The sequence below is a fragment of the Phoenix dactylifera genome, chromosome 2 (genome assembly GCF_051530095.1).
Source record: "Phoenix dactylifera cultivar Ajwa chromosome 2, Ajwa_hap1_PhDact_Kaust_v1.1, whole genome shotgun sequence".
NCBI lineage: Eukaryota > Viridiplantae > Streptophyta > Magnoliopsida > Arecales > Arecaceae > Phoenix > Phoenix dactylifera.
The window spans coordinates 24,490,705-24,542,133 of record NC_143191.1 but is presented as its reverse complement, the minus strand read 5'-3'; the positions used below and the strand labels follow the sequence as shown (position 1 = coordinate 24,542,133).

At 38.8% G+C, this 51,429-nt stretch overlaps 2 protein-coding genes and 1 pseudogene across 3 annotated transcripts; 1 reads left to right on the top strand and 2 right to left on the bottom strand.

The window, feature by feature from the left end:
* Positions 1-19,975: 19,975 nt before the first annotated feature.
* LOC103718469 (ubiquitin-conjugating enzyme E2-17 kDa-like) lies at positions 19,976-28,550 on the bottom strand. 2 transcript variants are annotated; one of them, XM_008807312.5, is made up of 5 exons: positions 28,414-28,550; positions 27,960-28,047; positions 24,316-24,443; positions 21,062-21,166; positions 19,976-20,363 (listed from the first exon to the last, which is right to left on the bottom strand). In XM_008807312.5, exons 2-5 carry the CDS (start codon positions 28,027-28,029, stop codon positions 20,220-20,222), a joined length of 447 nt encoding a protein of 148 aa, XP_008805534.1. In that variant the 5' UTR covers positions 28,030-28,047; positions 28,414-28,550; the 3' UTR covers positions 19,976-20,219. The 2 variants fall into 2 exon arrangements, with proteins under 2 accessions (XP_008805534.1, XP_008805535.1); XM_008807313.5 differs by having other exon boundaries at positions 28,393-28,495.
* Positions 28,551-31,162: 2,612 nt separating this feature from the next.
* LOC148714620 (uncharacterized) lies at positions 31,163-31,938 on the bottom strand (annotated as a pseudogene).
* A 1,658-nt stretch (positions 31,939-33,596) lies between these two features.
* LOC103718472 (putative calcium-binding protein CML21) lies at positions 33,597-50,439 on the top strand. Its single transcript, XM_039130749.3, has 6 exons — positions 33,597-33,835; positions 33,929-33,952; positions 37,507-37,753; positions 38,932-39,131; positions 49,082-49,256; positions 49,902-50,439. The coding sequence occupies exons 3-6, from the start codon at positions 37,558-37,560 to the stop codon at positions 50,012-50,014; spliced, it is 684 nt and encodes a 227-aa protein (XP_038986677.1). The 5' UTR covers positions 33,597-33,835; positions 33,929-33,952; positions 37,507-37,557; the 3' UTR covers positions 50,015-50,439.
* The last annotated feature ends 990 nt before the right edge of the window (positions 50,440-51,429 follow it).

Below are 51,429 nucleotides of genomic sequence, written 5' to 3'. Positions count from 1 at the left end.
TTGCTCCTCTTTTCCGAATTTCTTTCTCCTCCTCTAAAATACGAAGTCCTTTTCTGTATCCATGGACTATGTTCTTCAATACAATACATGACTAAGTGGTATAGACCTAACAAATTAGTTATCCAACAACCTGTACATATATTTAGGCAATTGATACATAATTTTCATAATGTCGTCTTCATCAGTACTATTCAAATGGTAAACACTCAACAAGTTTCTTGATACATACTTTAAATTTCTTTGATACATACTCGGTATCTACCTAAAACACGATACATATTTAAACAAATTGATACATAGTATCCAGAGCATCATGTTTACTAGTACATAGTATAAATTCAAATGATACACACTTAATAGATTATTGATATATTCTTTAAGCTTCTTTGATGCATACCCAACAACGATTTAATACATACCTCTAAATGAATCGATAAACATCTAGACAAATTAATATATAGCTTTTAAAACATCATCTTCACGAGTACATGGCATATATTAAGATGATACACGCTCGATAGAATTCTGATGCACACTTTTAATTTCTTTCATAAGTACCCAACAGAGATTCAATGCATATCTCCAGGCAGATCGATGCACATTCAAGTAAATCGATATACAATTTTTAAAATATCGTATTCACTTATATATAGTACATATTTAGGGGATACACTCTACTAGTTTTGATGCATACTTAAAGCTTCCTTGATACGTACCTAGTAAAGACCCAGTATACATATTTCGACAAATCGATGCACATCCAAATAAATTAATATATAATTTTTATAATATTATATTCATCAGTATACCGTATATGTCTAGATGATACACACTTAACAGATTTTTGATACATACCCAGTAGCTATCTAATACACACTTCAATGTAAATCAATATACATTTAGACAAATTGATATAAAGTATTCAGAACATCATGTTTACTAGTTTATAGTACGTATTTAAATGATACACACTTGATAGATTATTAATACATATTTTAAATTTTTTAAACACATATCTAGCAGCAATATAATACATACCTCTGAATAAATCAATATATAGTGTCTAAAATATGGTGATCATCATATATAACCCATGATAGATAGACTTTAGTAGCATGGATGCTCTATTTTTCGCTTTTGATGTATGCGATATGATTTTAGGTAAAAAGAAATAAATTCGCACCATACAGGCTGAAAAAGGGCAGCATATTTGTTGTTTGATTGCATCTCACGTATTAATTGAACGGTCCAGATGTCAGGAGGAAAGCACGGGAGAGAAAAGGGGCACAGCATATGGACGGTTTACGAGGGTGTCTACGAATCCTAGGGCCTGGGGGCTAGCCATGGGGCGTGGTCTTGTCACATGAGACCACGGTTAGGGTTCACGGGGCGACGGTGGGCTAAGAGTAAGTGCGTAGGTTAGTTAAGCTTTGCACACGTCAGCTCGGGAACCAAACATTCGAATACGTGTCGCTCTCCCATTAGCTTCAAGCACGCCCCTCCTATGAAATGTCAGCGGTGCGGCCATTTACTGCGAGGACTCTTTAGTCTGTACCGCTAAGTGGGACCCAGGAGTCTGCTGATTTTGTCATGTTGCAATTTATATTTCTGTCTCTTTGGGATTGGTGGTCTGTACCGGGCTCCGATGGAATTTATTAGGGTCAAGGGAAGCCACGTGGGCGCTTGCGTCAGGCGCGGTGGACTATGGTGGATGACGTGGCAGTTTCGTAGCCACAGAAAGTCCGAAGATGACTGTACCTTCTTCTACTCATGCTCAAATTATTGGTGGAATTTTAAAAAGCGGAAGGAGAAGTTGTATACAGAGGCTTCTGATTTTATTGGCGGCAGGACTGTTTCAGACCTGGTTTTGTATTGATTTCTTAGGGTATTTATGGTTGTTTTAACGAAATTCCCTTGCATTTACATCGCTATAAATACAAGGAATTTTATCCTAGGAGATACATGGTGACAAACTCGAAGTAGTATGTGACTTTAGCTGCATTACTTTTATGTTAGATCTTTTACTTTTTTTTTTTATTTATTTTACTAAAGCAGAAGTTTTATATATTACGACTTAATAAAATAAAAAAATAATAAATTTTAGAGTGCTCTAGGTAACTCGGCCTCTCGAGCTTACAGGATACTTTCGGAGTGGCAGACAATATAAAAAATACCTAGTCTATAACCTTTTTGGTTTTTCTGAATATATGCTTAGTCTGAAAGATTATCCGGTCTAAGGAGTCTCCCTCCACCGCCACTCGGGCCACCCTGCATTATTCCATTGTTTATTCTAAGGTTAGTGATGTGTGCTTTATGCCCACATGCACTTTACTTATGCAAATGATTTATTTAATTTAATAGTCTAAAAAATAAAAATAACTCCAAAGAATCATAATAAAAGGACCCTTGTCGCTCTGCACATCAAAAGGTGAGCTGGTTCAAGTTTAGGTGCTTTTCTTATATGTACAGAATATTCATATGGTCAGTTAGCTAAAGCAGATATATTGAATCGTTGAAATATCGAATCCGTGCATACTTGTTAAAAGCGAAGAGCAGGTTAAGATGGACTAATTTCCATCACTTACTGTTGGTAGGTAATTTAAGTTGCTAGAGGGTTACTGTCTTAACTTTAGCAACGGAACAACTTGAGCATCACAATAATCGAATAGCTGGTAATCGGTTTCTTACACATTACTGCTCAATCAAAGTCATGATTCTATTGTGTTTTACAGCCATGCAATTGATGGTAGCTTTCTTTTTTTTCCTAGGCACAATAATAACTCGCTATTCATGATGAGGTAGTGCTCTACGCAATGGTCTTAGCCCCTTTTAAGTGGTTTTCTACGCCAATTACGGGTTTGGATACCACGCATGGTTTGATTGTAGCAATTCTTAATTTTAAATCAGCACAACAAAAAAGACAAACAAACATTTTGATCATTTTAACTCCTTTAAACAGCTACCACCTCGCATTTTCACCCAATCACTTCATCTCCCCTGCCACCTTTTTTAAACATTTTAACCTTCTCTATTGATTATTTCAAGCATCAACATTTAATAAAAATTTATCCTGTATTTTGTTATTTATTGTTCCCAATCACTTCATCTCCCCTGCCACCTCCTTTAAACATTTTAACCTTCTCTATTGATTATTTCAAGCATCAACATTTAATAAAAATTTATCCTGTATTTTGTTATTTATTGTTGAAATATGTTTTATTGGTGATGAATATTTTTGTCGTAGAAGCCAAGATTAAATCTTGTTGATGTTTGTGCGGTTGTAGTTGAACTGGAGAGGATCTATTGTAATCATATTATTCCAAATAGTGTAAGTTTTTGGCTGGACTAGGTCTCGTAATTTTTTTTCTTTATATTGAAAGATTTTCCACATTTAAAAAATTGTGTTGCATCTTGTTCGTGGATTGTTTGATTATTTTGCTTGCTAATTGCTTGAGTAGATAGTAAATATTATTGTTGCTTGATAAGTGATATCCTATTTAATTACACAAAGAGAAAAAAAAAATGCACATCATTATTTCTTGATTGCATTTTTTCAATACCATCAACTCAACAATGAGAGTCTAAGACTTCCATGTCATTCCATTGAGGAGTAATTAGCTTTAAACCGGTGCAGAGTGCATCAAATCTTGATAAAAAAAATGAAGCCTAGTTGTTTGCTTGTATGAAGACCAAATAAATAAGTTGGTGAGATCAACAAGTAAATCATAAATGCAGTGTGGATAAGAGCAGGGACAAATGACATTTGAGCACTTAGCTGTTCCTATAAATAGAGATTTGAAGCCTGATTAAGAAAAGCAATTGATGAATACGTTTTGTTATACACGCACTTTCCTCAGCATATCCTTTTCTTGAAGGTAACATGAAAAGAGATACAAGTATGTACATCAAAATAGACTAATAGAGCCATGTACGCACGGAACTTACTTATCATTTAGAGGACACGTCCTTAGCATTTCTCAGCTACAACTCAAGGAGTTAGGAGTATCTAATAGATTCAAGCTAAAACTTAATGATAAAAATATATCTTCTTTTAACTTGCATGGATACTTATGCCTTTAACTAATGATACCGAGTTCCGGCTGATTAATCTTGCTGTTCACGTAACGGCGTACTCTTACATCAATGTAATTGTAAACATCTCGAATGGTAGTTAATTTAGGACCTAAATTTTAGGTCAAATGTCTTGATTTCCAACAACGAAACAGTCTCCATAGCTAGGCAAGATCACTTTATATCCCCGTGACATTGGGAGCTTCCCAATGCTAATCTATTTTGATTGCTTCAAAAGGAGGAACTTGTGAGATCCATCTACAGACTACAGTATCCATTCTTTGGACCACTGACCAATACTGGCATGACACAGTAGTCACAGCACTGTGTTTTTATATCTTTGGTCGTTTTGAGGGTACCTTTTCGTCTTTTATTCTTTTATCCTTTGGAGGATCCAAACAGGGAATACGGCAAAAAGGGGGGATATCGCGGCAGGACTCAAGGGAGGCGTCGTTATCCGGTATTGGCAAGCCGTGGGGTCGCAATCGTGCCTGCTATTCCCGTTTTGTTGTTTTGGCACGACGGGGACCGGCCGGAGACTATCCGACGGTGACGGGAAGGGAGGGACAGGATATCGCTAGGCGCGAGGGAGAGAGACAAATCGAAGAAGGGGGGCTCCCATTTCTCAATGCCCACCCGTGATATCTGACAGGTCTTGTCTTGTCCTCGGATTTCCCGCTGACAGGGACAGGAACTTAGGGATGGCGCGTCAAGGATATCGCCGCCGTTTTCACGCCTTGTTCCCGGGTCTGAGGGGCGTCCAGGGCTTCATCATTTCCGCGTCGGGGATTTCGTTTGGCTCCCGGCAAGCGAACGTCGGATCCGGTACTGGCCTTAGATGATTATTTTTATTGTAATAATAGCTCCTGAGCCCCTCCAGACTCAAAGGTAACAGCCGTCATAACACTATAACGGCCTTCATAGCTAAAATTTTGTTATGTAAGTTATTTTTTGATATATGTGGTTGAGGTGCCGAATTTGTAATTAGGAATGCTGACTCGACGCTGACTGCAGCAGGGATAGCCCTCTCCATGGTATTTCTATTCTTAGCTGATTTTAGAGCTGCTTAAAAAAGAGATCATCTATATGCGCAGCTCAAATTAGGGACGGAACATATCAATCTGAAAGGTGATTTGGCTACTGTAATCAGGTAGATTCAAGACTACATAGAAGAGCATCCATTGCTAGGTTATTGAGAAACTGTGTGATTTTCTAGGTTATTCATGCTTATTGTGAAGCGAACAGCGCAGCTAATTAGATCGCCTCGTTTGTTGTGCAAGGCTCCGACGGCTGGCCACCCTCTATTTGTCCCCTTCTTTTTTTTTGTTTTTTTTAATGTACTTCCAGCATGATGTATCCGACTGACCAAAAAAAAACTTTATTATATGATAATTGTAAGAATGGGTAAATTGAGAAATAAAATTTTATTTGAAAGAAGGATGGTAGACTGCTCCTCCACTATCTATCCCTAAATAATCTTATTTGTTTCCAAATTATCTTTCTATAGGCTTGTTTGAATTATTAATTCAATAAATTTTAATTTTTTTTTCTAAATCTTCATCCACACATGCCCACTTACGAATTCACATAAAATTATTTATTAATTTAGAATATTATATATATCAGTAGGAGTGGTGTATAATAAAGACGATTAAAGTCTAGTAATGGAAGGTAGTTATAGCTCGGCCCCATAAAAACACATCTAATGTAGTTATTGTGCCATGTATGTAATATGCCGGCATTTACTACACCCCAAGTAGTTAAGGTGCTTATCCGTTCTTTCCAAAAATTGACACCAACTTCTGCTTTATATAACTAGGCCAGAGATGGATCTTCGTTGTTCCATAGAGCTCGATCTAATTTAGGCATCGAAGGATCCCATATTGGATAAAATACAGTAACCTTTGTTGCTTGTCTTCTCTTTTTGGCATGTCCATACTCTGAGTACCATCCAACCAAGTAAGTACAAGTGAAAACCGAGCCAACCAAGCCAAATCTCAAAGCACTCGATCAAGTCAGATTCGATTTTGGCAGCAACAATTAATTATTAAAAATTATTTTATTATATGAATAAAGGTCTCCATAGATGGCAACACTTGTTCAACTCTTGGGCATTATTTTCATTATTCATCAAGATAAGCATTATGTTTATTACCATGTTTAACAATATTAGTTTTGGATTTGATTTTAGTTAGCTTATTTCTCTTCCCTATGTGTGAAATAGCAGCAAATATAACATTGTAATGGTTGTCACACCAAATTTAATTGCAAATGTCAATAAGTCAGCCAAGGTTGCCTACTTGGATCCCACGTAATCCTCACCACTATCTATGGGTTGGATGAAGAAAATTTAACTCCGTATTAAAGGCAAATTAAAATTTACGATTCTTACCTTTTTTTTTTTTTGGTTCATTTATTATATCATCTTCATCATCACGATCATTATTTTTTCAGAGAGTTAGATGGTCCAAGAAGACATCTTCATAGCATCAAAACACCTATTGTTCATTTTTTGACCTACATCATTATGCCCTTTAGACCTCTTTTAGGTGACCCTAATCTCGATCGTAATATCATTTTTTTTTTGATGACCCTCTGATTTGTGAATGAGCTTTAACTTGGACAAGCTTAGCCCTTTATAGTACACGAGCCGGACTAACGGTAATCTATACAAAAATTAGAATAAAGCTAGATTTAAAACATCGTAGGATGACACGCCCGTTACCCTATACTTACCCCACTCCACATAGGCTAGAGCACAGGCTGTCGTGCAGATTGAGTCAAAGCTTACAGAAAAGCCTTGGTAATGTATAGTTGATGATGTTTTGCACTCTTAATGTACTATTAGCAGCCCATAAGGAATTAAAAAGAAAAAAAAAAGTTAATTATGAGAGTCGACTACATTGTTAAGATTCAAACCTGTCCTAATCTAACATTAGATATCGATGATTTCATTTGCAAACATAACTTGGCATAACCTACATTCATGAGGTGCCTAGACTCAACCAAAGGTGTTCAAACATTGGAACTTATTGTACTATCCTATATATCTCTTTTATGCTTCTCTTGGCTTTATGCATTGTGTGCTCTTCTTAACAAACAATTCTTTACCATAACGTGTATTTGTGGCCAAAACTCTATTGCCACCCTTTGTCCATGCGATGTTTGGCTCTTGCACCGGGAGCTAACCATGCACATAATAATATTCTAACTTCTAACATAAAAAAAATATTGATTTGACTTACATAAAATAAGATTTTTTTTATGAATATCCATCTAAAAATTCAAATTTGTGTGAATATCCTTTTAAACTTTATATTTATTTTTATACTCTCATAAAATACTATTTTTGTACAAATGCCCTTACTATAATAGTTCTTTTAACAACATTAATAAAATCATATTTATTTTAATTAAAAATAAATAAAATTTTGAAATTACTTTTTTGTACCTCTATCACAACCATCTTATAAATTTTTTTTCCATGCCTAACCATTAAAGATATTTTAGTCTAATTTGAAATTGTTAATTTTTTAAAGAGTACATATGCAAAAATAGAGATTAAAGAAAAAAATAGAACAGTAAAACAAGTGTTTTAAGAGGGTATACATGTAAATATTAATTTTAGGTGGATATTTATACAAATTTGATATTTAGAAAAATATTTACAAATTTTTTTATAAATAATAAACTACGATAATCAAATGAGATCAAGACCGTTCATCTTTATCTCGATCCTTTTGGCCAGCTGGTGGCGGCGATTAGTTCGGTGAGGCCGCTCAATGCCGTACCACTTGGCCCTTTGCTGTCCCAACTGCCCCCTAACATTACTTGAATTTTTTTATTATTTCATCTCGGGCCGGAGGGAGGTGTAGGTCCCGGGATGCTTCGTTCCGGCTTCGTCTTCGCGACAAAGGAGTAGGGCCCACCAATGGCCATGCTGTCACCAGAGGGGTAATTATTGCAGAATGTTGAGGGTATTTTAGGAATGTAGGAAGTGGAAGTGGGCCCCGCCAGGCCCACCATCCAGCTTTTGTGGCACGCGAAGCCGCTGCTGCCGCAGCAGCAAACCGCGCTTTAACGGATTCCAAGCACTGTTGGAGAGAAAAGCACGGCCTCGCCTTTATTCCTCGGCGAGGAATTCGCGATTAACTTTATCTCCTTATAAAGAAGAAAAAGATGCTAACGCATGTGAGATGCACGTGACGGACTGTGGGAAAGTTGATGGAAAGAGCAGGCAGGTGTTGCTTTAAGCATCTGCTTGATATTTTTTTTCCCTTGTGGTAAGAAAGCATCTGATATTCTGATTGCTTGATGTTGATCTTGACCTGTGGAACCTTTATTTTTGCTAAAAAAAAGGGATATTTTTTTGTGCTTTTTTATCACATCTTCAATTTATAATTTATCTGAAAGATTATTTTGTCATTGCTGATCACTTGCATGGAATCCTGCTTCTGTGATGGTTTAAAAAACACCCAATTCCCAATGTCCCATTTTTCTTGATCTTTAATATATTTATAATATATTACAGATGCTAATATTTTAGCAACTCATTTGGACATAGGCTGGTTATGGTTAAACAATTCGATGTCGGTCGAATAAGATGACTAGAGTAAGAATTTTATTAGAGATAATCTGATGTGAGCTACATGTAGCGTAAGCAAATGAAGACAATTTTAAGATTGGATAGCTAGAGATTAAAAGACTTGCCAAGTCACTCCAACTGAGATACGCAAATTATATTCATGATTGAATGCCTTGTAAATCCAAGTTATCGAGATATGTGTGCCAGAAACAAATCCATGATTAATTAACTCTATTACGTTTTGCTGATTCTAAAAAAGAATGCGAGGATAGGGTGTGAGATATATTGGAGGGATTGTGCGTGCCCTAGAACTTTCAAGCCAACCTTTATTCATCTTGTAAAATTATTGTAGCATCCTATTCTAGGATGAGATCCGAAGCTCCAAAGCTACTAAAATTATTGCAGTGCAAATCTTCTGCATCATCATCTATTTTTCCTTGCACACCCCCTTTGTAGCTATCCCTTGCTTGAAGGACATTACCCCCTTCAGAAAATGACATTAATTCCAGAATTACAAATATAAACTTACACTTCCATCCATAAGTGCACAAGAATATGATGTTAGGTTTGGGGCTCCACCGAAAGACTATTTATGCCACTGTCCAAAGGTCAGCAGACCTCCTGTTATCCTTTTAAGAGACGAGGAAAAAGTTGGAGATGAGAACCGGGTCACTTAATAGGAGCATAAGGTACACCATAAGGTACATGGGGTGTTATAAAAGCTAAGAGACGTGTGCTCCTATACGGTCTCAGACACACCATAAGGTACGTGGGGTGTTTTATAAAAGCTAAGAGCCAGAGGTGACGGACACGTATCCTCCAATAAATCCACCAGCAACATTTTAAGAAAACTATAAGTTTGCCAACTTGATATGAACACTTGTTTTTCTAATAGTTGTGTTGTCTCATTCCCTAAAAGGCTCAAACACAAGTCTAGTGAAAGATGGACGCAAGGCAGGAGAGTGCATTTATGTATCCATGCCACTAAGCATGTGAGTTACTTCCATGCCCTTAGCATGACCTCTCCAAGAGGGGTCACATGTATGTCTTCCCAACTCTTTAGGCCATTTATGATGGTCAGATGGTTGACATGCCCATAGCCCCCTTGTCACACTATATTTATGGTAAAGTTGGTCACTAGTGCAGGCAAGCCATGCCCTACTCACTAGTGAACCAATCTAACCATAGATACATGCATGAGTTGAAAACTAGTAGTAGATCTGATCCAACTAAATATTTTATTCTAAAGAGACGTGGATTAGCACCATTCATGTGCTTCATCCTCCTCTGCATTAAAGTGGTCAGATTAAATATGGATGTAAGATGGAACATCCCCTCCTTGGCCTTGTCAAAGGGAATCTAATATTTTAACAACATTGGTAGGAGCATGGCTTTATTCATGGGGAAGAGTGGTTAGGTCAGGCCTTGGGTACATGTCCTGGTACCTGTTTGATGCGACAATGTGCAGAGGGAGAACAAGAGCCAAAAGATGGTGTTTGTTATATAGGTGAATGTTGATTAGGAGGGTGGTGTTTTGCATGGTTATAAAATATTTGTAGCTTTTCTTTTGACCGATGGCAATATGAGGCCGAGGGGAAGGTAGGCACAGGTCTCAACATGGCCTGGGGTTCTGTGTATCTCTAGAAAACTACCCCATCTTTGCCCGAGGATGGAACCACCAATGGTCCACGGGTAACATTGGAGCTCATTGTTTTGCCTTTCTGAAGTTTGGACAACCTAATCATATACCAAAAGGAATGATAAAAGAGTCACCTATTTGCGTTTCATATCAAGAAATCTTCAACATAAAGTAGCCATAAATCAAAAACATAATTTTATTATATAATTTGGTTTTCTGGTTATTTAAATATAAACTTTGTGCTGTTGAAATTGTCTTCATAGTTTTATCCATTTATTCATTTATTACATGTTTATAATTTATACGTGGCATGCAAGGTAAAAATTATAAAATCCAAAATGTAACTTAAATTTGTATGACGGAGTGATTGAAGCACCGAGGGTGATGGAAAACAAAATAGAAGCTAAAATCTATTTGAGAAGTGAAAAGGGGATAACATTTGTATCTCTACGAAGAAGTGATGCAATTACGGAGAAAAGTGATTTTTTTTTAGTCATGTAGTAAATTTTTTTACTTTGAAATAGGAAAAGAAAGGAGGAAGAGACAAGCCCACCCCCCCATAGCGCAGCCCCCACTCCGCTGGGAGAATGTTCGATGCAGACAAAAATGACCGTGTGTTAGGCACGCCAGCCGGTTTTAATGTAGTAAATTTTCACCCCAAACCTTTTAAATCCTAGTTAGAGGGAAATTTGATTTTGGATCATTTGGTACACCTGCTAAAAAACTTATCAAACATATTATTGAAAAAAAAAACCAGGGCACTTACTTTAAATTTCTCATTTCTTATTTGTGTGCATCCTTCGTGACTTGGTCCAATGAGAGAAGTAATCAGGTTCCGTTCCCAGGATGACACAGAAGAATGCGGGAGTAATTTGTGGGGAGAAAAGGAAATGAGAGGGGAAGATATTTCTAAACTGTAAATTGAATGAGAAATAATATTTATATTATTGGTTTGAGATATGATATATATATATATATATATATATATATATATATATATATATATTAATAAGAGCTTAGTGGGATACTATTACCTTTTGCCATGAGCAATAGGGCCGGGTTCGATACCTGTAAATCTCAGGCCTTCAAGACTTGGTTTTACATATAGAATAGAAAAGATGGAGATTAGCTCCTCTATTATACCTTTTTTAGTTTTATTTTTGGCTAGCTCTTGTATTATATTTCGCCTGCTGGTTGCGATGGATCGAGGACACTTAACCCGATGTTAAGTATAGGTTAAAGGTTTTATATATTATTGTCCCTTTTCGACCCGGCCATAACCTAACATGTCCTAATGTTACTGGGGACTTGGGTTGTATCCTTCACATAAATGAATGATTCGCTTTTTTTTTTGGGCAAGAATCCACCATTAGATCATCCAATCTTGCTTTGAGAGTTGCGCAAGTAGATGAATAATAGAGTTTGGAGTGCTTTAAGATATGTGCGGTAGGTGACCGACTAATGGGGGATTCGCACAAAGATAGGCTAATCATCCTTTTGCATGAAGGATACAACATGTTCTCTGTTACTAGTGGCTTGAGATAACAGTTCTCATGCCACATAAAAGCACAGCTCAAGATTTTGCACGCTATTATCCTTACTTGACCAAAACTCAATCGAACTCATTGCCACCCCTAACATGATGGTGCTTATGTCGCATAAAAATCTATTTTAAGCTCAAGCTTGGGCTAAAATAAGTGATGAGAGGCAAAATAGATCGTCCTATTTTCGGCATGAAGTCATCCAATTATGACCAAGCCGACCTCAGAAGGTAGAGCTCAGAAGGCCGACCTCATCGTCCACATGCTGCGGCCATGCCTTGCAGCAGCCTCACCGCACCATGCTTTGTTTGCTGGCCATGCCACGACATATCAACCAGGGGCCATACCCTGCTTCCTCGGCCATGCCCTGCCATATCTACCAATGCCTTACCGTTCATAAGAACGGCCTATGCCGTGTGCCTTAAGCAAGCTCTAGTTGCGCGCCATCTGGCTAAAAGCTATCTCCTCTCATGATGAGGACAGGCCATACCTCCGCCACCTGGGTACCTCTATGGGGACTATAAATAGCCCCATCAGGTAACGCCTAAGGAACTTTTTGGACCAAATGAGATCTACTCTAACTTGAGCGTCGGAGGGCTCTCTAACTTGAGCATCCGAGGAACCTCATCGGAACCACCGGTGAGGCTTTGTGCAGGTACGCCATCGTGCGGGAGGTGGCTCACCCTCTTCCTCAACATTCCGGCAGCTTCCTCGACTTCTACGGCGTGGACACCCTCGGGCCAAATTTGAACCACAACAGTAAGAAAATAACTTTTCTCCACCTAGTCATTTTTATACGACCAGCTTCTGATGTCATTTTTTATCATATCGTTTCAAATTGATAGGCCTTTAACTTAGGACCAATTAGAATCCAAGTTTGGACTACCATGACTAAATAAAAACATCTGATATGTGGACTCACTTTAAGAAAGCTATTTCACTTTGGACATGAACTCATCTAGTGGGAGCTTGTCATTGAATCTTGTATTCTAAATGATATATTTGGTGTTCCAACTACTTGCATATGAACCAGATTTAACATCAATATGCACTATCCTTTAAATTAAACCAAAGTCATTTCCTCTTGCTACTGGATTAGCATGCAGTACTTCGACTACAAAACTGTATGCCATCAAGTTTCTCTCAACTTTGTGAATAGACCATACTCTTAGCCAAATCAGATACCAAAGGAAACAGAACAGAAAAAACTTTTTATCATTTTCTATAAGTCATATAATAGATATTTCCTTATGGGATTCTTTTAATTAACAAAAGAGAAAAGAGCTGTCATCATTTTTTTTTTAAAATTTTAGAAAATAAGTAAGAGACACAAGTAGGGTCCTTTCCTATTAAAATCTATGTTAACTTATTGTAATTTGTTTCTAAGATTGTTGCACTCTAAACAATAAACTTATTTTTAGATTTGTTTGATCTAGTAAGATCCCCAGTTCGATGTGAACTATTTTGGTCGCTACGAATATGGCTGGACAGGATTCAGGAGCAAGATCCTCCATATTTGAAAGCTGATCACAGGTTAAACTTTCAAAGGCCATAACTTGGTCATATGATATCTGATTGAGATAATCTTTTTTTTTTTTTAAATCGGACAGTTTTTGGAAATCTATAACGTGACGCCACACACTTTAGGGGCTGGCGCCTCTAATGATTGAGCTCAAATTCCATCGTTTGGGATTTGAAACAGGCCGATCAAATCAAAATTTTTTTTTTTTGGATAAGACTTTGACTGAATGTAGTTCTTTATTCGAGAAGAATCAGGCAGAGTGACAGCAGGCGGGGTTGATGTAGAAGTTGAAGTCTTCCTCCTCAAAAATTTTAGCTTTTTCTAAAAGATTTCTACTAGTAATGCCTATTTTAGAATCTTATTAGGATTAGAAAGAAAAATCCGAACTAAATTGTATAAGGACGGACCTCGCCAGTATAAATAGAGGCCATGTACCTTATTTTTTTAATCATCGATAAAAGAAAAACGGACTTATGCCTTATTTTCGAAATTTCTTCCTTCTTCTTCTAATTTTTTTGAGAGACCCGAGTTAAGTGGGTTGAGAAAAATCTTTCAGATCGGGTCATTGTTGATTAGAATTGGTGCCAAACGGGTCCTGCAATGCGTATCAACATTTGGGTGAGGCCTCTCGAAACTGTATCTCTTTGAAGTAACAAGTGCCAGATGCCATAAAATGAAAAGCCATACTTCAACAAAATGGACCCTGTCTGCTAGATGAAAATATACAATTATCTTGCTTGACCTCAACTCCACTGTAAAAGTGTCTGTGAACAACCCAATTGATTTGTATATAGCTGCAGAGGATTTATTTTTAGTGGTTATTTATTTTTACAGGTTGTGAGACCACACTCTCGGCACAAAACATATTTGCCTATGCTCAAGAAGATTGTCCCAATCAACATGTTGTACACAACAAACATCCATGTTTTGAAGCCTACATCCTTCTCTCTCTCACTTCCTTTCCTCTATTCTGCAAGTTCCCAATAGATTTTGTTGGAGAGCATGTACGGGCAAATTTTTTAGTTTCACATCGGCTATAGACTTATTTGGTTCACGTAAGAGGAGGAGGGAAAGTAGAATCAATAAAAAAAATAGAGAAATATCTTATATTTGATTGGAGTTTTGGGAGAAAAGAGATAAAAAAGTAGCTTTTACATAAAAATAATATTTGGAAAAGAAAAATCTAAGTAGGACATGAAAAAGTCCAATTTCTACTAGCTGAAAATTAGGACAATTGTTTTTTTCTAAAAGTACCTTTAAACTTTTAGATAGAATGGTGGAAGATCTTTTTTTTTATTAAGAGCATAACAAATATTTTACATAACTTTTTTGAAAAAGTAGATGTCCAATCAAATATAAACTACTCTCCGAAATGTCACTTTTTCGTAACTAATCAAATATGAAAAAAATATTTTTTTAGAAATCAGCTTTTCAAAAAAAATATTTTAAAAATTATTTTTGTGAGCGAAACAGGTTCTATATATTCCGAAGATCTCAGATAGTTAGAAATTAAGAAGTTTAAATAAGACCTTCCAACAATTTTTTTGGAATAAGATATTGGGTTGAAATAGGCCTCTTGTTATTAATATGCACATCGGTGGCGTCGTATTAATATCTTGAAGGTGATAATCTGAAGCATACTTTTTTTAGTGGAGCCGGTATTAATTGTTCTGAAAGCTTCGAAGATTTTTGAACATATGAGTTTGGGAAAGGAAAGCCAGACCATGCACACCTTTGGCAGTGGGGAGAGTACCAACCGTTGCAAAATTTATTTTGCCGCCGGCTCTCGACCAAATTGCCTTACCCACTGCTACCCCTTCCAGCCCGGCCCAGTCCTCGCTTTTTTCAGCTTTTTTACTCCATCTGGCAAATTGCACCTGGTAGAGACGAGAAAAGCTCTGGTGCTTCGTGCAGAAGAAAGGGTGATATCAGTACTAGATGCTCTTGTGGTGTTGGTAGGCTGCTCGAGAGGCTTTAAATTTGAACAACCAGCCGAGTGAAGAAGACTAATCCGAGTCCTGCATGTAGTAGAAAGAGGGAGAGAGAGAGAGAGATGGCTGAGTCCGCCGTCAGCCTGCTGCTTGGGAAGCTGGACGAGCTCGCAACCCGGAAAGCCGCCTTGCTCCTGGGAGTGGAGGACCAGATAAGCTTATTGCATGACAAGTTTCAATTCATACAGGCATTCCTCAAGAGTGCTGACCAAAAACGGAGGGAGGAGAAGAATGTACTGCTTCGTATATGGGTGAGCCGGATCCGAGACGTGGCCTATTGGCTGTATGTATTGTGAATTTGTAAAATAAATTAAATAATAAATAGATGAATAAATAAATCTAACCTTTAATGAATATTCAACTATGTAAGATCAAGGCTAGTGTTTGACATTATACCCTTAAGACATATTTCGCCCTCCACACAGGTGTTTTGGATCTCTTGAGCATCTGCCTCCCAGGATACAATGATCTGCACAAACAAAAGGAGCACACCAATTTGTTTGTACCACGAATCAAAAACTGAGTTTTTGTACTCTCTTTGAATGAACTCACTAATGCTCTCTGAGAACTCTAGAATGAGAGAACTGGATGAATTGGAAAAATTCGGTGTTTAGAATGGTTGGAGGAAGGCTCTATTTATAGAGTTCATGGTGACCTTTCAGAACGGACACTAAGTGAAGAGACATGTCTTTTCTATTCAAATGAATAGACACATCTCTATGAATAGTCATGTCTTTCATACTAATAGTCATATCTTTTAAATGAAAAGATGCATCCATACAAAGATGCAATGAAAAGATGCATCCATTCAAATGAATCGATGCATCTCTTTTGATGTAACTCTTTTGAAGAGACATACCTCTTCTAAGAAGCACCATTTCAAATGGGTCATTTTGCAGTCTATTTTCTCATTCACCTATTATAGTCTAACATATATGATGCTGAAGACGTCCTTGATGCCTTCCTCCTCAAAGTAGAGCTGCAATGGTCGCTGCGTGTGGGCTGTATCGGTCCTTGCCAGATCCTTACCCTGCACAAGGTAGGAACTCAGATCCAGAAGATAAACGGAAGGCTTGAAGGCATTTCGGCCAACAGATCCCAGTTTAATATCGAAGACGTCGCATCGTCCATGAGTTCTCCTAGCGAGACCCTCACTGGAAGGTGGCATTTTGGTTGCTTGCTTGCTCAATTTTACTCGACTTCTTTGTTGATTTTTTGCAGATTTTGAATGAAAAAAATGTTCGTATAATAAGATTGGTGGTGCATGCAAAGTAAAAGAAAAAGGGAGAGTAAAAAGGATTAAAATTAGTGCAAGTAAAAAAAACAATAAAAAGTTATGCTCTGGCTCTGCTTTGTTGATGAGTGAATGAAAGAAAAGGAATCGGAAATGACTAGAACATAAGAAGTGAAACGAAGAGAAGATTCTTGTGTTTTGATGAAGTCAACAAAGTTGCACAGAGAATTAACCAAAGTGATTGAATAAACACTAGTTTTTCAGGGAAAAAATCTTAAGCCTTTTTTGGACTTATGATTCAAGTATTCGACCTAAATAATTCTTAAGCACCTTTTTTTTTTTTTTTCATGCATTGCTTGCACCATTACGTCAAATTAAGTGGCTAGTGCTTCTAGAATCACTGGGGAAAAAAAAAGAAAAAATCATTGCAGTGCAGCAAACCCATACTTTTCTTGACCCCACAATCCCAGCTTTCACCAACATTAACCTTAATATAAAGAAGCTTTAGTGCAATATCAGCATATCAGGAGACAATTGCTAGAATAACTCATCATTGTGGCGACAGGTACGAGCTGGAGGTAGACGTGGTAGGCTTTGAGGAAGATGTTGAGGCCTTGAAGAGGCAGCTCACGGACCCAGATGTACCACGACGTGCAGTAATCTCCATTGCGGGCATGGGCGCGGCGTAGGTAAAACTACACTTGCTAACGAAGACTACAATAGCCACACGATTCGGAGCCACTTCAGATGTCAGAAGTTCGATATTTGTATCGCAAACTTATAGTGCCAGGGACCTCCTAAAGTCCCATGGAAGGATGGATATTATGGGCCTTGTGGAGAGTTGACATGGTGGAAACGAATGAACAAGTGATGGAAGAACAAACGCTGAGAATTGGAGAGATCGATGACATATATTTTAGTGGCTCATGATGACATATGGGCATTCTTGGAACTCATCCGCACTTCTTGGAACTCGGTTTGTTGATTTATTAATTAGAACGGGTGGAGGATGGAGCCATGCCTTGCCTCGAGCATCTAATAATCAACAATTGTGCTTCATGAGGGAAATTCGAATTCTGGTGCAGAGGATTCAGAAGGATGCTGGGGAGGACGCTCGTTGCCATTGGTGGCTCCCCTGGCTCTTCATTGCCTTCTTTCCGACTCTAGATTTTCATGTCGCTTCCAGAGATGGCGTCTATAAATTCTTCTTTTTTAAATTTTTGTTTTTGTCCTTGAGATCGTTTTCTGGCATAAATATATATACACACGCACGGTTGGTTGATTCAGCAAATGTCATGAGATGTACTTGATACGGCCCGCTGGGCCACTAGAGTTGGTAGTTCTTTCCGTTGTGTCCCGATGAAAGTTGTAACTATCGTTGGCCTCTATAGTAAAATTAGTGAGACGAGGTAGTGGTTTACCTTATAGCGGATGTCAGTAGTTCGAATCTACTTATTTTCAACTCGTGAACTTAGCTAATACTATGATAACACCTAATTTTTCTAAGAGGAAGAAACTTATAATATCATAACTGTTCATTGTTATTTTGGCCAGTTGATCTTTCAATATGCTAGTTTCAACAATTTGTATTTCTTATATTTTTTCTTGGCTGCTTGGCCTATAATAGGTATCTGATTCACTGCTTTAGGTATTAGTACTATGACTTTCAACCTAAATGGTTTCAATTTCAACCAATTTGTAGCTGACTATCAAGATCATGTTATCAATACTTGGGCTGATATCATCACTCATAGTAACCTTGGTATGGAAGTAATACATGAACGTAATGCTATTTCTAGTTTGATTTGTTTGTCTAGTATTCTTCTCGTTTATGCTTTATTTTATATATATATATATCCTTCATACAGGCGTTCCCTTGAGGGCACCCGCTTGCTCCTTAATTGGCCATCCGTCTTCAGGGTTCAATTGGTTACGGGAGAAACTTGCCATCAGACATGGATACCTATTAAGATCAAGATGAGTACCGGCAATCTCAAATTTCGGACTCCAAAAGCACCATTTCTTTTCTTTCGCCAGCGGAAAAAAGGGCCCAAAGCACCAACTCTTACTGACATCAAACATGAATCACACTGTATCCTGGGTGCCCCCACCCTCTAGCTTCCTAAAGGTGAATTTCGATGGCAGTATGGCTGCTGATGGGAGAGGCGGAGGTATTGGCTTCGTCATTCGAGATCATGATTCCAGACTAGTGGCGACGGGAGGCCAGCGGATCTTCGACTCGTCGGTGGTGTGTGTTGAGCTCTGAGCCACCTGGGAGAGCATATCCTATGCGAGACAGACACTTGGTGCAAACCAGATCATTCTTGAGGGCGACTCGGCCACTGTGATTGACTGGATCAGGGGTCGGGGTCGTACAAGTGAGGGCAAGCCGCTGCTTTTGGACATTCGCAGACTCCTGCAGGCGTGTGGCACCCATCAGGCTACACATGTCTACAGGGAAGCGAACTGTGCAGCTGATTGGGTCGCTTTCTATGCGGTTCACCATTCTGGAGGCTTTGACGCTTTGTTTGGAGGAGGGACGACATAGTGCCGGAGTCTCCTTTTGTTTTGTTGCTTTCGGAAATTTTGTTGGCCATATTCACACCGTGTGAGCCGCCGTTGTACCAAAAAAAAAAAATAAAAAAAAAAAATGAGTCACACTTCAAACTACAGGCAAAGACAATTTCGTCTGATAACAGTAGCTCAGAAGACGGCTATCCGCAAAAGCGAGAAGTCTCCCAAAACAAGCTATATCCCAAACAAAATTGTCATGATTTCCCTCATCGTCACAGGTTGCTAAATGACCTGAACCTGAGGAGAAGGCATTGGAAACGGGCCTTCTGATTGCGTTTTTGTGTGGGGTGGAAGAGGAAGTAGTCGGTCATCTTTTTTTATTCCATGCAGAGAGGACCTCGTACTAACATCTTTGGCTAACGCAGAAAGAAAATGTGAGGAGGACTTGGAGGAAAGGCTGGGGGCGTGATTGCTGCAGCTGCCTTAGAAAATCTGGTTAGAATGAAATCAAAGAAATTAAAGCCTTTCGGGAAGGTTAAAAAAGGATGATGCTGAAATCCTGGCAGGCTCTGGTGCAGGAGAAGGATTTAAGAGGAGTCAGGCTTGTATTCAGAAGGTTAGGAGTGAGAGGCGTTCAGTAACGTGAAACCCTTGTAACTGGAATGAGCCTTTCAACTCAATGCATATTGTTGCCTCAAAGAATAGAAAACAAAAATATTACAAAAACAGCGCTACTGCATCCCCAAAAGCTTAAGCTATTAGGTGGACGATTAGCCCAGGTTTATGCAGCACAGCTTGTCAGCCGATGTGGGACCACGACAAGCAGCTTAGAAAAAATTAACACATCCAAATTAACAAGAGAATTGCACATTGTGCCCTTCAACAAGTAGCAGACAATGTATCACAATATTAGATATCAATATTCAAATCCACTACAAAAACATAGAGCTGTCAGGTATATTAGATATCTGTATTCAAATCCACTACAAAGACATAGAGCTGTCACCCAAGCAATTCACCGATAACTGAAAAACCTGAAGAAAGTCATCGACCCCATTAAAAAACTACTTATGCTATTTATTTGCTGATAAAAGGTAACATGGAAGCACCGGACCCAGGCTTCTAACTCATGGCATATTTTTGTGTCCAAGAGCGGGCAGTTGCCTCATACTTGGCTCTGTCAGTCTTGTACATGTGAGCAATCTCTGGTACCAGTGGATCATCGGGGTTAGGGTCCGTCAGAAGTGAGCAAATAGATAACAGCACCTGCAGTTTTATTGCATTTATGTATAAATCCAAAATAGAAGACAGGAATTTTACCACAAAAAAGAAAAAGATGGAACATGGGAAGAATCAGAAAATACTGCATAAACATAAAACTAGTAAATCGATAAAATTCCACTATTTTACAAAACTACCATCCACTATTTCTTGTCCAAAGCCCAGCCAACCGAAGTCTCACGGGTCATCTACATCCAATCAAGTCTTCATGGATTTCCATCAACAACTTTAACTTGGAATAACATTAAAGGTGGCTCTAGATAGGAATACTTGGCGAATAAGGATCCGTAAAGCCAACCTCAAATAGTTGAAAAAATGCTAAATGATTATAAGATGATAAATTTATCTTACTTGTACACATCTTATATTATCAAAACTACTACTGCTACTCCAAGGAGAATCACCTATGGCTCCGACATTTATCTTGGTCCAGAAATTAAAAGAGGAGCAATAAAAAAGAAATGAAAGGTCTAGAAATCCAGCAAAATAATTCTACTCCAGAATGGCTGCTGACGAATGCATAACCACTGGATAGAAAAATAAGAAAGATCCTTTTCAAACAAATATTGACCAACTTTCAAAAGTAAAACTCTCTCCCATGGAATAGACTTTCTAGATTACATTGAACTTAGAAAAAAGTCCATTCAAAAAAAAAGAAAGAGTGATAAAAGAAATCAATTCACCTTGGATATTGTCAGTGCAGGGCTCCACTGTTCCTTGAGAATATCAAGGCAGATGCTACCATTGCTGTTGATATTGGGATGAAAAACCTTGGTGCGGAATGACACCTGATGATAAATTGATACTTTGCAGATTAACAGATGAGGCAGTGTTGCAATAATATAAGAGTTAACTGTACACAATCAGCATAAAACAGGTGTATGCAACTCTTCCTCATAGAACTATAATTTACTGGCAAATATTGACAGTGAATTGGTGGCCCCATTTCTGTTCTCCAAACACTACATTCTAAAAGAGCCCTCTGCCAGATTCATTTACCAGACAGTGGGACAAAGATAACTTACAACATATTTTTAATTGTTGGAGAATTTAATAATTCACCCAGGAAGAGAAGAAATGGTAAGGCTCAGCATCAGCAGACATGCTCTTTAATGACATTTTTTAATTGTTTGACATTTATTAAGGAACCATTATCAATTTTCTTTATATCCGTCTGAAGGTAGAGAGGGATTCCAAACTTGAAAAACATAGGGCACTAACAAACCAAACATGCAGGAATATTTATCTCTCAGACCGCATATCACGGATGTTTAACATAGTAAATGACACAACCAGAAAAAGGCTAGGTAGATATTTTCCTTGTAGGCAAAAAAAATAAAATAGAATTTCCTCTTGAATGCAAGCTTTTTTTGCTCCAACGATGTCATTAAAGATAAAGAATAAACACATAGATATTTGTTGACTTTGTAATTACAAGCTATATATGTTCAATGCAGAAATATATAACAGAAAGAAATTAAGAACAACAGATTTATAGATTAATTAATGAATCAATTTTATGTTTACTGAAAAATATGTTGGTGATATGCTGATAACCTTGACTGGTAACTTCCTGCCCATGTTTTATTCTTCAAAATTTTTAAACATATATAGTTTAAGCATTGAAATGCATCTCATGGCATGAGCTCCAGAAGAAATCCACGATTTTTATCTACCTTGGATCATTACTTATATCATAGCAAGCTCCCTGAAATCACTTGCTACTTCTCAAGATTTTAAATATCATGGGACAGGGCTGTCCTAGTTTTTCGTGGAACAGAAAGTCTTGTGTACCAACAATCAGGACGCCCTGGTCCCACTAGTTGCTAGTTCTAGTCAGGGCTGCCCATGCAAGTATATTTTAACTTCAGATCCTTAAACCAAGGTCCAGAGCTAATCAATGAATTAATTTTATGTTTACCATAAAATATGTTGGTGAGAAGTAATATTCAGATAACATTGACCGACAATTTCCTGCCCATGATTTATTCTTCAAAATTTTAAACATATATAGTTTAAGCATTGAGATGCATCTCATGACACGAATTCCAAAAAAAAAATCCACAATTCATCTACCTTGGATCACTTCTTATATCATAGCAAGCTCCCTTAAATCACTCACTATTTCTCAAGGTTTTAAATACCATAGGATAGGGCTGTCCCAGTTTTCCATAGAACGAAACATCCTGTGTATTAACACTCAAAAATCCCAACAGCCTCACTAGCATTTAAAATGTCACTATCCCTAGTCAGGTCTACCCAGGCAAGTATATTTGAACTACTGATCCCAGCTTCAGCAAAGGGAACATTGGTTAAACATCTAAGTCAATGCTTGGTACTCAACGAACTTAACCAGATATTTCAATAATCCAATGATGTGATAACTGATCACCTAAAGTCGGGTTCAGATATGACCTACACACAAATCGATTATTCAATCAACAACTTTAAAATAATTTATAATTTACATGCATATATGCTTATATACATGTCATATATTAACAAAACATTCATATATATATATATATATATATATATATATATATATATATATATATATATATATATATATATATATATATATATATAATATGCACTTTATATTTGCATTAAAAGATAACTAAAAATCCATAATACATTTGCAGTTTGGTGAGACAGGAAAAAGAATATTCCAAATTAACAAACTTATAACCGCAAAAACTATAAGCAATGCTACTAAGCCATATATGGCTTCTGTTACACAAGTTGTCATGCTTTGCATTGATCAATGGCATATAGAGTCAGTGGCCCGCCTCTTCTTACCTTTATTCTTTTCTGAGAATACAAGCATATAATTTTCTTGAAAATAAATATGGCCTTTTTCACTTATTATAGACTAGAAAAATAACATAAATAACCTGGATCTTTATGACATATAAGATGCATGTGTGACGAATGGATAGATCACAAAGAGTTTGTTTGGTAGCTAATCATAAAGAGATGCCAATGGGCTTCCTTCTCAGCACCTCAGCATCCCAAAATTTCGGACTCTAATGAACTCCCCATATCCTCCAACAAAGTACGAACACTTTCTTGCAATAATCTAATGAAAAAAAAATAGAACAAGAGTTTCCTGTTTTATAATCGATAGGGAGGTCATATAAGAAGACATAGGAGCCTTTCTCAGGACCATAGTAGCCCACTTATATTTTTTATCAAATAACTTACTCTCTAATCTGATCGTAGGAAGAAGAAGCAGAGGGGCAGCAACAATAGGAAGAAAAAAAAGATCTTCCCGCCTACATAAGCACATGCTTTCCATTTAGAATTTTAATTATTTGTGTACAAATTTAATATATTCCATGAAACATATTCTCTATTTTATTAATTTTTAACTTATCTAAAATAAAATACATAGACATCATAGTCCGATCAATTTTTTTTTCCAGTATAAGATAAATGTTTATATTCAGGTAAAGAATATTTTAGAATACCTTGATTGCAAGATAAGTGGTACCATTGGGTCCACGCCTCAGATATGTTCTTTTTTTTTTCCCTTAGAATTCAGTTTCCCATACTATCAACAACAAATGTTGACAAAGCTTCATACTGAGATGAAACTGAACATGCGGTAGATCCATTCTAGAAAGCCAGAGACTTGCCGAACTATAGTATCTGTAGAGTTTAAAGACTTCTGAATTTTGATGTACATGCATGAAGAATTGATTACTTAAATGCAATACATATTGAAGGTAATGGTTATTCAGCACATAAGTGTTTCTCCTTCTAAACATGCATTGCAAGAATGTTTTACCTTCCAGAAAATTGTCAAGAAAATAATATAATTGTTAACAAAAATTCAGGCTGATTGAGAAAGTGGTTTCTCGACATGACATAGTTGCAAAAATTTAACAACATGCGCGTATGAAAAACATTGAAGAGAAAGAAAAGGACTTACCTTTGGTGGCTTGAATGGGTAATCTGGTGGGAAGTGAATTGACACTAAAAATACACCACCTGCAAAGGGGCTGTCAACAGGCCCCATGATCGTTGCTTGCCAATGGAATATGTCCTCAGCAACAGGGCCTAAAAAAACATAATAATAAACAAAACTTATCGACAAAGCTGCATATTTGATAATTTTGTTAATAAACCTTATTTATGAATGAAGTTCTTTTACATCTTCCATTTTCCAAATAGCTAGCAATATTTAAGGGAAAATAAAAATCAATGCACTAGAAAGTGGAGCATGGTCTCAAATCCCGGTGGGACATCCTGCAAGGCACCGGGATGGGGTATCAACCTGAGTGTCGAGACAGGACTGTCCCGCCATTGTTCCAATATCCCAGTCGGCCGTCTTAGGACATCCCCTGTCCCAAGTGTCGGGATAGGGAAGGACGACAGCACATCCCGTTCCATAGGCAAATCGGGATAGTCCCATCCCATGAGATTTAAAATCTTGAGGTGAAGTAATTGATGAAGGAAAGGAGCATTTATTGCATCCATCAAATGACAAAAATATCTCCATATATGAACAACTACCTAGTGCAATAAATGATGGTATTCTTGTCATTTACAAGTTCCCTGCAAACTAAATAGCCATTCCCTGTGTACTATGTCCTTATGTCCGGATTTATTTATACATCACCATGTCAGATACTACATGACACTTGAGACTGCTTTGACATAAGATAACTATAATATATATCATACATTGTAGTAATACAAATATATCATAATACAACAACACAATGCTATACATACAATGTTCCATGATCATACAAAATAATCCATTCATTTTAATAACATATTATTATATTAAAGTATATTAATTTAATACTTTGATGTATTAGCAATATATCAAGATACTATAACTTATAACAATTCAAATTATTATTTACAATAATAGTATCACTATTATAACAATATGGGGTACTAGTATCTTATAGAACATATAGATTAAACATAAACAACTTTTGACTGCAAATAGCCCTTGAAACTTTCATTGCAAAATCAATGATAATCTGCTTACAACCAAAATCATGTGCTTTGGAGGTGCATCAAGTGAGTACAAAATGGATAGCGGCAGCATAGTTAACAAGCTAAACTATATTGCAGCCCATGCAATTTGGAAATCCAAATTGCTGACATTGATCTAGATATCTTCAAAATCTGCAAACCAAAACCCTATTAATTTGGATGCTTTTGGGCAATAAATCAAATCACAGTATTATATAATATAGCTAAAAATGTCCATTTTGTCAATTGATCACACGCAAGAGACTTCAATGCATGTGATTTTTTTGGGTTTTCAATTTAAAATGGCTACCACTAATTTTGCATTGAAAGTGGTAAAGACAATTTCTCTTGAAAGTATTCTAGCTTTACTCGATTATCATATACTAGAATGACATATTATTCATATTATTAAATTATCAATTCAGAATGACATCTCTTTCTCACATGTAGCCAAGTGAATATTTTTCTTTTACTGCAAGTGCACTGATAGACAAGCAAACAACTGCCATTCAGTTAAAAATGCAATAATTCTATATGCATGCAAATTTGTTTATGCATATTCCCAGCTACAAGCAACCAAACAGGCCTTATTTGTAAACCTTCTGATAAGAAAAAAAGGACTTCTCTTTATTATTTCAGCCACAAATATCTTGATCTGGCAGTTGTTAGATTGCAATGAAATTGCCCTCAATCATCTTAATATCCTATTGCACTCAAATATATGTAGCTATGAGTGTACACGAACATGTACGGTCTGCTGCATACACATAGTTGCACTCGTGTGTGATGTGCTACACACATACGTATGTACACATACCATACCCACATGCATTCTCTCTCCTCTAAACACACGCACACGCACACGCACACGCACACATAAGCTAACTTTCATTTGACAGGATCGAAGCTCAATCCTACCTATCAAAAAACCAATGATGATTTTGTCGATGTTTTACTTTATTTTCTGTTTAGACTAATGCATTGCATAAATAGTGTTAATTTTCATTCCTAAGGAGTTCATGGACCTCTCAGTGTTTATCCAAGACTCAAAACATTTAGGAAGCACTAGTGTTGCAAAGATACTCCATGTTTTTGGTTTCTTAACGAGTTGGAGAATTGTACAATTGGGACGTTACATAAAATCCCTTGACCCTTTAAAGTTCAATCATTAAATCAAAATACAATTACCATTAATTTCTGCTTTTGGCAGTTCTATAATTAAAAATTGTTAACTATAGCATCAAATTTACCAAAGGTTTATCAGTTTTACTGATTAGATGACAATTCCATGCATGCATATGCAATTACACACCTATAAGACAAAGATGTGCTCCTGTGTCATATTTCTTAAAGGTTTGGTGTTGTATTCTTTCAAACACCTAAACATTTGACACTCATGTAATGTGTTCAAGTGGCACTAGAAAGCACTCACATAATTTCATGTGCCCTAGAAATCACATCCTAAGAATGCTTTAGGAAATGGTTTCCCAATACTCAAATTTCAGCTCATTTCACTTTCACTTTGCACCTTTTCTAGAACCCAACACGAAGCCTCATTGAATCTCCTTTTAACAATAAACCCCCTTTAAGTCCAGAGACTTTACGAGTTAATTCAAACATAAAAAACCACCAGCTTTTCTTCCAGACTATTTAGACTATGCTCATTGGCATGCCCACTTGAGTCACCAGTTGGGATCCCAAAGCAATGGTCCTCAATAAACAAACATATCCTCAACATTATGTGTCTTCCAAAATTTGTTTCAATAACATTTTTCCAAATAACAATTTTGATAGAGTTCCAAAGAACTTTGAATTAATCTTGATACACATTTTTACACATACGACGAAAGGCCATTTTTAAAGGATGCGCCTTGGTACACAGGTAAGGTTGCTCCATTATGACTTGAAAATCAAGGGTTCGAAACATGGAACGAGCTCCCTACATGCAGGGGTAAAACTGCGAAGATCTGACCCTCCTTATACCCCACATTGGCAGGATCCTCGTGCAACAGAATGCCCTTTTTGACTAAAGGCCATTTTCGCAATTGAATAATGCATGCCAAGAAAGTAAAATGATCTAGCTCTTTTACCTTAGCTCGAATCTTGTCTTAAAAACGGTCAATAAGAAAGAGAAGCAATAGATACCCTAGCTTTACCTTAGTGGAAAAGCCATTAGAACTAGCATCTTAAAAACCAACATTATCTAAGTCATACTGGAATGCACTCCTAACTGCGCTATATTCCCATTATGCAGTTTACATATTTTACCAAGTTGCCTATCAATTAAATAGGCAACTTGTGTAGCATTATGCAACAATTAGGAATGGCAGCTGGGCGGGATTTTTCAACTATCCGACCCATCCCGAACCCTAATAGGACCTGTTAGCAAAACCCTACAGGTTTAGGACGGATTTGGAATTTAAAATTAAAACCCATTAAGGTTTGGGACGGGTTTGGAATTTAACTATCAGGTACCCACTACCCAAACCCAATTATAATATATATAAAGACATATCGAAATTTATATGGAAACCTGAACATCAGAGGTACTGCTATTCATATAACATTGCAAAAGGAACAAACCTGCACTGCAAGATGTGGGAGGATCATTTTGCAAGTCCTTCAACTCCTTCTGAATCCTCCTTGTAGCCATCGATAACTTATCAAAACCCTAAACCACCACAAAAACCTCAAACTCATAATGATGCACTAAAATAAAGACCAACTACTGCGAAGACTTAAGCCAAGCATCCCATGATCCATAATTCCAAACACAGCTACAAAAAACGAAAGCATCAATTCTATTTCCAGGTCAAGATCCGATTTTTCCCGCAAAGAAAACCTACCAGCAGGTTTAATCAACTCGGATTCAAAACAATCGACCCTAGAACCCATAAATTTGAAACAAAAGGAAGGAAACCGCATCAAGAAATCAAGAAACAAAAAGAACGAGCAATATGACCACGAATCTGCCCCCACTGAACCACAAAATGGAGAAATTAGGATAAGGCGATACCAATCTGGAAGATATTCGTACCGGCAAAGAAGACGATTTGGGACGACGGGTTCGCCTGCTAGGGTTTTTTAATATTTTTTGCGACCCCTTCAAACGACCCTTCGGACCTTCGAAACAGAAGTCTTCCGTTACTTATATTTCCGAGTTTTAAGTTCACCGCGTGGAATCCGACGTTGATGTGATATCATCTTGGCCGTCGGAAGACGGACAGATCTGACGCGTCTTGACTCACGCGTTCCTGAAACTGCAACGCACCCACCAAAAAAGAAAAAAAAAACTTTCCTTTTTCTTGGTAATAAAAAAATACTTTTCTTTAAAACGAAATACTTTTCTTTAGAAATACTTTTCTCCCCTGGTTTCTTCTCGACTCCACCTTTTTTTTTTTTTTTCCCGCTGAAATCGATTTCACCTTTGAGGCTTCATCTCAAGGCTGGCGATCCAGTCCTCCCTATCCAACAATCCGGCTCTACAAGTTCATGATATATTGACATGATTATCTTTTATTTTTCCTTCCTTTTTCATAATTATCAAACATGTTATTGTGATAATATATTGTTTTTGACAAAAAACTATTATTGCATTTTGAAATGTTCTTGTTCTAATTTGATGATTTAATTGAGGCCCATAAGAAAATATTGAAGAGGAGCAAAAGAAATGGGATTGATCATATATGCACCACTGACATATTCCATTAGATTGATCTGATAAACTAGAAATTAAGGCATGTATTTGTTTTTTTTTTATTTTTTATCTTTATATTGACTGTTATAAGGTTGTTATTCGTCATTTTTTTTATATATGTTGTTGTTGTATATATTTATTATTTGTGCTGCATGATTCATGGTTTAATGGTTCTAACTTCTATCTCAATATGAATAGAAGAAATATGTTTTTATTAATTCTTTAGAAATTCTCAAGATTTATTTATTTGAAGTAAAAAAAAAATAACATGTTTAGTAAATTAGCAAAAACTGGCATGTGTTAAATAGTTTACCATTAATTAGTTATTTGAATCTCAAAAAAAAAAATTTAATTGCAAAATGTCAAGATAGGCTTTGCGGATTTATGTTTAGTTATATATTAGTATCTAAGAATAAAAGGAATATTGGAAACTTCTTCTTAATTTGAATGAATTTTTGTTGGTTAAGGAGAGTTCTTTTAGAATAGTCACAAAGTTGGAGGTGCATGATCGCGAAGGAGCATAATCCAATTTCAAATGAAATTGCTTGGAGATTGATCTTCCTTCTAACCTTGTATTGCACCCACATATTCCTCTCTTCAACCTTGTAACCATGATTTCCCACAATGGCCCATTGGAGATTGTAAGAGGAGATTTAACCAGGCTTGGTTTGATGAATATAAGGCATGCTTGTTGTACAGTTTAATAGAAGATGCTACATATTCTTTTTGTCATTATCTCTTTACTCTGGATAATTGAGATCAAGGAGGTAGGATTAGTTTTGTTGCTCGGGGATTTCAAAATTACGTAAAATAAGGAAGAATTTGAAAATTATATTAGAGGCCCTAATAGTGCTCACAATCAAGCTCTAGAAAAATTAAAGGATCTACTAAGACCAAGGCAACACATCCAAACAATATTTGACAAGCAAAATTATCATGCTTGAATTGATTATCAAGCTCATTTGGATGCATCACTTGATTGTGTTAGGTTTCTTTTGCAATAAGGACTTGCTTTCTACGATCATGTTGAATATAGACATTCAGAAAAATTAAGGAAACTTTATCGAGCTACTATGGTTTCTTACAACATAATGAAGAAATGAATTGTTCAACAAAGTTCACATGAGAATCTGAAATTTACTGCCTGGATATTCAAAAATATAATGCAAATGTTAATGCAGTTAAAACCTCTAGTGCTATTATTACAGGAGATCGGTTTCTTTCTATTTTAATTGATAAATCAGGTGATATATTAAAAAAAGAGCAAATGATAATTGTTTTATATTTTGTTGCTGCTGAACATTTCTTTGATGTTGTGCATGTTCTAAATATCATTCCTTCATCACTTAAGGCAACAATTGCCATAACTCAGGACCCATCCAAAAAGATATTATTTGGGTCCTTTGATCCTATATAAGTACCCAAGATCTACCCAGTAAATAACCGATGTAGGATTAAACACACATCCGCATGGATCCTTACACTTTCTTTAAAATAATGCACTATTTATTTTCTGATTACGAAAGCACAAGCTATGGTTATGCTGGATGACTTTTCATATTCTAAAATCATCGGATGATGACTTCATTGTCAATGCTTTGGAAATATCTTTCTCAATATATGTGATCAATATATCATTCATCCACTGATTTCCCATCGTGTTGCAATTTTTAACAATATTTGTCATAGAAAAGGCTCTTTCAACAGTGGCAGTTGCAACAGAAGTAATTAATACTAACTTAAGAATTCTATAAACCAAGAAATATCCTTTTTCTTTCCAACCATCTTTTGAGAAAGTTCACCAATCCCTTTTAGTTTTACGAAATTAATATTAGACCACATATCAATGATATGGTTCTAAAGTATATTGTCTAATACCATAAGATTCACCATAGTCATTTGGATAAGTTTGAGTCAATTGAATCAACTTATCAAAGGATGAGAATGAATTGGATAAATTTAAGCATGCAATGCATAGTAGTCACTTCTGTAAAATGGTTGTTAAGCTCATGAAGCTATATACTGGTAACTATATGAATAAATCAACAACATAATGATATAAATTTGCAATCTCTTCAACTCTATATCATAATAATGATCCTCAAGAAAACCATCTTTCATCAGATCTGGAAATAGTTATACCATGTTTATCATAAAAAAAGATACTTCTGCAAGCCAAGAGTTCCATCAGCTAGCTCTCATAGTTTGCAGCCATTATTTGGTTAACTAAGGTCATGGTATTTACAATATCTTATTCCTTCTCTTGTAATGCTTGCGATAATATATTTGTGATGCCCAATATATTTTTCATAAGATGTAAACTCAATAATAAAATTATAAGTACGTATAGAATCTAACAAGGCACATGCTTCTGCTCTTTGTTTTGAGTTCAAGTCATCTTCTACAATGATATCAAGCACATCTATTACCAAAGTAAATATGACAATCAAATTAACAAGTGAACCATAATGAGATCCCCAATGAGTATCACCAGCACATGCAAGGCTTGCCTCTTGATTCATCTCTCTTTCAGTTGATAATTTACCAGTTTGAAGTGCTTTTGTAACTTCGGTGAGTCATTTTTCTCGAAGTTGATTGCGATGTTTGCATGAAGCTCCAACAATATTTAGAACATGAGTAACCAAGTTAGAATGTAAAGCTATCTGAATGTGATTTTTAGCAATAGCAACTAGTGCTAATTGAAGCTGATGGACAAAACAATGAATGTAATAATAAGCATATCTATTTGCATTCATAATAAGTTCTTGAAAACATTGGACTTGCTATGCTTTATTCATATTTAGAAAATGATGCTTCAATTGCTGTGAGGACCCGTGAGGGCGTGTGTTTAGTCCCATATCGGTTATTCGTCGAGGAAATTTTGAGTACTTATACAGGACTAAGGACCCCAAAAAAAACCTTCCGACTAGCTTTTTTGCGTGAGATCCTGAGTTGTGACAAATAATATCAGAGCAAATTTGGCTTATAGCCTATATGGATTAGGAGACACTGTAGCATAGGTTAATGGAGGTTAACCATGAGTCAATTGTGGTAGTTGTGATTAGATTTGAATGGATTTGAACCCTTAGCCCGACGAGGACATCACGACTTGAACATAAGAGTATATGAGGACCCATGCAGGCGAGGAGATCTTGGGTACTTATACAAGATCAAGAAATTCAAAAAATACTTTCTGGCTAGTCTTTTTGGGTAAGGTCTGGGTTGTGACAGAAAGTCCAATAAATGTACACTTTTAAATGAACTTTCAAGAATTTTATAAAAAAAAGCTATTTGTTTGTGATAGAATAATTATGATTAACCTTTCATTATCACCAATTAAGTAAGCTAATCTTATCTCTGGAAGATTGCTTTTAAAATCGTAAGAGTAGAGATGATAACTATTGTTTGTATAATTAAGCTTTTCATTGGATGTATAGGACATGTGCTGTTGCTTCTATTTTTTAAAAACCTTTTTTCACAGAAGGACAAGCTATAGTGTTGATCTTCTAGCTTCTTCTTCTGAAAGTGTTTTTTTTTTCAACTTCTTTTTCTTATAAAAGCAGTTCTTCCAAAAGTACTTTTTTTTTATTTTTTAAGCTTAAAAATATTTATCTAAAACAACACCAGACACGTTCTAACAAAAAATAATAAATGATAAGAGAATATTAACCATACTCTTCAATTGTACCGGAGTTCCTATTTTTAAAAATGGTCAAATCAATAAAATTTTTAGTACTGGTATAATGAATCAGGACTTCACCCAAAATGGCTAGGCAGAAAATATTATTTGGGTTATTTGATCTTGATGTGGGACTAAACACATGCACGCACGGATCCTCACATAGTTCTTCCGTTTAAGTTTCGATGTCCTCGTCAGGCTACGAGTTCAAATTCATTCAAATCTAGTCATAAGTACTATCATCGGCTCGTAGTCGGCTCCAATGGATCCGTCCCGTGGTCAGCTCTAATAGATTCGTGCTGCAGTATCCCCTATTCTAGGGTCGATCCACTCTGATACTATTATTTAATTTTTTTAATTTTATATAATTGATATAGAACTAAACAGATGCCCGCATGGATTCCGCTCAGTGGTAAACTAACAAATTTTAATAATATTTTGAACATCATTTTAAACAAACCGTTTGGTTTAGCAATTGCTCCCCGGTCTTAATAATTTCCCTATCCGAACGTGTCTAATTTTCTTTTAATGCAGACCGAACGTCCTAATGGTGGTAGTGAGTAAAATCTAATTCCGTCTCCGAACGTGTCTAATGGTGTGACAGCATATTGGCAAAAGAAAATCTAACTAAAATCTAATCTTGAGAAGAGAGTGGTCTTCGTAATTTTCTGTTTTACGTGTCACCCGTCTCCTTGTGCGCGCGTACGTGGTGCGCTCGGCTGCCAGGGCATCATGGCCGGCAAAGCGGCAACACATGGAGAAACTATTGAGACCCAAAACAAACACCAAGCCCCTCCTTACGAACTGCAGCTATTAAAGGGAGAAGACGCCCAATCTCGTTTCTGACCGCCCTACCATCTCTATCCGTTCCTGTTCTCCAATTCAACCTCAATTTGTCCACCCGGAGAGAATATTCTCTGTAATCTATTCCTCCAATCCATCAAGTCATTTGTACTACCCACAACTCTCTCTCTCTCTCTCTCTCTCTCTCTCTCTCTGTTCTTCTTCTCAAATTCAACCTCAATTTGTCCACCCGGAGAGAATATTCTCTGTAATCTATTCCTCCAATCCATCAAGTCATTGGTACTACCCACAACTCTCTCTCTCTCTCTCTCTCTCTCTCTCTCTCTCTTTTGGTGGAAATACTTCTTATTGGTCTGTTTTATGGTGATGCAGTTTTAGGCGGCTAAAAGGGATCAGGCAAGTTCCACTTACCTTATATCACCTTTGATCTATCTAAGAAGTTGGTCGTGGTTTTTATTTTTCCTCAAATTTTTGTTCTTCGTTCCGACATTAGGATGCGTGACGATGTTTAATCTGTTGCGTGCGGGCATTTTCATGTGTATTTGGTGTTTGGTTTTAATATCTTGATGGTATTTTTGGGTCCCTGCTTCGTGCTTCCTTTTCTGCCGCAGTTTAATGGGGATTCAGTAAATTTCGGAAGAAAAGGGGTGTTTATGAGTTTTCCTGTTTCAATTTATCTCTTATGTTTAATTGTTCTATTGTTTTGGTCTTGTTGAGAATGAGGCTTCTCCAAGTCTGAACTAGGTTGACAGAACTTGCGTTCTGTCTTGACTTGTTCTTGGCCATCGTGGTCACTGTGTTCCTCCAAGTTAGCTTTTTTTTTTCCTTTTTCATGTTTTCTAATAACTATTTCGAGGTATAACAGAGATTTGAACCCATGAATCCCTTCTGCCAATTCTATCATATAACCATTATAATCGTTAAGATCCCTTGAATTTTTAATCAAATATCACAGGTGAGTAAAATATGTTTAACTACATTGACTTCCAGTTTATGCATCTTAAATGAGGCGAGCAAGAAACATGATACTGATTAATAATGGGCGAGGCCTTACTCTATGGTCAATTAGCTTTCTATAATTTCATTGCTTCTATTGCCTGGTACATATCACTAAGAATGGTTGCTGTATGGTAACTGACATGAATAAATGTCGTCATGCTGGTTTCTTTGGATGTTTTTTATTGATTCCATAATTTAAGCCTTCCTTCGGCCAAGTGCTCAAAGTTCTCCTTGTTTCTTGGTTATTTAAGTAATGGAGAGGCTAGTTTGTGCAGTTCGGATGTTAAACACTTTGAAGTTTGTATTGATTGATTTCTGCTTCATTATTTAACTGTAACCAGATAATTAGAATAGCTAGATGAGAATGTGCACTACAACATCTCTGTCTTCTGGTAATAGACTAGACAAAGTTAAATGAAACTGCCAGACATTTTCCTACCTCTGGCCACTTCTAGGATTGAACCACTAGAAATGCTAAATTAATTATGTTTCTTTAGCAGAAATAGCATATGCAACATACAGGTTGTGCTTTTGATTTCAACGGCTTTGCTTTGTCCATAAAGAACCTGAATCTTATGGCTGTTCGTTCATGGCCTTGTATTACAACAAAACTAACTTTCAAGATCCAGGGTACATACTGGATAAGGATGAATAGATAGTGTTATAACACCAAAATGGATTATTAGTAGCTAGAGAAAGGTCTTTGAAGCTGATTATGTAGCATGGCTTCTTTAATTGAAGTGATTAAATTGGGTGGATGTCTGAAATTGCATTTTATGTGCTAGAGCTTGTTCAATGATATTTTTCTTCTTTCTCCCTTTCCAATCTTTTATTCTACCTCCCATCTTCCTTGCGCCGAAGGTTAATGAAAGAAAATTTTCATGAAAATTGTGAGGATCTATGCGGGCATGTGTTTGGTCTCACATCGGCTGTGTACTGGGTAGATCTTGCGTACTTATATAGGGCCAAGAAACTTAAATTATACCTTTCGGCTAGTCTTTTTGAGTGAGGTCCTGGGTTATTACAAATGGTATTAGAGCGAATCCGGCTCATAACCCTTGTGGACTAGGGAATACTACCGCATAGGCCATTTGGGTTGACCACGTGTTGGTCGTGATATTTGTGATTGGATTTGAATGGATCTGAATCCTACCTTGGTGAGGACGCTAGAGCTTAAATGGTGGGAGCATGTGAGGATTTATAGGGCGTGCATTTAGTCTCATATTAGCTATGTACTAGGTAGATCTTGGTTACTTATACAAGGCCAAAAAACTCGAATCACACCTTTTTAGGTGAGGTCTGGGTTGCTACAAAAAATTTGTTGGGTTAGTCCTTCCTTATGTGGAGAAGAGCCTATCACATTTTGGGCTGTGTTTCTTGGGATGGAGGAGCCCATAATTAAAGCCTATTCTAGATTTGGCACCCTCTCTTATAATAAGTCAAGAGGGGAAGAACTTAGGGCTGGTTGCTATGAGGTGTTGGGTGAGAAATTCTTCTATTCTCTTTTGGGGAGAGACTCTTTTTGCTAGGAGACCATGGTGAAGGAAGCCCTAGCAGCTCCTTAACCTGGGAGGAGCATAAAGCAAGAAGAAGGTGTGGCACCAAATTTGTGTAGCTCCACCTACAAGTCCATCACGATGATCCTTTGTGTCACTAAATTGGTGTTCTTCAAAGGATTTTGAGAGCTCCATGTGGGTGAGTCCATTCCAACACCTTGTATGTTGTAATCCACCTTTATACGGTGAAGAATCTCTTGTGTGATCTAAGAGTTGTTGTCTCTTGATGTGTGGAAGCCTCTAGGCGTGCCCTAGAGAAGTTGTGATCAAGAGAGGTGTTCTCTTGGTGTTGCCATCCTTGGCTTCCAGGAAGAAAAAAAAAATCTTGTGATTCCATTATTTCTTGGAGTTGTGGAAGATTCATCGGGACTCGATCCCGTGGCTTTTTCCCCGTTGAGGTTTTCCCCGTAAAACCCTTGGCCTCTTGTTATTTTGCTGCTTTCTGGTGCTTGTTGATGCTTTATTTTGTGATCCTAATGTTCTCGCACATAGGGAAAGTAATTTCTTCCGCTGTGGCCGCTCTAGGTCCACGTGCACTAGTTTTGGGTGTATGTGCCCCGATATGCTCCTGTGAACTGATATTTCCCTCTATGTGCACTGGTTTTACCTGGGATAGAATTTGTTCGAAAACTTGTTTGGCCTTCCTTTCCCATTAAGTGGTGTCAGAGCATGCCATTGATACTGATAAATTTTTCACTGGAACTCGTTATATGATCCCACTTATGAAAGCTTATCATTCTCTGTTTCGTATGAACTTTAACAGATTTAGGTGAAATCTAAGGGTTCCTGTCTTATTGCATTAGCAGAAAATGTTACAAATATAGTAGGATGTGTACTTGCCAACTGGTATTCTATGTTTAAAGGAAAACATTTCAGTCTTTGAATATCAATTATATGATGTAGGTAGTCAAGTATATGAAGTTTTTTTTTTTCCTTTGAGGAGATAGAAGGCCTATCAAGTAGTTGGTGCCTTGCTATTTTAACTTCACCTAGTTTGCATATCTACTATTTATCAACCAGATTTATCTGTTACCCATGATCTACAACTAAGAAGACAAATTATCAAAGACAATCTTTGCAGTAAAGATGATGTCCAAGTTGGAATTATGAATGTTAACATTTCCATCCTAGATGATGTAGTAATTTTTGGTTAAAAAAAGGCAAACAAGTTTGAGTGAAAGAATTCTTAAGCTCAGGGAATGCATTGTATGTTAACATTCTCTACTTTTTACTTTTCTTCCCCTCAAAGATTGTCTATCATGGTAGTCATATTGTAAAGTTCAGCACATGAAGATTGATTATCTACTTCATATCAGATTTTTTTTTTTTAATTTTTACAGTTTGATATTCTTAAGCTATCACCTTAGCACAATTTCAATCAACCTTTCATTTCAGAGGCACATATTTGACTTGTGTCCTGGACGCTATCTGTCTTATTGCATCAAAATGGGGGGCATATTTGGGAAGAGTGCCTCCTCAAAGCATTGTCTGCCGGAATCAAACCTTGAGGTAAAGATTGTAGAAGCGATCAGACGGAAGGCATCAAAAGGAAGTGCCATAAAATCATTCAATAGCATCATTCTGAAATTTCCTAAAATTGATGAGAGCTTAAGAAATTGCAAGGCCATTTTTGATCAATTTGGTGAGTCCTGTCTTTGTAGAAAGTGACTGTATTATAGATCTATAAGCTGGTAATTATGGTTTGGGAAACTAGCTTTTGATGCTGTGTTCAAACTTCAAAGGTTGAATTTCAAGAAGTATATGTTCCTTTTTTTATCTCTTTCCGTTTTTTAAGTTTCTCATGTATATTGGCACTTGAAATCTGAGAATAATTACTGAAATCATATTAGAATTGCAAACATTAAAGTTATTGAAACACAGAAACATTTTTGAAAACCTACTAAACTCCTGTCACAATTTATAAATGCACTGGTCATTGGTCTAACTTGTTTAACTATTAGAAACAATGTAAACTACACTAGTCACCAAGGTCCATAATCTCAGTATTGGGTACCGTATTGGTACGTTACTGGCTCGGTATTGTGCCATAGGTGTATGATATGGTATGATATTGTATGCACTCTGTACCAAGACATGTGACTCTTTTTCCTTACTTTTAATCATGGTATTGCCTGGAACTGGTCGATATGGTATAGTATGCACCCAGGTGTGGGGTAGTGTCAAGTGGTATGGTACGATTCGGGTCAGTACGCAGCCTGTACCATCCTGAATGATATTTTTGTGTTGGTTCCGACTCGGTTTGGGTTGGTATGGATGGTTCAGGGTGGCACGTCAAACATTGTTTAGTCACACGAGTCTTATGTCTTAATGATGAGTATGATATGAGTACTTAAATCCTCGGTTCAAAAAAATAAACATCTAGCTAAGCAACCCTGAAATACATATTGCACTTTATCAGTTTAGCATGCTTAGATACTCTTTTGAGTGGAGTCTGTGGATGTGCAATGTGTATGCAGGGGTACAGCAGAAATTACAATTATTAGCATATGTTTGTTGCATTATTCATCACTGAAGAAAAAAAATTATACTTTGATTTACTTTAATTAAAGTCATATCAAATATATGTCTATGAATTCATGTATTTGACCGTCAGTTTTAGGGAATGGAGAGAAATTTTAAGCTTGACTTACCTAATCGATACATGCAAGCCCTTCCTAAAGTCATATTTGTCAATGCATGTTAGAAAATAAATTCCAGTTACTGAGAAATTCATTGTAGTTGGGTGAATTATGTCTGAACTGTACAGTTGTTAGTATGCAGTTATTTTAGTTTCTGCTAATAGAGGGTTTTCTCTTCCAGATGAAGACTCCAATGGAATGATAGATCCAGAAGAACTGAAGCGTTGTTTTCACAAGCTGGAAATTTCTTGTACAGAGGAGGAGATTAGTGATCTCTTTGAGGCATGTGATATTAGAGAGAACATGGGGATGAGATTCAATGAATTTATTGTTCTTCTCTGCCTTGTATATCTTCTCAAGGAGCCAGCAGCTTTACAGGCAGTATCCTTTGATACATTTTCTGTTCTTTGCATTAGTCCATCATATCATCTTGGGATTAGTTCATGTTATGGAACTTTTAATATCATGTAAACTATGCATCATCATTGACTTTATATTTGATTTTTCCTTTATTTTTAAATGGTAGGAACTTGGATCAGGTCCCATCCTTCAGAATCTGTCACTAGCAACCAACACTATGTCAAGGCATCACATACACTTCTTGCTTAAAACTTAGATCCTCCCAGTTCCAATGAGGCAACATCAGGCTGATACTTAGATTGGACACGAGTTCTTTGAGCTTGCCAATCAACTAGTATTTGGAGTCACACACATATAATCCACATATAACAATTACATGATATCATGCCAGAACACCTATTCATTCAAAGAGATAATATTGTTCGAGAGATGTTAACTTTTCAATATTAAGCTTGTTGTTTGAAATCATGTATGCATTGTCTATCAAATTAACATGTCTTTATCTGTTGTGTCTGATGCCGGACAGCAGGAAGAGGGAGAAGAATAAGAGAAGGAGAGAGGAGGAAGGAGAGAAGAGGGAAACTAGGCTTTACGCCAAGCTCTTGCTCTGGGTTTCACGCCAGGGCTAAAGAAAAGGAATCTTTTTTTTTTTTGGATACATTGGCAGCTCACGCGAGAGCTCACACTAGTTTTGCATGAGCATGGCCAACTGAATTAAAAGACAAAATACTCCACAGCGGTGGAGGGACAGGTATGTATCGGGTCTAGAAGGTTTCTCTAGAATGGCGAGCAGCAAAGGAGGTGATCTAGTTAGCAGCTCTATTCGTCTTCCGAAATACATGCGTAGCCTGGAAGACATCACACTCTCGCAGTAACCACCGGACGTCCTCTAAAAGCGGATGGTCGAAAGCCCCCGACCCCTCCTGTAGAATCCACTCAACCACCTATACCGAGTCTCCCTCCAGGATGATGCACCAGGCCTTCAGAACTCGCCTCGCATAGGAGACACCCTCCTATGCGGTTCTGAGTTCCGCCCTCAGAATAGATGACTCGAAGGTGCGCTGCCCTCTTGCCGCAATTGGCCTGGACTCGTGATCCCTAATCACAAAGGCAACACCTGTGCCTCCTCCACCAACGGACAAACTGTCATCAAAGTTCAACTTAAGGTAGCCAGAGGGTGGGGGCTTCCAGGAAGTGAATCCATACTTAGGCACTATAGCAGTGAAGGGGGAGACTCAGATGAAACCGTCGCAGTAGTCTCGAAGACCTCATCGGCCAGTCGGATAGCTCTGTCCACCACAATCCTCGGAGGGCCCCTCCTGCTCTCGAAGATCCTATTGTTCCTATCCAGCCAGATGTGATAGGCCAGATAGGCACCAGTAACGCCCCCAGTGGCAGAACTCGAAGCTCGAATGATAAACCGTAAGTGCCGGAGTAAATCCTAGGACATGGGTGATCGTCTCCACCTCCAGGCAATCCATGCATACCGAGGAGACCCTCATCCCTCTCCTCGCCAGAACACTCCTGGTCGGTAGGCATCCTCAGGCCACGTTCCATATAAACAGCGCAACCCGAGGATGGATCTGCATTTTCCAAATCCAGCTACCGTCCATCCACCTCGAGCTCTCACCGCCCATCGCGGTTTGCACATCAGCTAATCGGACCCTGACCCTCCCAGTGGCCGTCCACACCAGTCTATCTGCTGTGGGCACGTGGGGTAGTGGGATGGCAAGGATTCTCTCAGCCAGCTAGGACCCAAAGCCCTTCTAATCAGCCCCTCGTCCCACTTGCTCTCTCCGGAGATAACGAGGTCACTGACTGAAAGCCCCACCAGCCTCGCCGAATCAACCATCGTCGGTAACCGGCTTAGCGGATACTCAAGCCACCCACCTGTCCTCCAGAACATCAATCGACCGGCCGTCCCCGATGGCTCACCTGATCTGCGCTAGAGCTGCCGGAGCATGTAAGCAGATCTCCCGCCAAATAAAAGAGCACTGACGCCTGGGCTGGAAATCTGCTAGCGCCATGTGTGTTCTGTACTTAGCCCTCAGCAAGTTACTCCACAAGCATCTCGGCTCCAAGACAAACCTGGCCGTCCGTCGTGCGGCAAGTACCTCCCACCTCTCCACCAGAGAATGAATCCCTAGACCCCCCTGCCTGGACGACTGGCAGACCACCTCCCAAGCCACTAGAAGAACACCACCCCTGCCATCTCGTCTGCCCCAGATGAAATTTTTGAACAACTGCTCCAGGGACCTCAGTAGCTATAGCGGTACCGAGGTGTTTGCCATCAGGTAAACCGGTATCGAGCACAACACCGACCGAACCAAGATGTCTCTACCCATCATAGACAAGGCCTCCGTCTGCCAATCCTCCAGCCTGCGTCTGATGCCCTGCACTACATCAAAACAGTCACTGTGACGTAGCCGACGCCCTGTGATTAGAACCCCAGGTATCTAAAAGTGCCCTTAGACTTGCCTACCCCCAGGATGTCTTTGATAGATTGCTTTGTCCGCGGCTTGGTCCTAAGGCTAAAGCAGATAGCAGATTTAGCCCTATTCACTTGCTGACTTGAGGCATAGCAATAGTCCTCCAAAAAATCTCGAACCACCCTCGCCGACCTCCTCATTGAACGCACCAATAACAGACAGTCATCGGCGAAGCCCAGATGTGAAATCTAAATCGACACCGGCACTGATCTATATGCCTCCAATGCTTGGGTCTGAGCTGCATGCTTGAGAGCCCTGGGCGATGCATCCGAGCAGAGAATGAACAACAGGGGAGATAGAGGGCATCCCTGGCGAAGATCGATTGCAGAAGCAAAAAATCGAGTGGGGGTTCCGTTCACCAAGATGGCAAGGGACGACGATGTCACACACCTCATAACCCAGACGATCCAGTCCTCATGGAACCCAAAACTTTCTAGTGACCTCCGTATGAACTCCCGACTCATCCTGTCATAAGCTCTTTCCATGTCTAGCTTGATGCTCATCAGACTCCTCGAGACCCTCTGTAAGTCAGACATAAACTTCTGGGCAATAAGGATATTGTCTGAGATGCTTCACCCACCAACAAAAGCCCCTTGCTTCGGGCTGATGAGTCTCAATAAGATGCCTCTTAGCCTAGCGACAAGGATCTTCGCCATGGGTTTGTACAAGGTGGTACACAGACTGATCGGTTGGTAGTGGCTTGGCTCCGAGGCGTCCTGCCTCTTCAGGATCAAGGTGATGAAGGTCCTCTTCCAATCAGCCGATAGAACTGTCGAACTGAAGAACTGTTGAACCGCCTCAATCACATTCTGTCTGATCAGAGGCCAATATCTTCTGAAGAAGTCCGGACCCGGGGCCCTATCCTCATCCAAAGACCAGAACGCCTCCTAGATCTCCTCCGTAGAAACGGGCCTGATCAAAATCGAGTTCTCCAAAATCTGGAAAGGTGGATTCGGCATGAAGGACGAACTCTCTCCGGCCGATCTGTCCATCTGGATCTGAAGAACTGCTCCAGTACCTGCCTGATAACCTTTGGGTCCTCAGTCATCTGACCATCCGTGCCCCTGATACATCTGTTCCTGCCTCTCTGTCGTCTGATGATGGCTGACTGATAAAAGAACCCGGTGTTTCGATCTTCCTTCCTGATCCACTGGACTCGTGACTTCTGCCCCTAGAAAGTCTCCTGCTGACGAAGAAGAGAGTCATGGGTGGACAGGTGGGATCTCAGCTCACCCATCTCCTCAGCCGATAGGCCGCCCCTCTGTACCTTCAGAATTTGCAATCTGGATATAGCTACCTCGGACTCCTCGACCCTTTTGAAAATGTTCTTCAATGGACTTGTCTTATCCAAAATGCCCTGAAAGACCACCCGCATGCACTTCCCACATTAAGAAATCTCGTACTGAGGTTCGTGGAATATAGAGCTTGGTTTTCTTAAACAAATAACCATCTTGAAGATGAAAATCGTCAATCAAGGGTCCCTGTCCATCAACGAGGGCCTTGTAGAGTTTCCGAAAATCAGGGCAAGATAAGTAGTCCTCTTTGAGTTTATCAAAGCCCGTGATTTTGACATACATGGTCGAGAGCAAGGCTACCCGAAGACTCAGCGCATCAGCAACTTTGTTTGTGACGCCTGATGTGTGCTTCAGGATAAAAGTGTATTCCTGGAGAAACTCAATTCATTTGGCATACCTAGAATTCAACTTCTTCTGAAAATTGAGGTAACGAAGAGCTTCATGATCAAAGTAAAGGACAAATTCATTAGGCAGCAGATAATGACGCCAATACCATAGAGCCTGGACTGCAACATAGAATTTTTTGTCATAGGTAGAATACTTCTATTTAGTCTCATTTAGTTTCTCACTAAAATACGCTATGGGATGACGTTCTTGGCTGAGTACTCCACCTATACCGAGGCCAGATGTGTTACACTCCACCTCAAATACCTTGCTAAAGTCAGGGAGTCGCATAATTGACGCCTCAGTTATCCTCTTCTTGATGTCACTGAATGCTTTAGCAGCAGCGCTAGTCCAATGAAAATCGCCTTTCTTGAGGCAATCAGTGATTGGGGATATAATCGTGCTAAACCCCCTAATGAAACGACGGTAGAAAGTAGCAAGCCCATGAAAATCGCGAACCTCACTAAGAGTTTTGGGCTCGAGCCACTCTATTGTCCCTATGACTTTTATCAGGGTCAGCAGACGAGCCCTCTGAGGAAATAATGTAACTTAAGAAGTTGACGTGAGAAGTGAATAAGAAACACTTTTTGAGGTTGGCATACAGATTCTCATTCCTTAGGGTTGTGCATACCTATCTCAAATGAGCCAAGTGCTGCTCCTTTGATTGGCTGTAAATGAGGCTGTCATCAAAGTACACGATTAAAAATTTGCCCATGAAAGGTCGCAATACATGAGTTATCACCCGTATAAAAGTAATAGGAGCATTTGAGAGGCCAAAAGGCATGACCAACCATTCATACAGGCCATTTTTCATCTTGAAAGCAATTTTCCATTCATCCTCTGGGTGAAATTGGACTTGATAGTAGCTACTTTTCAAATCAATCTTAGAGAAGATTGTGGTGCTTGCCATCATATCCAGCATATCATCAAGTCGAGGGATGGAAAAATAGTACTTGACCGCGATTCTGTTGATGGCCCGACTGTCAATGCACATTCTCTAAGAGCCATCTTTCTTTGGGGTGAGGAGTGCGAGTACAACACAAGAACTTAAGCTCTCGCGAATAAACCCTTTTCATATGAGCTCATTGACTTACCGTTGTAGTTCAGCATGCGCAAAAGGATTCATTCGGTAGTGGGGCAAGTTAGGAAGAGTCGTTCTCGGAACCAAATCGATGGTGTGCTGAATGTCACGTAGGGGTGGCAAATGATCTGAGAGATCTTATGGAAAAACTTCTTGAAACTCTTCAAGGAAAGAGAGGACGTCGGCTGGTGGTTCGCTCTGATTGTGGGGGTGAACTACTTTGACAAATAGAGCGAACACCAAAGATTCGTTGAACACTTTCTGCTCAAATTCAGCGAGACGCAGGATGTGGAGACTCTTGTCCTTTGACACTTCTTTTTTCTTGTGCTTGTCAGGTGCCTTGGGCCGCAAAGGATTGAGTTTTATTTTTTTGCCCTCGAACACGAAAGAACAAGAGTTGGATTGACTATAGATAGTGACATCAGGGTCGAATAACCAAGGTCGCCCCAAAATTAGATGTTCCACATCCATCGGGATTACGTCACACCATATGGTGTCTTTGAGAAAGGATGTGAATGGGCACAAGACATCTTTCTTTGATGTGAATAGAAGATGTGTCAATCCAAGAGATCTTATAGGGTTGTGGTTGGAGAACAGGAGTCAAATTTAAGTGTAAGATGATGCTGGAGGATATTGCATTAATGTAACTCCCGCTATCAATAATGACCTTACAATCTTTCTCTCCGCACTTAATATAAATATGAAAAATCGAGGTTCTTCTCCAGTCATCAGTCTTTTTGGGTTCTGCGAGGGCACAACTGACTACACTCATGGTAGACTGGTCAGACTCTCTTTGAAGGTGCAAATGATATAGGTGTAGTGCAGATGCACCCTAGGGTATCAGGTCCTTCGTCACACTCCTCATCAATGTCCTAAATGTCATCGAGATTTGGTTCATAGACTTGCTCTTCCAAATCATCTGTATCACCTTCCTGCTTTTGCTGATCAATAACGAGAGATTTATTAGCACATTGGGAGGCAACGTGACCAAAACTTTGGCACTTGTAACACTGAATTCTAGAATTTGGTTTGGGAGGCTCACCAAAGACTCTCTTGCCTTTGGTGTCTCGGCTTGGGATAGGGGCGGCAGAAGGGAGTTTAGGGGCAGAGGACCCCACATAAGGTTTGGGCCTCGAAGAATGAGGATTAGTGGAAGTGCTCCGAATGTCAGAGCACCTCACAAACATGGACTTGGAGACCTGTTCATAGTTCTGCACAAATGTAGAGGTCTGGTCTAAAATGGACACCTCTCGGAGGACAAGTTTCTTTCTGAGTTTATCATTGAGACCTCTTCGGAACCGACTCAGGATCATCCTTTCATCCTCAATCACATTACATCACATCATGTATTCATCAAATTGGGCAATGTAGTAAGTGGCTGATAGGGTGCCTTGTCTTAAGTTGTACCATCGGTTGAGGAAATCATTTTTGTAGCCAAGGGATAGATATTTTCTTTGAGTTTTTCTTTTATTTCTATTTAGTCAGTTATGGCAAGTTGATGTCTTCTGGCTAGAAGCTGTTCGGTGCTTTGCCAGAAAAGCTTAGCTCGACCAATGAGCTTCATTCTGGCAAACCGAACCTTCTTTTCTTCAGACAAATTATACCACTCAAAGAAGAGGTCGATCTCATACAACCAGTCAGAGAAGACTTTGGGCCAAGGCGACCATCAAAAGTGGAGGCTTCAACCCAAATGCCTCTCATCACATCTTCATTATGGTCACGAGGCTCTCTGGGTTTCTATATTGTATTGATAACCCTTATCGACATTAGGGAAGGGACCCGAACCTCTGTGATAAGGGTAGGCTTGAGGACGGCCTGGGAAAGGATTAGTGTCAAAGTTGCCCTGTCGAACAGGTCCCCGATGTTTTAGGGCTTCATCCTCACCCTCTAGGCCTTCTAGGTGGAAGATCCAATAATCCTCTGAAGAAAAACCTCAACCGAGTCTAGTCGGGTATGGACTTGGGTAGACACTGTGGTCAAGTCTTGGACAGCCCTTAGCAAGGCTTCGATGTTGGATCCATGGCAAGTTGAAATTCTGAATGGGAGACAACATGACCACTACGAACTTGCATGTAATGAGTGTGCAAAGTTGTGCATGACCCTACAATGCTAAGACAGTGGCAATTCCTAAATGGACCTAATGCATGAAAATGATGCCTAGAGTTCACTGTATATGCTCAACATAAAGTGAAAGCTAATCCTTAGCAAATGAAGTCAAGTAGGGAATCATGTAAAAAGTGCAAGCAAGTAACTGGAGTCAAATAGTGCCAGTATTCCGTGTGTTGCAGGGTATCACGGAGCCTCAAAGAACTTCCAAAGATTAGGCAGCCCAATGATTAATAGCAAAGATGGGCCACTACAAGGGTTTCTCAGGTTGTTTGGATGTATGTGTTGAATTCACAGTAAGATAAGCCAACAAAGCACACAAGAGCTCATAGATGCTGAATTTTAGATGGGCAGATAGATTTTCTAAAAAAAAAGGGATCTGACTTGGGCTAGAGGCGACAACCAGAAGCTCGTTGTAGCAAGTGGGCTTTTCAAATGGCTCAGATAGGGCTTGATTGCAGCAGCTCGGTGGGCCTAATCACAGCAACTCGGTGGACCTAATCTCAGTAGCTCGTTGGACCTGATCAAAGCAGTTTGGTGGGCTTGATGACAGTGGCCCGTTTGATTAGAAGAGAGGGTGGGGGTGGTGGTGTGCGGTGGTGGGTCTGATGATTAGAAGGGGGTGGTGTGCGGTGGTGGGCCTGATGGGCTTGACGATTAGAAGGAGGGGATGGTGGTGTGCGGTGGGTGTGATGCTAAAAACCCCTGAGGGACGAAAAGAAAAGAGGGTTGTGGGGGGCGAGAGCCATGAGGAGCGATCGAGAAAGAAGAATAGGGGGGGTGGAAGGAGAAGACGAGGGAAGGAGTGGGGAAAAAGATCATTGGTAAGAAAAACTCTCCACTCGGAGGAGGTGCAGCTGAACTAGACGAGGTCCAAGATGTGGCAAGCGCGGCAAAGCGAGATGAGACGTCGCTCGGAGGACTACAAAGGAAGAGGAAACGATGGAGCCCTCAGCTCGGAGGAGGCGTGGCTGGACCAGTAGGTCGCCGGTGTAGCAGGCGGTCGATGAGGTCGGTTGGGGTGGCGGAGTTTGGGTGGTTACTACCCACCGTCCGACGGCGGAGATGGGGAAGGGGCGATGGCCGGCCAAGCGGACCTTGACACCGGTGAAGGCGGAGGCAACGCTACAGGGGAGATCTCGAAGGAAGAAGGTGAATAGTGCTCTTTTCTTTCTTTTCTTTTTTTTTAAAACTCAGATCTGATAGGATTCGGGTTAACGGGCACAACCCGCTCCGGTAACCCATTACACGCCCGATACACCTGTCACGTGCGTGACTTAAGGGTCATGTGCGTGTTTATTTTTTTAAAACCGAATGGACTCGGGTTAACGGGCGCGACCCGCTCCACTAACCTGTTATATACCCGCTATGTTCTTCTCCTTCGCGGTTCGTTGTAGACGGTTACACTGGTTTCCGCGGTGACCGGCACGTGGAGCGCGGCGGCGGTTGGATGCAGGGCGACGACATGGCGTCTGGGCTTTCGGGAGCGGCAGAGAGGCGTAGGAGATGTCGGACCGGGGGGGGCGGGGGCGGGAAGGAGAAGACGTAGATTAGAGCTTCCTCGGACATTCCCGGTCCCGATTTTCTCTTCTCAGATTGGCTTAAATCTCGCAGGAAAAGGCCTTTTGGCCCAAGGCTGAATTGCAGAAGAAGCAGATCTGGCTGGAAAAATCCCTCCGTTTCGATTTCTTTAAAGTTTCTGACGAGGGTTGCCAATTGAGTACCTCGGAGGAGTCGGTCTTCAGTACCTTTCTGGCAAAAATCTGTCGAGAAGACTCCTATATATAAGACCCAAAATGCAAAAAAGACTCTTATGAAGAAACTAATCTCACAAAATATCCTCAAAGATAACAAAATATCTAAATAAGCCTAAAGGCTATCAAAATAAAATAAAATCACTCTAACCACAATGAAACTGGCTGGACCATCCTCCTGCGGCGACTGTAGACCCGAATGACGGGTGATCTGGTACTGGTGTCTGCACCAGTGTCTAAATTGCTTATTGCTGCCTCTTTATTTGTCATCTGAATTTGTAAAATATTCACAAGATATTTTTTTCCGCAACATTTGTTTCATCATATATTTGAAACTTGAGGGCAAAATCTATGAGACAATGTTATGGTGGGCAAGGTTGTGTATACTTCAGTTATCAAGAAGTAATGGTGCATTATATACGACAGATTGTAGAGAGGTAATACGATGATGAAGGGAACCTGCTTGAGATGGATTCTATCCAACAAAGCCAGAGACCTGGATAGGAACCTAAATTAACAACCGAAGGGGATGAAATGAAGAGGTATAGTCCTACACGACATTAAGCTGGCTTTATATTACTAAAAGCAAGCTCAACGGTGATGTTTCAGCATCCCATATTTTTTAAGGTTTTCTCGATGAATGTGGACATGAAGATATATTATTAATTTTTACCTGGAGACTGTATCTTCTTTTCCAATGTCTTTGTTAAGGGGAGAGCTTTTTATTATTTTAGACATAAAGGATCACAAATTTGTCTCTCTCATGTTAAATCATATTCCCATCATTCCTCTTTTTTTTTTTTTGGCTGAAACATATGCAGATATCTTTGAAATTTGTGTTTTTCCATGATTTGATTGCTAGAAATCAGGGATGGGCTTGCCAAACCTCGAGGCAACATTTGAAACTTTAGTCGATGCTTTTGTATTATTAGACAAGAATAAAGATGGTTATGTCAGCAAAAATGAAATGGTGGATGCCATAAATGAGACTACTGCAGGTGAACGCTCATCAGGATGCATAGCCATGAATAGATTTGGTAAGTGCTTTCTTGTTTTCTCTGTTCATACGCATATTTGTGTGAGCTCATGCACGTCCACAAGTACAAGCACCATTTCTTCATGACATTCATTTACCTGAACTCATGTGCAAACTGTTTCAACTTTTAACCCTAAATTTTGGGTTACACCTACCTCATCTATTAAAAAATTGCCTTTTGGTAAGCGTAAATGTATAAGAGCGATTTATTTGACTGCTGATGCTACATTTAGTTTTATGGCTCTATAGTTTTCTTCAGCAGATGTATAAATTGTTGAGCAATTCTACTGACTTATGCTCCTGCCTCTTTTTTTTAACCGCATGGTGGAACACCACCTTTATATTACTGCTTAACTTAGATGGCTCACAAAACATGGCATAAATGTGATATGTTCAAAATGTCCCCTTCAGGTTGTCAAGTTGATGTCCCATCGGAAATTCTAATTAGGCACTGTATGAAATTTAAATGTCAATATGTTATCGAGAACCGGTTCTTTCACAAGACACTGACAGCATTGTCCTTTGGCCCTTCAAAGAGTCATTTTGAAGCTAGTCTCTTTTTTTTCTTTTTCCACTCTCATTGATTGAAATAATTGAAGTTTGTAATCAGGAATAATGACAGTAGTTTTTCATTTTGTCGTCACAGAAGAAATGGACTGGGACAAAAATGGAATGGTGTCCTTCAAGGAATTTCTTTTTGCTTGCACTCGTTGGGTGGGGATCGATGATGTTGAAGAAGAGGATGATGACGCTAAATGAGTTACATACTTGCTACATGCGCGATCGCATGCCAAAAATACTTCATCCAGGAGCACAGGAAAGCATATTCCCAGAAAGGTTAGCAGGCTCAAGAAAAAGAAGAAGAAGATAGTGTGTTTTGAACAGTGAAGTCAATCGGTCAATATCCCTATTTGGTTTAATGATATTTGTGTAAATATACTGACAGAGGTTAAATTTTTGTTGCATTGTTATGATGCTGGATATATTGATTTATTCCTCTGTAGTTATACCTTTGATGCCATCATTACCTGAAGCATTGTTGAGTTGCCCAGCATATGCTTGTCTTAGTATGAGCATGGGATATGGAGTATACAACCATGGGAGTGGACTGTTATTAAAGAGAACTAGATCACTGTATATCGCTAAAAAAATTATAACATTGTATATTCTGAGTTGTCCAGCAATTAGGCTTATTACCTAGAGAAGCTTGTATGCTTCCAATTTTAGTCTTCTGCATGGATGAAGAGACTGGTGCACTCCTTAGCAAAACAAAGTGACTGAGTTAATTGTTTGCAGTTACAGCTGCATGTTGCTGCTTGGTTTTTCTCAACAAAGGGTATAACTTGAGAGCTGAAGACTGATCAACAAGTGCTTTATCTTTGAATTGATGTGCGAATCGGTATACACATCAAAAAGAAGCAAGGAATATCCTAAATGATCAGCAACACAATGATTTCAGTTAATGAATGCCATAGCACCTGGAGCTGGCATGTAGTAAAGGGTACTCAAGAAGGATTCTGTATGAATTCCTACTAGTGCTGCTCCTGCACTCTGACATATACCATAACAAAAAATCTTTAAGATTCTCGAGGGATGGATTTGCCTCACAAACTCTCAGCCTGCATTATGCTGCTATGCACCTGTTCGACAGGTTGCTCCTGTGAGCAGTAACAAGAAAAAAGGAAAAAAGATTGTGAGGTCTGTTGAGAATAGTAGTCAAAATTGGCACGATAGGCTCTTGTTGATCAGGAGGAAATCACAATAAATGTGGCATAAAATTTGCCACCCGGATGCTCCAGAAGCCTAGCTTCAGCTGGATGTTTCCAACATAATATTTTGAACCCGTGGTCATCTTGCAGGCTTTGTTTTCTCGCTTGGGCAGCACTGGTAACGGATACGAGAACACACTGATGGCACAATCGATTTGCGACCAGAATTGGAATCGAAATGGTCGATCCCATGATTTCTAACCAAAATCAGAATCAGATTGAAATTCGATTACTAGAGGAGAGTAGAGATTGCATTTTGAGGATTGGGGCATTTTCTATTCCCTAATGGGACTTTCTCCAATCAAATAGCTAGAATGAGAGTTACTCATTCGCATTTTCATTCTAGAGTCCAACTCCTCCAACCAAATATTTTCTAAATTCTTGTGTGCTGGCCTCGCAATACAA

Coding starts and splice junctions, on each gene's coding strand:
- LOC103718469 (XM_008807312.5), bottom strand. CDS start 28,029: ATGGCTACAAGGAGGATTCAGAAGGAGTTGAAGGACTTGCAAAATGAT. Junction 21,167..24,315: donor ACCCATTCAAGCCACCAAAG/GTAAGTCCTTTT, acceptor ATTTATCATCAG/GTGTCATTCCGCACCAAGGT. Junction 20,364..21,061: donor CTGCACTGACAATATCCAAG/GTGAATTGATTT, acceptor ATAAAACTGCAG/GTGCTGTTATCTATTTGCTC.
- LOC103718472 (XM_039130749.3), top strand. CDS start 37,558: ATGGGGGGCATATTTGGGAAGAGTGCCTCCTCAAAGCATTGTCTGCCG. Junction 39,132..49,081: donor AGCCAGCAGCTTTACAGGCA/GTATCCTTTGAT, acceptor TTTGATTGCTAG/AAATCAGGGATGGGCTTGCC. Junction 49,257..49,901: donor CATAGCCATGAATAGATTTG/GTAAGTGCTTTC, acceptor TTGTCGTCACAG/AAGAAATGGACTGGGACAAA.